The sequence below is a fragment of the Rhineura floridana genome, chromosome 6, assembly GCF_030035675.1.
Source record: "Rhineura floridana isolate rRhiFlo1 chromosome 6, rRhiFlo1.hap2, whole genome shotgun sequence".
Lineage (NCBI taxonomy): Eukaryota > Metazoa > Chordata > Lepidosauria > Squamata > Rhineuridae > Rhineura > Rhineura floridana.
Window position 1 is genome coordinate 139,353,108 of NC_084485.1, and position 67,364 is coordinate 139,420,471.

The 67,364-nt window shown below is 40.6% G+C and overlaps 2 protein-coding genes across 3 annotated transcripts; both read left to right on the forward strand.

Moving 5' to 3' along the window:
* The first annotated feature begins 4,615 nt into the window (after positions 1-4,615).
* ASPM (assembly factor for spindle microtubules) lies at positions 4,616-34,981 on the forward strand. Its single transcript, XM_061633967.1, has 25 exons — positions 4,616-5,148; positions 8,057-8,200; positions 8,817-10,125; positions 11,222-11,317; positions 14,088-14,234; positions 17,169-17,411; positions 17,613-17,680; positions 18,653-18,794; positions 18,879-19,009; positions 19,446-19,621; positions 19,712-19,857; positions 19,945-20,030; positions 21,692-21,907; positions 24,669-24,873; positions 24,978-25,123; positions 25,218-25,340; positions 25,451-25,585; positions 25,899-29,255; positions 30,264-30,413; positions 30,617-30,787; positions 31,578-31,770; positions 32,183-32,337; positions 33,139-33,315; positions 34,268-34,440; positions 34,527-34,981. Exons 1-25 carry the CDS (start codon positions 4,810-4,812, stop codon positions 34,630-34,632), a joined length of 8,334 nt encoding a protein of 2,777 aa, XP_061489951.1. The 5' UTR covers positions 4,616-4,809; the 3' UTR covers positions 34,633-34,981.
* A 2,444-nt stretch (positions 34,982-37,425) lies between these two features.
* LOC133387973 (coagulation factor XIII B chain-like) lies at positions 37,426-66,783 on the forward strand. 2 transcript variants are annotated; one of them, XM_061633968.1, is made up of 11 exons: positions 37,426-37,547; positions 47,147-47,347; positions 48,509-48,694; positions 52,830-53,006; positions 53,174-53,350; positions 56,226-56,405; positions 57,690-57,923; positions 59,634-59,840; positions 60,435-60,617; positions 61,758-61,968; positions 66,447-66,783. In XM_061633968.1, exons 1-11 carry the CDS (start codon positions 37,484-37,486, stop codon positions 66,448-66,450), a joined length of 1,824 nt encoding a protein of 607 aa, XP_061489952.1. In that variant the 5' UTR covers positions 37,426-37,483; the 3' UTR covers positions 66,451-66,783. The 2 variants fall into 2 exon arrangements, with proteins under 2 accessions (XP_061489952.1, XP_061489953.1); XM_061633969.1 differs by having other exon boundaries at positions 37,459-37,547; positions 47,151-47,347.
* The last annotated feature ends 581 nt before the right edge of the window (positions 66,784-67,364 follow it).

A 67,364-nucleotide genomic window follows, 5' to 3' on the forward strand; every position in this document is an offset into this window, starting at 1 on the left:
CAAGTTTTGAGAGTTCAGGCAAGGAAGTGTCCTATGCTGATGGAGAATTATTGTGAGAATCTGACTAACTGGGTAAGAAAAAGGCTTTCCTGCTGACCTTTCCCATTGTTTCAACAGAGTTACTCTGTTCATCAATTGTTGTTTTCCAATTGAAGGGACCCATGAAGGAAAAAACACTCTTGAAAGTTTTCTGGCATCTTGAAGTCTGGCAAAAAGGTATGACCACCACCACCTTCCTCACTGCTTTTGAAATAAAAACCTAGCTACGAGTCTGTATGGTGCAATAGTTAGATCAGAGGGCATCAATGTGCCACCAACAGGTGCACGGGTGTCCACACTGTCCCCTCTGTGCCCACACCCCTCTGCTGAAATAAGCCTTGAAACAAGCATTATATTATAGTCAACAGAATAGGTTGCAGTTTCTGCTTAGTGGCAGGGTGATGTAGTGCCTAAAAATTCCCGCAGTTTGCATATGCACACATGGTGTTACTGTTCCTTAGCCTAACTTATATCACAGGGTTTTTGTGAGGATGAAAGAGCGGGGGAGAACCATGTATGTTGCACTGAGCTCTTTGCAGGAATGGTGGGATATAATACATGTCATAATAAAATAAAAATAAGTATCATGTCTTTTCCCTTTCATCCAGATGATCTCATGATAGAAGATCTGTAGAATCAGAGAAACAGATCTTATTTAAGCTATTTATTTTTACTTAGGCTATTTCTATACTGTTCAATATATATAAAAACAATAACAAATGTTATAAAACATACAATAAAACCATAATACAAATACATACATAATACAGATTAATAAATACCAAAAAAATCCCTCGCACTTTCCCACTCAACATCTCTCAAACTCCTGGTTCTCACCCAGGATTCCACCCGTCCACCCTAGCTCTCACCCAGGCCCCAACAAACACAAATCACCCGAAAGCCTACTAGAAAGAAGACTCCTAGGGGATCCTGAAGATCTTCAGGGTTCAGAGAACAATGCAGAAAAATAAAGAGGATTAGGTGCAATACCCATTGTGGAAAAGTTTACATTCACATGAATAGTGGCAAAAGGGATGGGCTCTGCCTTAGATGTTTAGGCAGCATGGTATCATTTTCTGCAGTATACCAACCAGCACCATTTGGACTTTAAGTTATCCCTGGTCTTCCTGGTGCTTTGGAAATGGGACTGATAAAGAATTAATGTCTTCCATGAGGCTGACCTTTGGAAACTGGACAGTAGAGACGGAGCACTTAGTGGATGCCTTTTCTGGGAGATATTCACATGCAGTATTAAGCACTGGGGGTCAGGTATTACATTATGTTTTTTGTATGTCTTTGAAACAAATTTGAAATACAACTTATGGTTGTTGCTTTCACAGAGGGGTGGGTCACTAAGCAACAAAAAGCATGGTTAGTCTAAATCAACATCATGGGCAGCTTCAGACAGCAGATTTAAGGGCTGCCTTGTGGCGTTTTTGCTACAGAATATGATGGCTGAGATATGTTAGTAGTGGTGTGTGTGGTGAACACATCATGGACGCATAATTTGATGGGAGGTTTGGACTGAGGATAGCAAGGTCCCCTGTAGGGCTGAGGGGTCTATTATGATGGTGGTGCTCTTTTTGGGCAACTTGCTGGTGAAGGTGGTGATACATCTTTAATCACTCTTTGAGTAAATGGAAGTATCTGGACCTTTTTCAACATTAATTAAATTCTGAAGATGGAGAGGTAGGCAATATTAACCTCAGCTACTGTGACACAATCTGCACCATCTTCCTAGCAATAGGTTTGGGAGAATGGCTCAGGGATGATTGGTTGCTTAGAAGGAAGAAACCTAGCCTCCAAGTGGCCTGTATGCAAGGCACCTATGTCACTCCTTTAGCCACTTGGGAGAAGCCCTGTCTATCTCAAACATAAGCTATCAAACCAACAAGCACCATCCACATCTAGAAGTAGGTTTAGTTAGCAATACCGGCCAAATACTGGAGAGGGCTTTAAAACACATGTGGAGTATGTTACAGGTCCGCTACCTTCAAGGACACTACAACCTTTCTGGCACCCGATTTAATAGTTTTAATTGCCCAAACATTATGTGGCTTCCTACCTGCTTCAATAGTTTTCTATTTTTGCCTCTCAATTTTGTCCAGAATCGTAGAATAGTAGAGTTGGAAGGGTCCAATAAGGCCATTGAATCATTTGAAGGAGACTGTGTTGTATTACATTTTTATGATTGAATCCTCCACTGGAATCCACTAGATGAAGGGTGGTCTAGATTTAAAAAACAACAACTAATAAATAGAACAGCTTAGTCCATTGAAGCTATAAAAACTTACATTAAGAAGAATAATGCCCATTGTTGACTAAGGCTACAATCCAATACATGTTTATTATTATATTATTATTGTCTTTATTTATACCCTGCCATTTCCCCAAAACTGGAACTCATGGCGGCTTCCAGATAAAAAATACATATAATTAAAAACATACAAAGTCTACATTAAAATAAGATTAAACTATTTCCAATATCAAAACCATACACACATATAGCTAAAAGAGTTCAAACTAGTTTACTCAGAAGTAAACTCCACTGGGTTTAATGAACTTTACTCCCAGGTGAGTTTGTATTGGATTACAACCCTAATCTGCTAAAGTGACAGTGACTTGGCCTGCTTTGTAACATATCCCCCTGCTGGATGACTTGCCAGAAAACTTTGGCAAGTGCAAGTCTTTGAGGGAAGTAAGGCGAGAGAGAGAGTCATTTTATTAGCTAGTGGGTCATAGTGTTAGCTGAGGGATTAGAGCAGCCTTTCCCAACCGTGTGCCTCCAGGTGTTGTTGGACCACAATTCCCATCTTTCCTGACCATTGGCAATGCTGGCTGAGGCTGATGGGAGTTGTAGTCCAACATCTGGAGGCACACTGGTTGGGAAAGACTGGATTAGAGCATTAGGGAGTTAATGCGAAACAGGAAATACCACCTTTTAAAATGTAAGTAGAATTTCTTACTGATTTCTGTATTCTGGTTCGAGACCATCCTTCACCAGTCATGGCAGAATTAGCCTCAAAAGGTTATGCTCAGTCCCAGTTTAAATGGTACAAGTAACGTGGTTTGCCTTTTCCTTTGCAGGTATAATTACAACAAGGCCATTTCCACGTGTTGGAGGGTCTCTTGACAAGATGCTGTTGTTTAGTACTACTACATGCTGCACTCTTCACAAGATGCTTATGACAGCAAATTCCTGCTTCATCTTACAAACAGGACTGTGACTATGGATACTAGACAGCAGAGACTGAACTCTTAGTGGATGCGTTTTCTGAGAGATGTTTAGCATTAACTGCTGCTGGTGGTGGTGGTGGAGTTGGGTATTTGGGAGATTTTTCCATTATGCTTTTTTGTATGTGTTTGAAATAAATTTGAAATAAGTAAAGTTTTATTAACAAAATAATAATTGTTCCAGTATTTGTCCAACTTAGTTGATTAAAGAGAAGGGCAGGTGGCTGAGCAAGGAATAGCATGGACAAAGTCAATGTCAGGGACAGCACTGGACAGCAGATGCCCTGGCATTTTTGCCCTGGAACTTTTTTTGCAACCAAATGGCAGGAGTGTGTCAGTAAACACATTGTCCTAGGCCAGGGGTGGGGAACCTTTTTGGTTTCATGGGCCAAATTTGACAGGTGGTGGGGTTGCCCACCTATCAATCACATGGCATCATTATGATGTCACATGTCAGGCAGGTGGAGGCACCCTCCTGTCAAAACCTTGAGAAAGACTTGAAGACAGCCCCCCCCCCCCGGTCCTATTTGAGAGAATGGGAGTGCAGGAGCTGTCTTAGTTTTTGCAAAAGCCTCTTTGAAATAACTGGTGCAAGGGATATTGACTGGTTGGCTGCCAACTACATGTCATAATGACACCATGTGATTTACAGGTAGGTGGCCTCACCCACCTGTTAAAATTGGCCTGATAAGGATGTGGCCTCTGGAGCCAAAAAGGCTCCTTGCCTCAGGACCATGTTCATCCTTTGCACACTCTCATCCACCCCAGGTGGTCAATAATAATAACTTAGAGAAACCCTGGATCACATGGGGTTGGTGATGTGACACCATTATTGCGCTAGCTTCCCTGTATGCTGCTGGTGTGTTTCCAAGCCCCTCCTAAAATGATGGTTTTAGTTTTTAAACTGGGTCCAAGTTATTTTAACGACCGTCTGCACCCGCAGTAAGATCAGTTTAATTGGTGGGCACGAGGGAAAGGACTTTCCCTGTGCTCCAGGCCTTTGGAATTCACTGCCCACTGATCTCTGTAAAGCTACACTTCAGGTCACCAGAATGACCTTGAAAAGCTATTGATTTTCACTGCCGTATTCTCCTCTGTACCGTTATTAACCTCCTTGGGATTCATAGAATTCATTTTCCGCAGACGTCTCAGTTTTCAAAAACGCTCGCTTACCGCTGACGGGTACTACAACAAAGCCTCCGAGTCCAGGCTCTAGTAAAAGAGGGCGGAGACCTGAAGAAAGGAGCGGCTCAAACAATTGGCTGGATCTTTCCTGCCGTCGCGTGACGATTGGCGAAAAGAGTTCCGCGCGACGATTGGCTGTGCGTTTGCAAGGGCTCTCACCCCGATTGGTGGGAGTGCTGGGTTTGAATACTGGACCGGCGGTTGAGGGGAAGGGGTGGGTGAGTCTCATTTCTGTAGAGGATTTTTGATTATAATCATGATGACGGAGAGCCGCGGCAATTTGCTTCAACGCTGACCGTGTTGCATGCGAGTGAGAGAGAAACCGACGAGGAGGACCTTGGCTACGCAGCAATGGCTGTGGGGAGAGAGTATGTGGAAGCAGCTGGGCTTCGGGAGGTCAGTCCAGGCGGCCGGTGGCGGCAGCGGCGACGCTGGGCTTTCAAGAAAGGCAAGGAGGATGGAGGCTACGAGGAGGAGGGCGAGGAAGACGGCGAGAGCCTCCCAGTGCTGACCCTGAGCCACTTCTCCCGGCCGCCGTTCCTCAGCTTCGGCACCGTCCGCGTCGGTACGTCGCGCCTTCGTCGCCTGGCTCTGGAGAACCCGAACGCCGAGCCTGTCCGTGTGGCCATTTGCCGCCCTCCACCGGCCTCGAAAGGCTTCACCGTAGAGCAGCACCTCTGTCTCCTTAAGGTGCGGCTTCAGTGGGAGAAGGGGCGGCGGAATGAGGCGGTATCGTCGCCACTAAGATTAAAAAGAGGGTTTGATTAAAGAGGAAGAAGGAACAGGAGGGGACGGGGCACGCGTTCACTGTGGGCTGAGTCTAGAGTTGACCGTTCTTACATTTACTGATCGCTGATATTTTAGCTGTTCTGCCCATGCTAAGTAGGAGAAGGAATAAGCCAGGGGTCGGGAGCCTGGAGCCATCCATGTGTTGCTGGACTTCAACTCCAATAATCTCAATGGGTGTACTGGCTGGGGCTGATGGGCGCTGGAGCCCAGCAACACGTAGAGGGCTCCAGGTTCCATAACAGTTATTTAAGAGATGGGGGGTTTTTTGGCCATAATTTACACCCCACTCAGTTTCCACGTAGAAGCTATATACTAATTCTAAATTAGTGCCTAATCGCCACTGCTTCTGCAAGAAGATTGTTTTTTTTAAACTAAACTATAGTGAGTTGTCTTGAGCAGGGCTGTGGAGTCGGAGTTGGGAGCAATTTTGGGTGGAGTCGGAGTTGGTAGAAATGTACCGACTCTGACTTCCAAATAAATTTTGACTGACAAGAAGCAATTTTGGGTGGAGTCGGATTCGGACAGTAGAAAAATAGAGGAGTCAGAGTTGGAGTCGGACAGTGGAAAAATAGAGGAGTCGGAGTCGAAGGTTTGGCGTAGGGACTCCACAGCCCTGGTCTTGAGTACAGTTCTGTTTGTAGGAAAATGGTTTGATGATGATCATGGGTGGTATTCAATGGGAGTCCTACCCAGAGTAAGTCCATTAAAGTTAAAATACATGACTCACTTAGATTCATTAATTTCATTGGGTCTCTTCTGACTTTAGTTGAATACAATTCGTTATTTCTGCAAGCGTTACTGTACTTGAGGCATAGGCCTATAACTTCTTCATATCTAATAATTAATGTTTGGGGAGCAGAAAAGGGTTATATAACTATACATTCCCTATTTGATTTCCATGGGCTATCAGTGTGGCAATACCTGGTCTTGACCAAAGAGTGTTAATGGTGTGCTGCCCTGGCAACTAAGATGGTCCAAGAAGGCTAGGTAAGATAGCAGATGACTCATTCATGTTCTTTATGTGCCTCAACCAAGATGACAGGGCATTTCTATATGTAAAACACAGATTGCGGTTTTGAGGCACATTAAAAACCAGGGCTGTGGAGTCGGAGTCGGGAGCAATTTTGGGTGGAGTCGGAGTCGGTAGAAATGTTCCAATTCCAACTCCGACTCCTTCATAAATGTCAATTGTATATTAACTAGTAATAACAAATTTACTGTAGTAAAATGGTAGCACAAGGTATTTCATCACCACCACGTGAATCCAGAACTTGGAAAAGTTTTTTAAACTACAACTCCCATCAGCCCCAGGGATTGGGCTCGTGGGAGTTGTAGTTCAAAAAAGTAACTTTTCCAAGCTCTGGATTCACGTGGTGGTGATGAAATGCCTTGTGCTACCATTTTACTACAGTAAATTTGTTATTACTAGTTAATATACATTTGCCATTTATGAAGGAGTCGGAGTCGGACAGTAGAAAAATGGAGTCGGAGTCGAAGGTCTGGCATACCGACTCCACAGCACTGTTAAAAACACACAGAGCTGAGTTTTGGAAGCATATCAGTGTGTTAACTGATGTAGGGGCTGTGGCTGTCCTTGCAAATATTACAAAATGCTAGTAAGCGTTCAGTGACCTCATTCTAATGGAGTTTATCTCTGCAGATCTGATGTATGCATGTGTGTAACAATACTTTATTCTTTCTACAGACAAAACTTTACTCAAGGTAACTCACAATACCCTATATATATATATTTAATAAAAAGAGAGTGCTGGGATATTCTTGAAAGATAGGTCTGTCAGCAGCTTTTAGCAACGTTGACTTACAATGCAGTCCTAATTTGTTTGCTGTGAAGTCAGTGATCCCACTCAGGCACTAGGTCTTACTTCCTAGTAATTCCCCAATCTCGGCACAGGGAGACTTGGAAAAGGCTCCCTCTTTTCCCTATATCAGAGACATAAAAGCAAAGCACAAGGGATTTTGACAGGTGGATGCTCCCGCCCATTTGTCAGTCATGTGATGTCATAATGATATGTGATTAACGGGTGGGTGGCCATGCCCAACTGTCAAATATGCCCTGTGAGGCAAATCCTGATAAGGATTTGGCCCATGCAGCCAAAAAGGTTCTCCAACATATATGTAGTGTAACCTAAGTCATCATGAATGTGTCCGACAGATAGGAGTGTTTATCAAAGGCTTCTATAGAATAAACAGATGGCATCTTAAGTGATGCAAATCACTTACTAGGGTGGAAGGAAAAAAGTCTGCCTAGTTGGATTTGGGGGATGGATTAATCTTTTGGTTCCTAATGTTTGCACTCCATATAGATGGGTGTTTTGTTGAGGAAGGCTTGGAGATACAAAGGTGTGTGTGTGTACACACAATTTTTCTTGTGCATGTCTGCATTAACTAAAGAGTTGTGTTTTGGTGTAACTTCTGTTTTTAGAGCACAGCCTTGCTCTGGTTTTGTTCCTGTTCAAGGTGGGGTCCTGAACCTGGTATAGTGAATACATTACTGGCTAATATTGCATATCTGCCTCTTTCCAATGTCACTCTTTTTCTGCACTGGTTAACATTGTATCTCTGCAAGTGCAACATTGCAGTGCGGCAAACTGCTTATCACACTCCTACCCTGCTCATATATTCTTGCATGAGGATGCAGTCTGGCTAAAAAATATTTAGACATCATTTGTAGCATACACAGAAATGCAAACAGATAGTTCTTTGAAGTTGTAAATGGGTATACTCTCCTGCAGATATCAATTGAAGCAAATATACTATCTGTCTTATGTTTGATGCTTTTCTTTTGCAGTCTGGAGAAAGAACATTAATTTCAATAACATGGACACCACTAGAAGGTGGCAAAGTTCGCGAGCTCATAACTTTTATTGTAAATGATGTTGTTAAACATCAAGCAGTTTTGCTGGGTGTTGCTGAGCAATCTACAAAGAAAAAGGTATGCACCTTAAAAAAGTCATAAAGTAAGGCACTGTTCAGTCTTCTGCTTTGGCTTCTAAAGTGTACATCCAGTTATACAATTCCTGTGGCAGATTGAATTTCTGTAAACCATTGGTAGGATGTCATATGCAGCTTATGTCTGTTGAAGATGCAGAAACTCAACTCTGATGTGGTGTAGTCAGGGTTTTGATTGGTAATAGATCTATAAGGCTTTTTGGAAGTCTCCATATCCCTTATTCATTGCCTCCTGCCAAACTCTTGGGATATCTCTCTTGGTTTTAACCATCCCTGGCCTTGCCAAATTCTCTGAATTCTACACCATTAGAATGGCCAGTGTGAAGAAATATGCAATGATATTACCTGTATCAATTCTGAATACATTTTTATGGCAGAGAATTGCCTTTCTATGATATTTTTTTTCCTTTTACTTGGCAAAGTTACATTAATACTGATACTTGCTGAAATAATTAGCAGCAAGAGTGTTTCTTCTGCATTAAGTAGCTGCACGCTGCAAGCTATATTATTACAATAAGAAAGAGGAGGCACCACAGCTGCTCAGGACTCTTAATATATGTACATTAATAACTGTTTATCTGTGTTGGTGTCATTTTCAGAAGAGTCTTTGGGATACAATTAAAAAGAGAACTCCTGCACAGCAATCAGGATGTAAGAAAAGACTTCCCATCATTAAAAATGTAAATAAAACTTTTCAGATGTCTGGAAAAACTGGAAAGGGTAGAAGTCCTCTTCAGTCCTGTGAGAACTTGGAAGTGACAGGAGCTACCATTTCACCTAGTGGGGATACCGTAATCCTGTTAGAAAATAAGCTCTTTCACTCTCCCACTAATCCCATCCTGCAAGAAAACCAGCATGTCACTTACACCCCGCTTTCGATGAGGAGATCAGTTACATATACTGCTCTTGGTACAGCAGCTTGTGATGAATTGCAACAGGATATAAAAGAGACCTGTCATGTTATGCCATTTGTGGAAGCAGAACTAGAAAGAGCACATAACAGTAGCTCAGTGGAAGCACAAAGTTTTAATACAAATTCTATTTGCACTCCAGAAGAGCTGAAAAGACTGCACTTTCCTTTGAATCACAGAAGAATTTTAAGCCCCGATTCCTTTGTAAACAATAGCTATGAACTTTGTGAAGAACCTGCTATGGCTGCAACAGCGCCAGTTCTTTCACCTGATCAGTTTTTAAAAGAGAATCAAATAGTTATTCACCCAGTGTCACAAGTACATGAATCTGTGTCCCTTTCCTCGAGTGTGGAATCTTGCATGTCGAGGACTATTTTTTCAAAACAGAAGAAAAAGATGCAAGTTTTAACTTTTTCTGTGGAACCCCAGGTTTCAAGTAAGTCCCTTAATGACATGCACAATAAAAAATGTGGAGCATTTCAGTATGAGAAGTTTGAACAAAATGTCAGTGGATGCAGAAAAACTGACCAAGATCAGACTCGCTGCTTCCAGAAAGAACAGGGTAAAAAAAGGCCTGTGCTTTCCAACACTGTTACTAAAAGCAAGCCTGATCGTCCTGAGGGAAAAGGAATTGACACACTAAAACCAAAATCTAGAAAATGTCTTTCTAATGCAATCCAGCAATGTGCGGATATTGTACCTGAAACAGAAAAACTGGAGATGTTGCCAGAACTTCCAGTTATAGAACCTTTCTCAGGTGAAGCTAAATATAAAGTTAAAACAGCTTCACCTGGTTTAGGATCAACTTTGCATAATCGTAAAAGAAAAAGCAGGGAATACTTGGAAGATACTAATAGTGGAAGTGGAGAATATGCGGAGAACTTTGAAAGAAAAAAAATCCTGACATCCTTTATGGAAAATGAAAATCAGAGTGCTTTGAAAACATTGTTTCCCAAATCTGTGAACAGAGAGAAGCAAAATCAGAAAAAGAGACCTGGTAATTTATTTATTTTTCATTACCTTTTCCTTTAGATATGTTAAAGAAAATATTTGCCATGGATTGGTGACTAGTAATTACAATATATAGCATTTGATGCAGTGCAATGAGTGTGTGTGTGTGTGTGTGTGTGTGTGTGTGTATACAGAGAGAGAGAGAGAGAGAGAGAGAATTTGTCAAACAAATCACATTTATCTAGTGGCCTAAAATGTATTGCTTTCATTCGGCATCTCTGTAAAAGCAATATCTCTTTCAATTTGACAAGAACAGAAGCTTCTGCATTTAAACTGGGATCAATGATTTATTTAAAAACTGCCACCCTTCAATAAAAATTCTTGCTATGAAGTGACATTGATACACTGTTTCCAAAAACTAATTTTATTGAAGAGCTAGGGCTAGAGTAAAATGAGAATTGGATATGTTGTCACAAAACCTGGTTGTTTGTGGTGACTGCCTTTATCCTGAATGCTGACACAAATATATCTCCATAAGTTGCAGAGAACTTGGGAGAAGGGATCTTCCGTTGTGTCAGGCACAAGATACTATTCTGTGAAAGGGAGCCATAAAAGTTCCAAATTTGGTGCAAAGCAAAAGATGGAATCCATCTTCTGAATTCCTGCACGTGCTGGAGGAGTTGGAGTTGGTGGAGATCACAAATAATGTTTGCCTACGAAGGGAAACAACATTTATTAGTCCCCAAAGAGGGATGTTTGTATATATCAAGGGTGGGGAACCTCTGGCCTTTTGGGAGTTGGAGGACCTGATGGGAGTTGGAGGGTCTTTGGTTCTTCATTCCTGGCATATAGGAACAATTTGTGGAAATAAAATTCCAGCTGGGCTTACATCTTCTGTGTCAGCCTTGAGAGGATACAGCTATGGAGAGAGGGAATGATGCACCCTCCATTGCTTTCTGATGGTGAAGGCAGACAAGTATGGGACTGCCTGAGAGTTTTGGGAACATTCATGGAATAGTGAACCATTTGTGGAGGACTGTAACAGAATTATGGCTTACTTGCTTAATTTTTTAAAATATTTTGTTGTCCTTGTAGTGCATTCTGTACTGTTTGTTACTGTTTAGTTTTGTTCACATTTTCAGGTTCCTTATCTCAAAAATGGAAGACTAGCAGAAAAACTAGAAACATTGTTCCTGTTGCACAATCTCAGCTGACCTTTGTGAAACCTTTAAAAACAGGTGAAAGTAAATTCTTGATTCTCTGTATTCTCCGTGGAAAGAAAAGCTTCTTTGTACCAGCTAGGCTACCTACACTTTTACTAGATTTTTACTTGAGTTAAAAGATAGATACAATGTTACTTTATAGAATAGCCACATTCAAACTGTAAAAGTCTGCAAATTAATATGTGTTTTCATAGCTGGCGAGCTGCACTCATAAAGGCACCTAAGCCCTGTTGTCACAATGTATCCCAGTGGTTCCCAACCTTTCTGAGTATGGGACCCCCTTTGTAAGCTCAAAAAAATTTGTGACCCCCCCCCAAGCTAATTGTAATTTCAGTCTCTGTTAATTGAAAAAATGGTGCGTGGCAAAATTACATCTCCAAATATCACTTTCCATAAAAAGCTCCCTGCAGACATGGGGGTGTTGCTTTCTTTTCTTAATGCAAAGGTCCAATCAGTGCCTGGCTGAACCAGTGCCTGGCTGCGACAATGGACTGGATGAGGGCTAATAAACTGAGGCTCAATCCAGACAAGACTGAGATGCTGCTAGTGGGTGGTTCTTCTGACCAGATGGTGGATGTCCAACCTGTCCTGGATGGAGTTGCACTCCCCCTGAAGGAGCAGGTTCATAGCTTGGGGGTTCTCCTAGAATCATCTCTGTCACTTGAGGCTCAGGTAGCCTCGGTGGCACGGAGTGCCTTCTACCAACTTCGGTTGGTGGGTCAACTACGTCCCTATCTGGACAGGGATAACCTGGCTTCAGTTGTCCATGCTCTGGTAACCTCTAGATTAGATTACTACAATGCACTCTATGTGGGGCTGCCTTTGAAGACTGTTCGGAAACTGCAGCTTGTGCAAAATGCAGCAGCCAGATTGGTAACAGGGACCAGACGGTTTGAACATATAAAACTGATTCTGGCCTGCTTGCACTGGCTGCCTGTATGTTTCCGAGCTTGATTCAAGGTGCTGGTTTTGACCTATAAAGCCTTACACAGCTTGGGACCACCTGATGGAACGCTTCTCCCGATACGAACCCACCCGTACACTACGTTCAAGAGCAAAAGCTCTCCTCTGGGTGCCTACTCTGAGGGAAGCTCGTAGGATGGCAACAAGGGAGAGGGCCTTCTCAGTGGTGGCCCCCAAATTATGGAATGATGTTTATGACGAGGTGTGCCTGGTGCCAACACTTTTATCTTCTGGGTGCCAGGTCAAGACTTTCCTCTTCTCCCAGGCATTTTAGCATGTGTTTTATATTGTTTTAAACTTTTAAATTGTATTTTTTTAAAAAAATATGTTTTAAATTGTATATTTGTTTTAATGTTTTTGATTGCTGTAAACCGCCCAGAGAGCTTTGGCTATGGGGTGGTATACAAGTGCAATAAATAAATAAATAAATAAAATTGGGATCCCCCTCCCCCCCAACAGCCTGAAAATGTATAGCCCTGTTTCCCAACACCAGTGGGTTACAGTGTTGGGCTAAGATCCAGGTTCAAATCCCCACCCAGCCATGAAGCCCACTGGGTGACTTTGGACCAGACTCTGTCTCTCAACCTGACCTATCTCACAGGGTTGGTGTAAGGATAAAATAGAAGGGAGGGACCATGTGCATGACCTTGAGTAACTTGGAGGAAAGATGGGATATAAATGCAATAATAAATAAATAAATTTCAGATGTAATATGTGGATCCCAGCCTCAGCCAACCTGTTGAGCTTTTTTAAAATCATCATCGTCATCAAGAAGCAGCAATATGGTAGTGGTGGGGATGCTAGATTGTGAAGACAAAAGGGTGGATAGACTGAGTAGGGGGAGTTAGTGCTTTTAGGCCTTGGGATGATCAGCAGAACTGATAACTTGGTTAGCATGCACTTGGGGAATGAGAGTGGAGCAGAAGACAGATCAGCGCATGCACGCACACAAACACACCTGCCCCTCCTGCAAGCATTTATTTATTTATTTATTTTATTTTATGTAATTTATATACCGCCCTAAGCCCAAAGGCTCTCTGGGCGGTGTACATAAAAGATAAAACAAGCACAGTGTATAAGTACAATAAATACAATAAATCAAGAACCAAAAACAAACAAACAATAAAAGAACCAAACAACGTCCAAAATACAAGATAATAGTGAAATACTGTTAAAATACACTTTAAAATGCCTGGGAGTATAAAATGGTTTTCACCTGGCGCCGAAAAGATAGTAGCGTCGGCGCCAGGCACACCTCATCGGGGAGACTGTTCCACAGTTCAGGGGCCACCACTGAAAAGACGAGAGACGAGAAGGAGACGAGAGTTGGGATAGTAATCCCCTCTTCTTCCTGGTAGCACTTCTCTCAGCCTCCTTTGGCATCTGCCGTGTGTGATATAGGCAGATGCCTGAAAGGCGCTCTGGCACTTCAGCAAAGTCCTCCTCTCTTGTTTGGAGCAAGGGGGAAGTGTCATCTGCAGTGGCAGTGGAGAGCAGACAGTGTCCAGGGAGTGAATACTTTTTTAAAAAAATTAATAATTCATTTCTTTGCTGTTCGCAGCCCATTGTGGATTACTTTCTATCCCATTCACCAGGGTCCCTGATTGGAAGATGCTTTAAGGTGGATTCCTGCATTGAGCAGGGAATTGGGCTCAGTGGCCTTATAGGCCCCTTCTAACTCTAACATTCTATGATTCTGTGACTTTGGGAGAAGAAAATGTGTGAGAGTCACCTGCCACTCACCCTCTTCCATGGGTGCATCTCTGGATCCAACTTGCTGTCCGTAATTGAGAATTAATGTAACTTTTAATTCTTTTCAAAGGTATTCCTAGACATCCAATGCCTTTTGTGGCCAAGAACATGTTTTATGATGAGCGATGGAAAGAGAAACAGCAACGAGGTTTTACTTGGTGGTTGAATTTTGTACTTACTCCTGATGACTTTACTGTGAAAACGGACACTTCACAAGGTAAAATCAATTTGCAGAATCTTACCATTTCAGAAAAGATACAGTTATGTATAAGAATTGCTCTATTTATTTTATTTATTTATTTAATTTAATTTATATACCGCCCTAAGCCCGAAGGCTCTCTGGGCGGTGTACAAAAAGATAAAAAAACAAGCAATGTATAAATACAATAAATCAAGAAAACAAAACAAACAAACAATAAAAGAACCAAACAACATCCAAAATACAAATAATGATGAAAATGCTATTAAAACACACTTTAAAATGCCTGGGAGTATAAAAAGGTTTTCACCTGGCGCCGAAAAGATAGTAGCGTCGGCGCCAGGCGCACCTCATCGAGGAGACTGTTCCACAGTTCGGGGGCCACCACGGAAAAGGCCCTGGTTCTAGTCACCACCCTCCGAGCTTCTCGATGGGATGGCACTCGGAGGAGGGCCTTAGATGTTGAGCGTAGTGTCCGGGTAGGTTCATATTGGGAGAGGCGGTCCACCAGGTATTGCGGTCCCATGCCATGTAGGGCTTTATAGGTCAAAACCAGCACTTTGAATCTAGCCCGGAAACAAATAGGAAGCCAGTGCAGACGGGCCAGAACAGGTATTATATGAGCGGACCTTCTGGTCCGCGTCAGCAATCTGGCCGCTGCATTCTGGACTAGTTGTAGTTTCCGAACAGTCTTCAAGGGCAGCCCAACGTAGAGCGCATTGCAGTAGTCCAGTCTAGAAGTTACCAGAGCATGAACAAGATTCCAGCATTCCAGCTGATGAATGTACAAGATGTTCATTAATACTCCATCGACAGAAAATGTTAGTGTAACAGTCTTGTATTGGAATCTAATGTATCCCAAGAAAGCCATACAAATAAAACATCTGGTGGAAATTAAGCATGACACCATTTTCAAGTAAAACAAAACATCTGCATGCATTGAGATTTTCCTTATTGTTCTATTTTTATTTTTTTCTGTACATCTTCTGAATGCTTGACTCTGAAAAACAAATCAAGAATTAATTGGAAAAAATTAGTACTTGGGGTTAACAATGCCCCACACTGTAAAGTGCAAAACCTACACCAATGGTATGAGAGTCTAACTGATCCCACACATTTTTAAATGTTAGATATTTTGTGCCATTAACATACACATAATTATAACAGTTGCACATGTATAGTAGTGGCATAATTGCAAGTAACAGTAACAAATCCCTAATAACTTGCAACCATAGCACATGCTACCTGAGCAGCCTATGCAATATTTCTACATTTCACAATTGCTTAACACTCATTGTTGCTGTGATTTTCTGTCATTATGTCAACTGCAGAGATGACAACTTTTCTTTTTAGGGTGTCAGTAGCAGCAGGCCCTACGAGTTCTGAAATTGCTGCTCTTGACATCATGGGTGAGCTGCCTATTTGTCTAGACTCAAACTAATGAGCTCAAGATCTAGATTTACTATGAAGAGACATCTTTTGGGATGTTCTCATCATTATGTGTCGTTCAGCTTTCAGGCAAAATAGCTTTCAGAAGGCAGTGACTGCCATACTTGGGGGGAGGGGAACCCTTGATCATCATTTAATCCTGTGCTTGGAAGTATATGGGGAGACCATCAGGTCACAGGTGTTCACGCCACCTTTAGTTTTATTATAGGGAAGAATGATCTCTGGTTTCCAATTCTGGTTTGAGATTGTTGCATTGTTATGCTTTGAAGAAAAGAGAACAAATATTCTTCCTTTAGTGCATAAATTACAAGTGTCAAATCTTCTTTAACACCAAAAATACTCTTTAATACTTCTTCTGTATTTGTGGGCAAGGAAGTTTGAGATTTGTCTTCAAAATGCCAACCAGACTCAGGTTTTTCTTAGCTAATCCCCTGGGCAGTGGAATACCATTGAATAAGTTACCAGTTGTTCCATCTACAACAGAGGTTCCCAAACTGTGGTCTGTGAGCTTCATTCAGGTGGTCCACGGCATGTCCACATTAAATATTCACTTTGATTTTTGAGTGTATTTTATTGCTTCTTTTAGTTCTTACATTGTATGTTATTGTATTGCAATTTAAATTCTTTGGAATGCAAATTTAAAACACTAAAATAAATATAAGAAATGAAAGCAGTAATAAAATTACTATTAAAAATCACACAGCACCTAGGTCAGCACATTACAGTAGCTACAACAGGCAGAAAAACCATTAAATTGTCTGCCAAGATCATCAGCAATTTTCAAGTAGTCCATGGGAAAAATACGTTTGGGAACTACTTATTTAGAACACTAAATGTGTTTCTCAAGCCTCTATCTGGCTTTGGTTTTATGCTTCTTCCCCACTTATGTCTACATCATATGCAAAATATGTTTTGGAATTTAAACACAGCCAGAAGTTTGAAACCTTTGCAGGTTTGGATGACATATACTGCATCAGTTGTATAGCAACTTTAACAAACCCATACGCATTAAGCATATGTTGGTAAGTATATCCCACAGGTCATTTACATTGTACTTTGGTGTTAAAACCAATAATCACATCTGAGGACTTTATTGGTTCTTTTGAAGGAGGCCCTGAAAGTGTTGAGGGCAGCCTTCGTCATGTTTTCCAAAGATCTATCTGTGAAGAGAGAAAACTGGTAATCTTCTGAAGGTCTTTGACTGAGAGTTCTGATTAAGTCTGATCACCTGGTGAAATGAGGGTGCCAGTTAGTTGCCCCCAAAGCCAGATTACTGTGATTTGTGCAATATGCTCACTATTATGGAGAGAACCAGTTCCTATCATGTTGCAGAACAATCCTTTCATACAGCTTTCTCATCTAATCAAAACACTATTTCTACAGGTGCATTTCAAAAAGCAAAGCAAAGCAAGTTCCTCTAGATGACTCAAACCAGTGAATTAAAACCACACTTTCTAGGAGGAAATACTATAAGATTTAAATATGTTCAATTGTTTTCTCCAGTCAATGCAGGGTCCCTTATCTTGGGAACAGAGTCTCATAAATCAAGCGTTCCTAGAGCACCAACAAAAGAAGAAATGTCTTTAAGAGCATATACAGCTCGGTGCAAATTGAACAAACTTCGTCGCTCAGCTTGCCATTTGTTTACTTCAGATGAGATGGTTAAAGCAATAAAAAGGCTGGAGGTTGAAATTGAAGCAAAGCACTTGCTAATTCGGAGGGACAGACATCTGTGGAAGGATATTGGTAAGAAAGTAGCTGTGCTCAAAATGTTGTGACATGTATGTAGAAAAATTGAACTGTGGTGGTAAGTGGACAGATATCTCTGTGCCCTTCCGTTCTGTTACCAGAAATCCACAAGTTCAAAATGGTAATGTGTCTCCTTATGTAATGTCCTTTCCAGAAATATTGTCATTTTATCATCTCTTGCTCCTGTGTTCATTTCAGGTGAGCGACAGAAAATCCTCAACTGGCTTTTATGCTATGATCCACTATGGCTACGCATAGGTCTAGAAGTAAGTTTGTACTTTCCTAACATTTATAAAGGGTTTGACAAGCAATACACTCTTTTGTAGAGCATTATTAAGACTGGTACTGGAATTAATGATCCAGGACCAGAGAATTCTTGGATCAGTATTAGCCAGACTTAAGAATATAAAGCTTGGCGATAGTGGCAATAGACAAATAAAATAGGCCTTAATGACTTGGTGATTATCTTGGTTTCATGACTCTAGAGATTTATCCAGATTTGTGGCTGAAAACAGAAGTTCCTGCAGTTAATGAAGAAACTCTTGTTGCTTGTATCTGAGTCTTTTTTCTATCGTCTTCTCTGTCATTCCTTTTTTCCCCTTCCCCTACACCATCTTATCAGTTGTTTTAAAATATCAAGTAAAGATAATCATGTAATAACACAATTTAAGACAAATTAATGACTTAATGTGCATGACACTGTGTCTTGGAATCCTGCATTAGGAGACCAAATATTATCTGAAACAAGACTTCTTTCATAAGTTAAGTCTAGATTAAGTTCTGTCCCATGAGGTTCAGTGTTGGTCTAACACAAAATAGCATCCTCATTAATTTTGCTGACTGGATGTTGAATAATGAATGTACTTAACTGAAGATTGCTGTAGGTGTCATCAAAATTGTTCTAGATCTATAGCCATTTTTAAGAGTGCTTTCTGAAACTACATATGGGTATGGACAGCAAAAGCACCTTCCAATTTGATAGCAAGAAGCCTTATAGGAGTTGAAGTTTTGAAGCACTCATCTGTCCCATATTATTTTTGCAAAGGCATTTGGATTTGAATTATTGCTATCATTAAATGATGGGTGCTGTAACTGGGAACGGTCTGCCGAGGAAAATATTAATATTGTATTGTTATTGGGTTTTATTATAAGTGTGCCCTTAACTCTGAAGATATGAATTCTGTTGCTGTGAGGAGCTTATTTTTTAAAAAAGTATTTTGTTCTCTCTTTAACAAAAGGTAGTCTATGGGGAGCTGATTGCCTTGGAGAGTAACAGCGATGTTATGGGCTTGGCAATGTTTATACTTAATCGCTTGCTGTGGAATCCAGATATTGCAGCTGAATATAGGCATCCAACTGTGCCTAACCTTTATCGAGATGGTAATTATTTTTCTTGGCTGTTTTAGAATCTGAATTATAGTTGTAAGATGAATCTCTGTATAAAACCTGATATTGTTCATTTAGGTCATGAAGAAGCATTGTCCAAGTTTACGCTGAAAAAACTTCTGCTCCTGGTTTGCTTCCTTGATCGTGCCAAACTGTCTAGAATTATTTATCATGACCCTTGCCTCTTCTGCAAAAATGCAGAATTCAAGGTATTCTAATTTAAGTCGTTATTTTTGTTTTGAGCATAGTTAGTAGATATGAGTACATTTGGAAGCCACAAGACAGCACTTTTAAGACTTACATTTATTTCCTGGAGTAGTCTTTTTCTTCTGTTTGTGGGAGAAGAGCTTTAAGTGCTCAGTATCAAATGCAGCTTGATTTGTGTGGTTGTTAGCTGGAGAGTAGACATTTGTCAAACTGTTTATATTGGTTATGAAGCTTTATAATGGGAAATAATTGGTAACAGGTAGTCTTATTAATGTTTGTGACTAATGTCCATGATCAGATTTAAAAAACCTGGCAGGTAAGGAAGTCTTGCTTGCCTTGCAGCATAGTCTTATGCATATTTTTACTCATAAGCCCCACTAAGTGTGCACAGGACCGGTAACCCTGCACGCATTTAATGATTTGTTGCTTTTTCTCTAGTCTAGTAAAGAGATACTGCTGGCATTTTCCCGAGACTTTCTAAGTGGAGAAGGTGATCTATCTCGCCATCTTGGCTTCTTGGGCTTTCCAGTTAATCATGTGCAGACTCCACTTGATGAATTTGACTTTGCTGTAACAAATCTAGCCACAGATCTGCAATGTGGCATTCGTCTTGTGTAAGTTGTTCAATGGATTTTTTTACTGATGTTATAGGATTTTTCTTGAAGAAATGGGTTACTTTTAACATGGAATCTTTATATTTTCAGGAGAGCATTGGAACTTCTGTCATCAAACTGGAGTCTTTCAAAAAAATTAAGAGTTCCAGCAATAAGCAGACTTCAAAAGATGCATAATGTTAAAATTGCCTTTCAGGAACTAAAAGATCATGGGATACAGTTAGAAGGTGAACATGGTAAGTGTTGGGAAGTAGTACCAGTATGAACCCTTATAAAACATGTATGGATACTACAAATCAGTAACCAGTTTGATTGATTTATAGGTAAAACAATTGATGCTAAGGATATTGTGGACCGGCATAGAGAGAAAACACTTGCATTGCTATGGAAAATAGTATTTGCTTTTCAGGTATTGCATTATAAACTTTTTGGCATGTAATCTTTGAAGCATATGTTGAGGATGTGTGGTATGCATCTAGGCCAGTAGTTTCCAAGCTTTTTTCCCCACAGACCACTTGAAAATTGCTCAGTGTCTTGGTGGACCACTTAATGAGTTTTTTTGCTCGTTTTAGCATTTATAATGTGCTGTGTTAGTGCCTGTGATTTTTAATTGTATTTTTATTGCTTCTTTTATTTCTTATATTGTATTATAATTTTAATTCCATAGAATTCAAATACAAGAAAAAAGAAGCAATAAAAACACAGTGAAAAAATGTAAATATTTAATGCAGACACATTGCATACTCCCTGAAAGAAGCTCATGGGCCACTAGTAGTCCACAGACCACAGTTTGGGAACCCCTGATCTAGGACTTGTAATATTGTATTTTCAGAACAATTGGGATGATAACAATGATCTGTACGTAGAAGCCAATACTACTGTAGGGCTGTTCTCAAAAGCCATTCCATGCTTATACCCAACTCATGGAGGGGACTCCAATAACTGCATGTTGAGTGGAACATGGGGGGAGGGGCTTAACATGTGGTCATGCTTCATCCTTGATTCGTAGAGGGAGCTCTTGTTAAAAAACTTAGAGGCAACAGCTATGCTGATAGAACTGGAAGGGATGTGAAATGTAACATAAAAAGTACAGAACTGGTGCCTCAAAAAAGATATGGTCTGAGGACTTAAAAATATCAGCAGATTATGATAACAGCAATTAATTGTGGCAATTTGGTCTTGTGAGCATTGAATAAAGATGAGTTTCATCACATTAAAAATGTGCTATCAAGTTCAGAGTTCTTGTTGGACACCCTCCCCCGCCCCATTAATGGTTATACAAGTGAATAAATAGTTCACATTTTCTTTCAGAATTTATTATTTAGCCTTCTTGCAATTCTAAACCAAAATTAGTTTGTATTTTTTAGGTCTGACACTGCCTTGCTCACCAAAGTTTCATCCTGAAGCTGCAATCCCTATATTTACCTGGGAGCAGTGATGTGGGGCAGGAAATTCTTAGGGCTTTATAAGTTTTCTGGAAAACCTCACATAGCTTCTTTGGAGTCTGATGGAGTACACTCTTTGGAGTGTAATGAGAATTAACTTTTAAATAAACATGTTTAGAATTGTACTGTTAGCATTGGCCTGAGCTATGAAGCCTCTTTCACAGCCCCACAAGAAAACTAAAGTCCAGAGTAAGTGCTGTGCCCCATTATTTCCCTGTTGTCTTTTAAATGTTATTCTGACATACTAGTTACTGGTCACTTGTTTGTCTAGCTTTGAGACAAATTCATTAAACAAATTCATGGAGGATCAGTCTATTAGTGGCTACTAGCCATGACAGCTATGCTCTGCCTTCATAGTCAGGCAGTATACTTCTGAATACCAGTTGCTGGAAACCGCAGGAGGGGAGAGTGCTCTTGCACTGTGGTCCTTGTGGACTTCCCACAGGCATCTATCTGATTGGCCACTGTGTGAACAAGATGCTGGACTAGATGGGCCACTGGCCTGATCCAGCAGGCTCTTCTTATGTTCTTATGAGAGGTATTGTGATTTAAGCATTTCTAAATATTAGAAAGTTTCGTCTTTAGTGATTTTTAAAAATAACCACCTCAGTTTTTTCTTGTTTAGGTGGATGTTTCTCTTGATAGGCATCAACTGAAAGAAGAAATTGGTTTCTTGAAGAACATGCATGTCACAAAAGTGAAAACAGCTGCTTTGGAATCTTCTGTTCCTAGCAAAGTGAGAAAAGATAGCAGCAGCTTTTATTCATCTGAAAGCTGCAGTGAAAATGTAAAGTTGCTGATGGATTGGGTCAGTGCTGTCTGTGGGTTTTACAATGTCAAGGTAACTTTCCCCATGATCTCCTTCTGCAATGATGCAGCTCTATTTTGTTGTTTCTGACAAACAAGCTAGGGATGAAAGTCTTATTTGGTAGGCCAACGCTTTGATTCACTCGTTGGTGGAAGCCAATTTTAATCAATGGGGCTGCAATTTAAGGAAGTGTTTGTTTGTTGGTGTGTTGAGTATATATTGATTATGGTATATTGTTATTGGAAATGAAAACTCAGTCACTGAAAATAGTATGATGGGGTCATGGTCTTGCTTTAGACTGTGTTTGTCACAGTCCTGTCTGCCCATCTTGATGCTAGGATTTCATCCTTGTGCAGGAGAGGGTGCCTGTTGACTTAGTGGCTACTTACTGGACTGCTGTGGGCAGTTTTTTCTTTAAATTGTTCTAAGCTGCAGTTTTATACATACTAACTTAGGAGTCCCATGGAACTCGGTGTAGCATATTCTGAGCAGAGAGGTATAGAACTTCATTGTTAATTAAGGAAAGATGTGGCAATTGTGTATTGGCCTAGCAACATTATGGAAACTTCTCCCTCCCAGGCTTCAGCAGGTGCCTACTTTGTCTGTTTTCAGCACCCCCTACAGTGCTTCCTCTTCTGCCAGGCCTTCTGCATTGGTTGTGTATGCACATGTTATGCATGGGGCAACATGGCTATGTTGTTTGTAATATTTAACAGATGGACTGGTAACTAATTTTGAGTTGAATTTTACTTTATGCCTTTATTGATTATTATATTTTAAATGGCCACAATCTGCCCTGAGTTCACTTGTGATGAGAGGCGGGCTATAAATTCTATAAATAAATATGCAAATATGACAGATCTTGGTAGAATAGGCAGTGGCTGTAACACATGCTGTGTTACTGTTAGACCTAGGTCACTATAAATAATATCTGGTAATTTTGTTGGCAAGCCACAATTTTAAATAGCTAAACTTGTTGCCAGTCAGCATAGACAATACTGAAATGACTAGTGATCTAACTATATAAGGCACTGTCATCATCATCATTTTGTGTGTTGCCTTCCACAAAAGCTATGCTCAAAGCAGCTTACAACGAGAACAGCAATATATCATAAAATCAGCAGTCACAAAAATGTCATAACAGAAATAAAAAACATCAACATAATAGCAAATGTAACAGCATATAAAAAAATTCAATACTATAAATGTAGCAACATTATACCTTCAGACAGTAATAAAAATAACAAGGGAGTCTATACAGTTTTATTTTTCTGGTAGATGTTCTAGCCACTGCGGCTATGTCCACCACAAATTAGCCAGGAATCAAGTTATTCTGATGAAATGTCAAGGTTTCGGCTTCCCCAAACAATCACTGCCTGTTTGGCATCACCATTGAAGCAGCATTAAGACTTCCAAATGCAGACACTAGGATAGCTGGAAGCACTCCTCCCTTGATGTGATAGTCCTGACAAAATCACTTGTTTCCCCTTTCCTTTCCAACATCTTAGTTTAAAGGAAATGTTTGGTTGAACTGTATTTTAAATCTACAAATAAGGACAAAGATTACATAGTAGCTTGTTGATGTTTCAAAGTTAACCTGACAAAAGCCAAGAATAAAACTACTTGTTTCATAGTCCAGTGTGTAAGTAGCTGTTAATTAGAAGGGTCTTGGAAATGGTGGATTCTGTAAATATAGGAAGCTGTCTCGTATTGAGTCAGACACTGGCCTTTCTAGCACAGTATTGTCTGCACTGAATGGTGGCTGTCCAGAGTTTCAGACAGGATGTTTCCAGTCCTACTTAGAGATGCTGGGAACTAAACCTGGGACCTTCTGCATGCAAAGGAGATGTTCTGTCACTGAGCTGCAGCCCTTATCCTGAGTTGCAGCCCTACCCATGCACATCCCTGAGAACTTGATACTCTCAAATTTATCAAATGATTAAATCTTGTGGTAATTTTTGTAGAACATCTGTCTGCAAGGTTCACTATGAAACATGACAAGCAGATCCTAATTGTCATGAGCCCCATGGAAAGGTCGTGGAGCAATGAGGAGGAGGAGGAGGACTTAGGAGAAGGCACTAGTGATGTGCATTCAGACACAATTTAGCTTGAAGGCTCCCATGCCACTGACAGTGACAGCTCCACCCCCATAGATCCAATTATCACTGATAAGGTGCTGCCCCGTCAGGAAGTTGCCTCTCCATCTTCCCTTTACCCCCGCTTCCTCGCCCATGCATCTGCCTAGCTTTACCTAGTAGAGATGCTCATTCCTGTGTAACCTATAACCTGATTCATGAAGTGCTCTGGACTGAAGTTTTTCATTAAACCTATTTTTAAAAAGCACACCTACATGTCCCTATTGATTTTGACTGGTTTGGGCAGGACGCTAATTTGACTTTTTTTAGTTAGTGTAAAATTTGTACATTCACTTACTTTTTTTTAAGATTTCATGGCACTGTAATTTCTGCAAGTACTCTCGTATAATGTGTAAAAAGATTATTGTGACAGTGATCTATCTGTAAAAAGCAAGGGATATTATATGTCAGCAGTTTTCAGGCTGTGAATGCTGCTGTGTGGTAAGGACATTTTCCCTCTAGGTTTGCTTAAAAAAAAAGAAAAGAAAATCCATTGGTATAAGGGAATGCATTGCTGAGCAGACCTAAAGCTAGAGTTAATTCAGTGGGAATGAAGGCTTACAACTGACCTTTATTAGCAAATGGTATGCTGAGACAAACATTCAAATGGAGATGCTACTGGCAGCAAATATTTACTTAGTGTTTTGTTTTTCAACTAGGTGGAAAATTTCACAGTATCCTTCTCAGATGGAAGAGTGTTATGTTACTTGATTCATCATTATCATCCATGTTATGTGCCTTTGGAAGCTATATGCCAGCGTACAACTCTAACAGTAGAATGCACTAAAAGTGGCACAACAGTACTAAATTCCTCCTCTGAATCTGATGGTTCTCTAAATCTACTGAATGGAACGTTTGATGAAAGTGAGTTCATTTAATGGTGATTCAGGGCAGATGGAAGATGCTTGTTACTATTTTAGCTGATTTAATAAAGTCAATCTTTTTTTTTGTCTGTTTTTTAAAATAAGCTATAACGTCTTCAGTACTTTATAAAGAGCTCCTTGACAATGAGAGGAGAAACTTCCAGCTGATTAACGCTGCAGTTTCTGATCTTGGAGGTGTTCCAGCTATGATTCACCATTCAGACATGTCTAATACCATACCTGATGAGAAGGTAACCAAACATGTCTTTAAAATTCACCATTGCCTTGTTGGGTCACTATTTACTAAGTTTCTGCATATTCTCTTCTCTCTTTGGCTTTTTGTAGGTAGTTATTGCCTTTGTGTCATTTCTGTGTTTGCGACTTCTAAATCTCTCTAAAGAGATTCGAGCAGCTCGGCTCATTCAATCTATGTGGAGGGAACACAGATTGAAAAGAAAATTAGCTCAGGTATTTCTTTCAGTTACTTTACATTTTCCTATATTGTCAGCAGAAAGTAATTGTACAGGTACAATATGAAGCTGTTCATATTCAATCTGCTGTGGATTTTTTCTTGTCAGACCATGGAGCAAAAAATTAATGCAACAGTTGCAATTCAGAAGCATTGGAGAAGATATTTGGCTCAGATGAAATTTCAGAATATAAAAAAGGCAAAGCAGGAAGATGCTGAAAGGGTATCTTCTATGATCATTCAGGTATGATTGGCTTTTCATGGAAAATTAGTCGTGAAAATAACAGAATTTTCTAGCCAGTTGAGATTAGCAGGAGCTTGGTATTTCTGCCCAGAATCATAAGATTTCAAGACAAAGTAAGATATGGGGTTCACTATCAGAACACTTTGTAGTCCATACTTTTGTATAAAAAAATCTCATGTTTTATAGTACAAGTCTTCCAGCTTGCTTTAAAACTATGCATAGAAAGAATCAGCCTCTTTCTTTATCAAAAAGTGTAAATGGTGAAGTAAAATTACTGATTCTAACAACTGTGCATCTCTTTTCTCCACCCCAGACTTACTGGAGAAGATATCATGCAAGAAGAAAATATTTGCAACTACGGCACTATACAATTATTGTGCAAGCAAGGATCCGAATGTTGCTTGCTGTTACTGCTTATAAAAAAGTTTGCTGCGCTGCCCTCACTATTCAGAGGCGCTTCCGGGCTTTGTTGACAGCAGATGCCGATCGAAGAAGATATCAAAACATGAAGGTGTCTGCACTTGTGATTCAGTCTGCATTTAGAAGATGGAGAGTATGCAAAAGGAATTCAAAAGTTAAAACCGAGATGCTTTTGCAAGCAAACGAACAAGCAAAGGAGAGAGCTGCTGTTGTAATTCAGTCGCGGTACAGAATGACCAGAGATCGAAACAATTACTTGCGTATCAGACAGAGTGTTATCAAGATACAAGCCTTATTCAGATGTCTTCAAGCTAAATACATTTATCAACGGAAAAGGCGGTGTGCGGCGGCTATTCAGAAGTGTTATAGAGCTTACAGGCTGGGAAAAACTGAAAGGGAAACATATTTGCAAAAACGTGCAGCAGCTATATTCTTGCAGTCAGTTTATAGGGGGATGAAAACTCGCTTAATGTATAGACAAGTAAGAGCTGCCTGTGTCATTCAGATACACTACTGTGCGTACAGAAAGCAAACCTTTCTGAGACAGAAATTCTTGCAAGTAAAAAAGGCAGCTGTGTGTTTGCAAGCAGCCTATAGGGGCTATAGATTACGCAAAATGCTCAAGTGTCAACATACGGCTGCCGTTAAGATCCAGTCCGCATTTAGGACTTATGCTGCGAGAAGGAAATACCTGGCCTTGATTCAAGCTTCCCTTGTGATTCAGAGATGGTACAGGGCTTCCAAAATCAGAACAAGGTTTTTGAAGACAAAAGCAGCTGTGACTTGTTTGCAAGCAGCTCTGCGTTCCTGGCAAGTAAGGAAATGGATTCAGGGGCAGCATGCTGCTGCAGTTAAAATACAATCTGCCTTTAGGAGGTACACTGCTCTGAAAAGGTTCAGGCTGAAGAGAAATGCTGCTCAAACTCTTCAGCAGCATTATAGAGCCAAAACTTGGGGTAGAAAACAACAGCAGGAATATGTTTTGCTTCGCAGTAGCATTATACAGCTCCAGGCAGCTTGGAGAGGAAGTGTTGTGAGGAAGCAAATTGAAAGAAAGTGCCAGGCTGCAGTGGTTATACAGTCCTATTTCCGGATGCATATCAAGCAATCAAAGTTTAAAAGCTTCAAAGGAGCTGTTGTTATAATTCAAAGGTGGTATCGTGCTGTTATGCTAGCCAGGAGTGAAAGACAGGAATATCTTGCTTTAAAGGTGGCAACTGTTAAAATGCAGGCGATTTACAGAAGTGTGAGAGCAAGACAAAGAATTCGATACATGCACCAAGCAGCAGTTAGTATCCAAGCTATGTTTAAGATGCATCGGAGTAATGTTAGATATCGGGCAATGAAACTGTCAGCTACTATAATTCAGAGACGATACAGAGCTTTTTGCAGAGGAAGAATGGAACGGAAAAACTATCTCAAGCTAAGAATGGCTTCTCTTATCCTTCAGGCTGCCTACAGAGGAATGAAAGTCAGACAGGAGGTAAAAAATTTGCACCGGTCTGCAACTTCTATTCAATCATTTTATCGAATGTACATGCAACGGAAATATTTCCAAAAGTTAATTGCAGCAGCAAAACTGATTCAGTGGTGGTATCGTAGTTGCAAAGAACGAAATTCTCAGATGTGCAAATACCGACAGATGAAGACTTCTGCCCTCCAAATCCAGTCTGCCTTCCGAGGTATGAAAGCAAGGCTACATTTGAAAAAGATGCATGTAGCTGCCACCACCATTCAAAGGAGATTTAGAACTTTTCTTCAGAGGCAAAGCTTCATTTCTCTTAAGACAGCTGGTGTTATAATTCAGAGGAAGTACAGAGCAGTGGTACTCTCAAAACAGCAGAGGGAAGCGTATGTCCGTCTCTATAAAGCTGCTGTCATAATGCAGTCTACCTTCAGAGGTCTTCTGGCCAGGAAATATGTGAAGCAAATGCAGGGAGCTGCTACAGTTATCCAAGCGGCCTTTAGAAGGCATAGAGCTTTCACTCAATACCAAGCTGTGAAGCTTGCTTCGATTTCAATACAGCAGCATTTTAGAGCATACCAAGAGACCAAACGTGTGAGAGGAGTCTACTTAAAACAGCGTCGCTCTGTTTTAATTCTTCAGGCTGCTTGCAGAGGAATGAAAGGGCGACGCATCTTGAAGGAACAACATTATGCAGCCACAGTCATACAGAGTAATTACCGAAAGCACAGGCAACAGTGTTCCTACCAAAAAGTGCAATGGGCAGCCAAAGTTATACAGATAAGAATCAGAGCCAACAAGCTGTGCAAAATTGAAGTCCAGCGGTATTCCTCTGTTAAGAATGCTGCCATTTGCATTCAGAAAGCTTTTCGCAGGACGAAGGCAAGACGGTGTCAACAAAGGCACCAAGCTGCTATTGTGCTTCAGCGGCATTTTAAAACGCAGAGAGAACGCAGGAAGTACCTTGCTCTTAAAGCTGGTACTATAGTCCTACAGAGACGGTACAGAGCATTAATTTTGGCAAGAAGGCTGGCTCAGGAATATGTTTCTATTCGTGCAGCAATTGTTTGTGTCCAGTCTTTCTATAGGGGATTTAAAATAAGGAAAGAAATTGAGCGTGTGCATTTAGCAGCAAGGGTAATTCAGGCAGCATTTAGAATGCATCGGGCTAAGGTCTCTTACCAGAGGTTGAGAGGTGCTGCTATCACCATACAAAATTACTACCGGTCTTACCTCAAAGGAAAGAATCAGGAAAATGCAGACTTGGCAATTAGGAAATCTTCTATAATGGTTCAGGCCACATACAGAGATATAAGAACACAGCAAGGACTGAAAGCCACACACGTCTCGGCAACTCTCATCCAGTCTCTTTATCGTATGCATGTGCAGTGCAAACATTACAAGCTGATATGCTGGGCTGCAATAACGATCCAGTCTGGCTATCGTGGAAGTATATCACGTAAAAAGGCAAAGGAAATGCGTGCAGCAAGAAAGATTCAATCCTTTCTCCGCATAGCTGTGGCTCGTAGAAAGTTGATTCAGCTCAGAAGTGCAGCTATTGCATTGCAGACTCAATACCACGCAAATAAAGCCATAGAGCAATACCAGAAATACTGGGCAGCTGCACTTTTAATACAACAGCGTTATCGATCTTACTTGGCTGTGAAACATCGAAGAGTGGCTTATTTGCAAACTTTGAGGAGCATCTGCATTATGCAAGCTACAGTCGGGAGTTTCCTTGAACATCGAAGGGTTTGCAGAATGAAAAATATAACACAATATCAGGTATTTTGGAGTCCTTCTCCAGCATTAATTTCTGCAATATACGTTGTACACAAGAACCACACCTTCAAGTTGAAAACAAGATTGGGAGTATGGTAGTAGTTGCCTACTGTAATTGTGATCTCTTTAAGTCCAAACCCTCACAAGGTTTCTGTGGTTTTCCATACTGTGTTCTGCTAGTTTTCTATGTATCTTTGTATAAGATAGAAAACTAGTAGAACATAGTACGGAAAACCATGTATTAAATAATATATGTTTTAATACATGAATTAGCTTAAAGCAAAGGGCCTAAATCTTTCACTGAAATCAAAGGATTTCCCCCCCTAAATCTGTTTAATTTTGGCTGAATCTTGTGGAAATTCTACTTATTCAGAAGCAGAAGTGAAAGCCAAAACCAAAAGTAGTAGTAGAAGTAGGGGGCAGTTCTAGTCCTTTGGTTAGAGCAAGTTGGTTTGCAGCTTTCTTGTTCAAGTTCTTTGGGTTTCATTTGAGATGTCTTATTAATGGTAGCCAAATTACCTGACAATGACCTTTAAAGCCTTTACTGTTTTAGGATTAAGGTACTTAGAAGGACTGTCTGTGCCCATGTGAACCTACCAGGGATTCAAGATCAGCTACAGAGACCTTAACTTGTATATTTTGGTAGAGAGGTCAGGGTTGTTTTTTTTGGGGGGGTGTCTTATGTAGAACTCCCAAGATATACAATGAACCTCTTTCTTGGTAGTGTTAGGTGGGGTCTATAAATTTATTTATGAATATAATTGTATACTGCTATTTCATTTTTTAAATATCAATGTGTTTACAACAAATTTTTAAAAATCCATATAGTAAAAACCATTAAAAATACAGTAAAAACAAAGCTCAACTATTGTAATTATTACTTTTAATGAGATTTAATTAGCTTTCATTTTTATACTGGCTATGATACATTGCTCTGAAATATTTTTATTGCTGTGTTAAGACTGTGATTTTGTTGTTTATATTTTATATGGTTTTATTTTTTCCTTTAAGGTTTTGGAACAGAGCCAGCAGAGTTTTCTGCTTCGTTTTGGAGCTGCTGCGTATCATCATCTTGCTGCTATCAGAATTCAGAGGGCTTACAGAATGCATCTTCATTTGAAATGCGTACACTTGCAGCTCTCTTCAGTTCTGTACATTCAGGTTAGTTTTTGGAACAAATAAATTATTCTAGGAACTTCTTTCTGACAAATGCCTCTTCTGTTCTTGAAAATACGGAGTTCATGTTGCGTACGTCTGACTTAAAGTTCCAAGCTTCATCAAGACCATCACTTCAATTCCTTTTAAAAGCTTTAAGTAACGTCAAGAAGAAGACAATTTATTTTTGTACTGTATGTTTTTAACAGAGGTGGTATCGAGCAAAACTGCAGAGGAGGAAATACCTACAATATCGTGAGAAGATTATTAAAATACAAAGAATAGTGAAGAGATGGATGAGTTGCAGAAATGTTGCTGCAGATGCAGTTCAGGAAAGCAAAACCCAAGAAACCCTCACCAATGGAATAACTAAATTTCAGGTAAATCAGCATCCTAGAGACATTTATTCTGTTTTATTGAGTCATGAAATGATATTTAAAGCTTTATGTTTGATTCCTGTATGTTTAAGTGGTAAAAATGGAGTGGTGGTGTATGAAGGGGAAAGGGCCGTAGCTTGGTGGTAAAGCTTTGAATACAAAAGGTCCCTAGTTCAATCCCTGACATCTCCAGGTGGGCTTCAAAGAACCCTGTCTGAAAACCTGGATAGCGACTGCCAGGCATTGGAACTCCCTCCCTAGCAGCTATGGCCTCACTTGGTATAAGGCAGCTTCCTATGTTTTCTAAGGATGATGGAAACATTGCCACAGCAGGAATGGCATTCTATGGATTCTAATGAGGTGCAGGGCTCCATTCTTAAGTTCTGCGCTTGAACTTTTCTAAAGTTCTTTTCACACGTTCACTGAAGGGAAGGGAGTTAGAGTAACTGTCAAAAACCTAATGGCAACAAACAGAAAATATAAAAACTCAAAGCAAACATTCTAGAAACACTAAAAGGAAAAGATACTTAAGAATAAAAACAGTTGAAAAATCAAAAACTAATTTATGGGGAAAGCTTCAAACCACAGAAGCTTCATAAGTCTTTTTCCATTCTGCCTGTGCTCATGTAATGACTTCTGGAAGCTATTAAATGCAAAACATTAATTACATTGGAAATGGTTGGAAAACTAAAGACTAAGAAGTGCAAAGTCGTGCTCCATAATGTAACTAGCTTTCTCCCCTTTCCTTTAATATGTGAAATTGCCTTTCCCCCCCTTCTCTCTCTCTCGTAAGGCATTGTGGAGAGGGTATTCATGGAGGAAGAAGACTGATACTGCAGAAACTAGAACTCTGCGAGACAGTTTGGTGATTGCCAATAAAGAAAGCAAAGAAGAGAAGAAGCTATGTAACAGAACTGCACTTGCCATTGATCGCCTTCTCAAATATAAACACTTTTCTTATATTCTGGCAGCTTTAAAAGACCTAGGTTTGTAAATTTATCTTTAAAGTAATTCCCGATACACCATAAATACCAGTCTTTGTACAAAGGTAACAACATAAAAAGGATAGGAGTAAAGATTTTTTTAAAAAAAACATCCTATTACCTACCTGTTATTTTGATCTTGGAAGCACTAGTGTTCAGAGTGGTGGTGATGGGAAATGGAATTCTCTGGCTAAAGTATGTTTATGTCCACCTGAAAAGAAGTGGAATGACATCCTACCCCATTCCACCCCACTCAACATACTGAGAAGCACAAAGCCATCATTTTGATGGACTTCTCCACACCGTTACTGAACTGGTCAATAGTTCCTTCTTTCCATCCACAGTGTATACATCCCACCTGTTGCTGCCTTGAAAATATGCTCAGCATTGTTCCTCTTTTTCTTTCTCTCTGCAGAGGTTGTTACTCGACTATCTCCTGTCTGTTGTGAAAGTATGGCCCAGAGTGAAGCAGTATTCACTATTTTTACTTTGATACGGAGTTGCAATCGCAGTGTCCCTTGCATGGATGTTATACGTTACTCTGTCCAGATCCTGCTTAATTTGTCAAAGGTATTTGCACTTTCAGGTTCTACTGAAAACAATGCTCAGAATGTTCTCCTGTGCTCCGGGATAAGACCTTGATCTTTGCTCTTCAACTTAACAGCTTCAGCTCATAGGGTAGGAGTGAGGAGAGCCTCTCGCCACTCCCTCCTACAAATCCATTTAACGGTTGTTAAAATCTTGCTTTGCTATTTTCTGAATGGCCTTTTGTGTCCTCAACTTTTCTCTGTCACTTATAAAGAAAAATCCCTCCAACATCTCTGTTTTTTCTGCCCCTGTACTCTTAGTACACCTGGGCCTGATTTCCACTACACAGCAATTGTTGTTCAGTTCTATCCTGAAATCAGATTGAATATTGCAAACTTGTCATGTTTTATTATCCTTCACAAATTAACAGGTCACTTTAATTACACATTGACTTCATATTCTGTTTATTTTTACATTGTAGGTAACAATTATTCGTACAAGTGTGAAAGATCATCCTACAACATCCTGGCATATTTTAATTTTTTTGCTTATACAAATCGTGGAGCTATAATATAAAAATGAATGCAGTTTGTCCTTTTGTATGTACGAATTAAGTTGTTCAGTAAAACCTCAAGCAGTCTGAGCATGTGCTGCTTATGCTGTTTAAGCTTATCATTGGCAACACACATAACAGTGGCTAGGTTTATTTGTACTAATGCATTTATACTGTAGATATCATTGGTATCTATACAGACAATGTAAATATGATTCCAAATACAGTTGGACAGTTATAGCTCAAAGTTGGAAAGGATGTACTTAACCTGAGCTGTTCTTCTCTTCAAGTATGAAAGAACTACTCAAGCTGTTTATACAGTGGAGAACTCCGTAGACACTTTATTGGACCTACTTCAAATGTACAGAGAGAGAGCTGGTGACAAAATTTCAGAGAAAGGTGGAAGCATTTTTACCAAGACATGCTGCCTCTTTGCTCTTCTTTCAAAGGACTCAAGAAGAGCTGCTGTAAGTTTTTTTCTCTCCCTTGGCACCATTTTGTGAAATTGTTTTCAGGGTTGGGAGGGACAAGCAGGAGAGATTTGGCACAGTAGCTACTAGTATACAAACTTGGCTGATAGTGTATTAAAGTTTCTATTTTATGCAGTCAGTTAGCGCCAATTGCATTTTAGCTTTGTATATAGAGATTCTTTATCACTCTGAAGATCTTCCAGCTTATGTTTCTACAAAACCAAAGTTTTATAACTCAGAGATATTGCCCTTGCCTTTAACTTGTGAAGATAAACTGCAAGTATGACTTGAGTTGATTTAGGACATGTGCATTTGTGGAAGAAAAAGATTCCAGTAGGGCACTTCATAAGATGCAGAAATCAAAGACAGGCAGATCATAATCTTTCCAGTCAATTCCTATGCATTTGGGGAAAAAACTGATAAAATGTGTCACAATTTATTGGTGTTAGGTTTAGAGCAACACCCTCCATATCATGTGGAAGATGGAATGTGTCTGGACTCCAGGGTACCCTGTCTTTAACTAAAGTGACAAATTTCAATTAAACTCCAATATTGTGTTGGACAGTGAAAATATATTATCTGTATTTTCCTTTTCTTTGATATTTTACCTTGTTAGGTTTGAAAAAAATAAAAGTTAAAAAGATTCTAGTGGGAAATAACTCTACCTTTCTACACAAAAGAGAGACGTTGATGGTAGGGAGTTAAGAATGGCAGGAGGATATTTAGGCTGGGAAACTGATACTTGGGGCAGCCATGGTGCCATTTGGAGGGTCTTTGACAGTCATTCTTAGGATTCTAAAATTAGATGGTATGAGGTATTAACCCCTCGCCATTCTACCCCTCCATGAAAACATATGCTCTTTTGTGTGTGTGTGTGCTTCCTAAAGTTTACTGGCTTCAGGCTTCATTGTACTTTCTTTTAATTATAACATGGTGGGTTACTTTTTAGGAGATCCGAAGGAGCCCACAAGTAGTAACTCGCCTTCAGAGCCTGTTTAAACTCACAGCACGGAAACATCAAATGGATGCACAAAGAATGCTTGCCAAACATAAGTCGGGTGCATACAAAAATGGGCATTTCTCTGTCCCAATAACTCCTATAAGAACAAATACAGTTTCAAGGTAAGCAATCTTAAACTCTTAATTCATGGCTTAATTTTTTTAAAATCCTGATTTTTATTTTTATAACTTTTTTTTTTAACTTACAGACACAGACCAGAATGGGTTTTAAGGAGAGATAATATACAAGAGATTGTTGATCCTCTGCTAGCAATTCAAATGGTCATGGATACACTTGGAGTTTCTTATTACTAAAGGATAATGTGCTTGATAAAACAATTTGTAATTATGTCTGTTGTTAAAAAGAAAGCATTGTCAGCATTAATTTTCATATGATGTTTATCCATATTCACATTATGTAGAGTTGATATATTCAGTTTTGCTTACTAGTGTATTGTGTGTGTGTGTGTGTGTGTGTGTGTGTATGCTGTAATACCCAAGTTTCATTGCAATTTTTTATATCTCAGAGACTGGTATTGTCTTTATTAATGCGAAATATTAAAATATTACTGGGGTATGATTTGTAAGTAACAAACTTGAAACTGTGTACAGGTTTTTTAAGACTGAGATTTTATATAATAAAAAGCAAACTGTTAAGCTTTAAGACCCTGAATGCATTGCTGGTTAAGATGGGCTTTTTATTTTTATTTACTTTGGAATCTATAGTTATTAAACTTAATAAGGTAGATGTGATATCTGCATATGCATCACTTACACATTGTGAATCTGAACAACCAACTGCAGAAAAGAAGTTGCTGGACTTTATTAGTTGTAAGCAGGGATGGGGGAACCTCTGGGCTGAATGCAGTCCTTGGTAGCTTCGCACTGGACTCGTGGGGCCAAGTAGAAGAGGCCCCACTTTTCTTCTCCAGTCCCATGCTGGCTGCAGGAGGGAAGGGGAATGCAGCAAACTGAAAGTCCTGAAGAGTGGCCTCAGAGAGTTATATCTGTGGAGCTTTGCAGACTACCAGAGAAGGACTAAGCTACCTGTGGGGTGATCCTTCAGATGGATAAAGTTGAGGCGGAGGTCCTTGTAGTTGAGCATTGACAAAGGCCTGGTTGCCAATGCAATTTTGGCGTGCTGTCTACCCCACATCTGTGAGATGAGGGGGGTGTTTTGGAGGAAATCCCTCAACACCTTGGGCCAGGGGTAGAGAATAATGTAGGGTCAGCACAAGGTGAGCATCTGGATCAGCCATCTGCTCTTTTAAACACTTCATGTTAAGCCGCCACCCTTTGTCAAGCATGGACAACTGGAAGTTCTTTAAGTTTATTCCTTCTGGACAATAATGCCCATGTTACCTGTGGCCCAGGTTCCTGAGACTCTGAGGTAAGGATCTGAGAAGAGTAGAAGTTGGTGATTAAAAAGGTAAAGGTGTCCCCGCACTTATAGTGCGAGTCATTTCCAACTCTTAGGGTGACGTTTTGCGACATTTGCTAGGCAGACCATATATATGGGGTGGGATTGCCAGTTCCTTCCCTGGCCTTTATCCCCCAGCATATGCCGGGTACTCATTTTACCAACCACGGATAGATGGAAGGCTGAGTGGACCTCGACCCCTTTTATTGGAGATTCGACTTCCTCCTTCCGTTGGAATCAAACTCCGGCCGTGAACAGAGCTTTGGCTGCGTTACCGCTGCTTACCACTCTCCACCACGGAGGATCTTCAGTTGGTGATTAGACCATGGAAAATTGGGTACTGATCAATTGTGTCCAGGTGTTCTATGGACACTGGCATTTGTGGGTACAAATGTTTCAATAAACGTTAGTTCCACATTTGGAATACTGTGTGTGCAGTTCTGGTTGCCTCACCTCAAAAAGGATATTGTAGAGTTGGAAAAAGTTTCAGAAAAGGACAACCAAAATGATCAAGATGATGGAGCAACTCCCGTATGTGGAAAGCTTGCAACATTTGTGACTTTTTAGATGAGAGAAAAGATAAGTAACAGGTGACATAGAAGTATATAAAATTATGCATGGCATGGATAGAGAAAAGCTTTTCTCCCCCTCATAACAGTAGAACTCATGAACGACCAAAGAAGCTAAATGGTGGACAACTCAGGCAGACAGCATGAAGTACTTCACACAGTGCATAGTTAAACTGGAATTTGCTCCTACAGGAGCAGCAATGGCACCAACTTGGATGGCTTTAAAAGAGGATTAGACCAATTCATGGAAGAGACTTTCAATGGCTACAAGCCGGAGTGGCTATACTCTGCCTCCATGGTCAGAGGGGGTATGCTTCTGAATACCAGCTACTGGAAACTGCAAGAGGGGAGAGTGCTGTTGTGCTCAAGTCTGCTTGCAAGCTTACCATAGACATCTGGTTGGCCACTATGAAAACAGTATGCTGGACTAGATGGGCCATTGGCCTGGCCTAGCAGATGGATAGCTGCCTATCAGCAAAAATATTTATGGGGTGCAGGGGGAAGAGGTTTCTGTAATACCCAACAAATCCTTCCCCCCACAACCTCTATATGCATGTCAGATAAGTGTCTTGAGCAGGTAAACAAGCAGTTATTAATGAGCGACAGTGTAGTACCATCTGATCTGTGTGTGTAATATGAACATTTCAATTAACAAGGAGCATGGATTTTTCAATCGAATTTTTAAAATTGATTGATCAATTAAACATTGCAGGTCTAGTGTTTACGCACTTAAAACAAAATGTAAACTTCCCCTTGGAGGAGTTGAGGGTACTTAAAGGTAGATTTTTTTCCTACCCATTAATGCATTGCTATAAGTGGGTGGAGGTTGAAATCTGTTTTGGTTGTAGAACTAGATGGATCAGAACAAAGGCTCATCTAGTCCATCCAATGGTTCACACAATGATGATTGAGATGTATATGAGAAACTTGCAAGGTTCACATAGCAAGTATTCAGGCATAGCTCAGGTATTTTATTCCCTAAAGATTTTTTGTTTATGCTTTTTGTTTGTTGCAGCACATATGGGAGTACATGCAATTCTACTAAAGGAATAAACTTTAACACTGTGGAAACAACGAGGGATTTTTCTTTATAAATGATTAACTAAATTTCTTTCAGAAACTGAGTAACTCAGCAGCAGTTGGAACACTACAAGATTGCCACTGGGAACCACTCGGAATGGGATATAAAAACTGGATTTTCCCATTTATACTGGCTACATTGGGGGATGTTCTTGCAGAAGGTAAAAGTATTGCATCCTTTTTGTTATGTATGCTAAACAAAGTTTGTATATTTTAAAAAGTGCATTTTCACTTTATAGAGGTAGTTGTAGTTAGTATGTCTCAATACTTACAGGGCAATTCACACACCACTGGTAATGGTGCACTTATGTGGGCACAATAAACCTGGTTTAAAGTGATCTGTATATTCAAGATGCTAAGATCTGTAGTCCTGTGAAAGGAGGACCCACAGTTAAGTGCATTCCAGGACCTTTCAAAAGCTTTATTGTCAGCAGCATTTAGGAAGAGCTTTTTCAAAATGCATGGATTTAGTGGTCCAGTTCGCACATAACGCTAAACCAAACCATACCTTAGCGTGAACGAACAAATGCGTGGTTCAACATTTGCTTTAGTGTTAAGTTCAAACCTGGGCTCGCTGTTTGTCTTACTCCAGACAAACCATGAGTGGTAAACCAAGAAGAAAGAACAGGCTCCTTTCATATATTCTACCCTGTAGAACCAGTAGAGATTTGGCAGGAACCTTCCATGCCTTCCTTTCAACATCTGAAAACCGTGTTACTTATACAGGTCTTCACAATATGATTTTCTTTTTAACCAGTCAGTATCTACTGATATTTTATTGATGTTTTTAAGTAACTTTTTAGATTATGGATACTTTGACAGATTTTATCTGGATGTTTTATATAGTACTACCTTGATGTATTTTATGAAAGCGGGGGTTTGTAAATACTTCAATACAATTAGATAATACATAAATAAAATATGTAAAAACCCTTATAAATTGCCTTCAGTGAACAGGCATTAAAGATTTTGTAAATTGGGATAATGTGTGTTTGTGTGTGTTGGAGGGATAACTTCACATCATCAATATACTACAAATGACAATGGACTAATAGCTAGTGGTCTTAACATGTACAGGCTGGTCTAGATTGTTATCTATCAAGGCCAAATGGAGGTTGTCGGTTTTAAGCCCTTTTCTAAACTGGGAAGGGTGGTGATGGTGGGCCTACAAAGGTATGCTTGTGATCTTCAGTTGAGGATAGTGACATGTATCCAAAATTGCAATAGCTTTCACATTATGAGGATTGCTTTTCCTCAAAGTATATTTTGCCTTTGGACAAAGGGAAGTATTAAGAACAGACATGATAAGATATCTATTCCCATTGCTCTTCCTCTCTTTCAGGTAAATTTATTTACAAAACCTTTGACACTTTTAAAGCTTTCCAGTAGACACGTGTGAATCAAGTTAGAGGGCTTATTTTTAAATCAGGAATGAGAGTAGGTGAAGGGTAAGTTTATAATGCATATGAATAAACTAGTCTAGAAACTTAACAGGAAGCCAAAGTTTGATCCAAGCAAATACTCTGGAGGAAGATTGCTGTCCAGACTAAAAATCCTTCCTAACAGAGCATTGAGCTAGGTAATAAAATAGGTTCCTTCGAAATCTAGTCTAATAATGATAAAAAAAATACTTCTCTTGACTTTAATTGGTATAGAAATCAGATTGTACAGATGTCTTATGGGCCATTGCAGGGAAGTGATATCAGAATTAAAGGTTTTTATCATTTACGCATACATAAAATATGATAAATGTATAATAGGGTGTGCACAGGCTGCAAGACTCACCTTGTAGCTCTGTGCATTTAAAAAAATTCTGATCTGTGTTCTTTCCATCTGTGTTTCATGTGTTAGTTATTAGCAGAGAATTTAAGATGCAGTGGATTTAAGCTACATGTCCTGTGTGTGATTTACTTGAAAGAAGCAGGCTTTTACGCTGCATTCAAATCACGAAGACTTTAGACTTTGTAAAATAAGAAGTTACTCTGTTTTATAGAAATACATAGTTGATAGGAAAGGTATAACTAGTAGTAACTAACTAAGTTGGAGGTGCAATGACCAGGCTTAATTGGTGGACCCATGCTAGAGGAGAGGAACAAAAACAAAAATAAATAAATGTCTCCCCTCCCTCGGCTGAAGGAAGGAAGGGAGGTCAGCTCCCTGATAATATCAGTTTACATCAGAAGGAAGATAGATAGAGGAACACAAGAAGAGCACGCCTAACCAGTTGGAACACCCTCTCTCGATCTCCCCTTAGGTATTCAAAGAGATCCCAAATGAGTTATTCTTGCCACACTTCCAACATCATGTTCTGAGCTGCTCTGCATAAAATGAAGGCCTGTGTTTCCCCATTAACTTTAATGGAGATTCTGAAAGGAGCTGTAACCTTTCCCCCTTTTAACTTTAACAAAATTCCCCTGGTCCTCTGTTCTCCCAGTCCACAACTCTTCAGTGCTTTGTAGGCAACATTTTTCATAGCTTCACTTCTTGCAAAGCTCATGGACCTAGAGAAACAGATATAGGAAAAACATAGTGCTGTAAGGTACACAAATACATCAAAAGAGCAACATGAGGCTTGGTGGGGGCCCTAATCCAGCTGTGGGTGGGGGCGTGGGTGTCTTTATTGACATTGTACTTCAACTCAGGAGGGGGCAAAGGAGCCCTGAATAACCTTGATTCCCCTTGTTTTGGCCCACGTGCAGAGCCAGTGCTTGCTCCTAATACACATAAATATCCACAAGGTGTTAAAATGCACATTCTTGCTCAATATACTTTTTAAAAAAAGGACCACAAAAGCCACATGCAATTAATATGTTCTATCCCTTATTCAAAGCTCTATTTTTTAAAAAACAAACACAAATATACCTTTTTACATGATACTGTAGACTGATATATATGTATAGCACAGTGGGGAGGAGAGCCTGGCTGGGAGTCTACAGTTTGTAAGTTCAAATCCCCGCTCGTGACTCCTGGGTGTCAAAGGCCAGCTAAAGATCACCCCCACAGTGAGTGGCTCAGGGGTTACGTGCCCTGCCACCTGAGCAGCTGTGGGCAAGCTGCATAGTCCCAAGGAGCCCAGTTGCCCCCTAGCTGGCAGTTGCGGACAGGGAAGGGGCTGGCTTGTGCAGCTGTGGCAAGCTGAGCAGGCCCTAGCCAGCTGGGGAGGACTAGCCTCAGAGGGAGGCAATGGTAAACCCTCTCTGAATACCGCTTACCATGAAAACCCTATTCATAGGGTAGCCATAAATCAGGATTGACTTGAAAGCAGTCTATTTCCCAGAGCTTGGAAAAGTTACTTTTTTGAACTACAACTCCCATCAGCCCCAGCCAGCATGGCGCTGGCTGGGGCTGATGGGAGTTGTAGTTCAAAAAAGTAACTTTTCCAAGCTCTGCCATTTCCATACTATTCCAGTGTGGTGGTGGTGGTGGTGTTAACATTTACTACCTGCCCTTCACCCAGGGCGGGTTACAACAGTTTAAAAATGCCACATTAAAAACAACCTAAAATTACGTCACAAAAGATAGGGTAGGTTCTAAAAATATACATCTCGGGTATCAAGGCAGAGTAAAGAGGTGCAATCTGGAATTGGTCCCAGAAATGAACTGGCAAGCAATGCAACTGTTTTGGAGCAGGGGTAATATGAATTCTAAAAGGACCCCTAGCCAGTAATCTGGCCACTGCATTTTGGACTAGTTGAAGTTTCTGAGTTGTCTTCAAGGGCAGCCCCCACATAGAGCACATTGCAATAATCCAGTCTAGAAGTTAACAGAACACAGAGCACTGTGGCCAAGTCATCCCTAACCAAAACGGGCCAAAGCTGCCGAATTAGCCAGAGTTGGAAAAAGGCACTTGTCGTGAACCTGCTTGCAGGGGTCATCCCTCCTGACATCCCACACTTGGTTCAGGAAATCTCCACCCAGCCGGATGCTTGCCTCAGCCTGGTCAGAGATGCTGTCTGCACCACAAGCTTCAGCCCTTCACTTTTTGTCCCATGCAAAAGGAGCACTGGCAGGGCCGGTTATAAAGGGCGGGGCCAAGGGCATGCTTCAGACCCAATTCCCCACCTGGGCAATTGATCTGGAACCCAATACCCCCCTTGCCAAGGTTGTGCAATCAACACCAACCAAATGTCTTCCAAACCCTAGTTGATTAGGACTATAGCCCAAACTGGCAGGTGTAGCTCTATATGCAAACATCAAAAAAGGCAAAGCTACATTCCAGTCAGGATGCTCCAAAACATATGCTTTCAGCATTCTGTTGATCATCAAATTAACCCTTTCACATAAACTGTTGGTCTAGTGGCAAGCAGCCACCGAAGTGAGTTGTTCAATTCCAGCAATCTCCCACAGTTTCTGGGTTAATTTAGCAACAAATCCAGGTCCTTGATCGGACAAAATAGTCTTAGGGCATCCCCAACGTGAAAATAATTCCAAAAGGGCCTTTGCAATACTAGTTGCGGTGATGGAAGATAGAGGGATGGCTTCCGCGAAGCGTGTTGCATAATCAATGCATGTTAGAATAAATTTTCGGCCTGTCTTACACGGAGTAAAAGGCCCAAGGATATCGACCGCAATCCTAGCAAAAGGTTCTGCCACAATTTGAGACACTTGCAAGGGTGCTTTAGGATGAACTCTAGGGTGCCCAATTCGTTGGCAAGTATCACAGGTTCTGGTGTATTCTTTAACAGCTTTCAAGATTAAGGGCCAATAGAAATGCCTGGTAGCATTAAACAATGTGCGCTTGACTCCCAGGTGACCAGCAGTCACAACATCATGGGCTTGCATAAGGACATCTGCTCTATAGGCCTTAGGCACCACTAGCTGTGTAACCATTCAATCAAATTGCCTTGGGGCACATGTTCAAGATACAACAGATCATCCTTCCAGTAAAAATTTCAGCTTTACAGTCTTTGACAAGGCAGGGGGGCTATTCTCCGCTGCTTCTCTGCAAGGCTTCAAGCTTTCATCATCCCTCAAAGCCTGTTTAAACTCTTGAGAGCTAGCAGACGGCAGCTGGAGTTCTTCTCCCACCCAGGATTCAAAATGACACTTTTTTCCTGTGCCTCTGGCTGACTCACAGCTGTATCAATACTATCTTGCGCCACAGTGACATCTAGTGGCGGTTCTCCGACATCACAGTCCAAAATTTCTTTAGTTGTTTGAGCTCTAGTTATTGCATTTACATTAAGATCTTTCATAGTTTGCTTATGATTAAGGAATTCCAGTTCAACTCCCACAAGGACATCCCAAAAATCTGGGGAAGGGTCATGAACTATGACCCTATGAAGTCCCGACCAGTTCTTATAGGTAATAAAAACATCAGCCACTTGTGCCTTAATTTACTTCTGTCCATAAGCAGTAACAGCATAAGTCATTCCACGTAAAATCTGTTCTGGTATCACTAGGTTCCTTGCTATACTAGTGATCTCACTGCCACTGTCCTTTCTTCCCACCAACTTCACACAGTTGACATAGATAGTCTCTGAGTATTGAGACTGAACCCATGAAGCACATTCTTGGGAAAGAAGGCTTTGAGAGTCTTTCTCAGGGAGCTGGCTGCCCTTTGCTTTCCCAGTTGCAGTTTGAATCACACTCACCGAAGCAGACTTGAAGACTGGTCCTTGTGGCGGCCCAGGGCTGCCTTGAGAGTTAGAGGCAGAAAAATCAAAATCCGAGGTCTCCTCTTCTCCAGCAGAAGACCAGGAAGACAGTTCAGGCTGTTCTGGACCCCCAGGCTCCTCCACATCTCTTGCATGCCTCACTGGTGCCACTTTAGGACCCTTTTTCATAGCTGGTGCTGGTTTAGGAACATTTTTCACACAGGAATCCATTTTATGTCCCAAAAGGCCACATTTGAAACATTTTATTTCTCCAGGAGTTTTCGCAGGTACAGACGAAGTTGTAGCTGGTTTCGGGCTGCTGTGCCCCTCCTTCTCTTTCTCCTCTCTGGGTTGTTGCCATGGTTTCTGCATTCCAGACATTCCATGTCCAGGCGGCTTGTTAGGAAAAGTCCCAGTCCCAGTCTTTTTAACAAAGGGAAGCTTTTGGCCATCTTCTCCTCCTGCTCTGTTGTTTGCAATCCGGTCCACCAGTACTCCGGCTGCAGCTAGAGCGGCTGGTTGTTGATCTTTCACCAGAGCTGACAAATCCTTTGGGAGACACTTGTAGAGAAGCTCACGGCCATACAAATCCAGAATTTGCTCTCGAGTCGTAGCCTCCGCTGTATTCACCCAGCGCTCCAGGTTTCTTCCAAGTCTTGAGGCAAACGCTGCATAGCTCTCCTTTCCCTTCTTTTGTGCAGTCTCCAGCCGACTGTAACAATCATCAGCCAACAAAGCAAAGTGGGAACGGGCTAGACTATAGAAATGGTCAAAGTCATCAGCAAAGTTTGCAGGCACTGTGCCCACCAATTCACGGAGCTCGCCCTCAGCATGAATGCACAATGCGCGCATCCAGTGTTGCTTAGCAACCTGCTGGTCTTTACAAGCCTGGGTAAATATTTGGAAATAAGTATAAATGTCCTCCTCCTCCCGGAAAGTTGCGAAGGCTTTTTTATGGAGATTAGGCACAACTTCTTGTGTCTGTTTCTGCTCCTGTGCTTGGCTCTCTCGAGCTTTCAGCTCCATTTCAGCTTTTTCCTCTCCTCTCGAGCCCGGTCATACTCCCTGCGGCTCAGGCAGTCTTCCTTCATAGCTTCAAATTGCAAAGTCAACATTTTCATCTGTTTGTCCAGATAACGCTGCAGACCCTTAAGTATCTTGTCTGAGTCTTCCTCCTCCGACTCAGCACGGCTCCCTCGGCTGCCAACGCTTGAGCGTCTGGAACCAGAATGTTGAGACTGTGCCTCCTCTTCCTCTTCTTCCTCCTCATCCACAGGAGGTTTTAGGCTAGGCAGCTGGACAGGTGCACCCCCTTCTATCTGCTGCAGCTGTAGAAGTGGCATGCTGTCCTCTGCTTCTTCGTTCTCCATGGCTCCATTCGCCACAGCCGTTTGGGACCAAGTTAAAGGCTTCGAAGCCATTCTAACTATCCCAAAATAACAAACGTTTGTGCCAGAAATCTCTCTTAAACAGTTACCAATGTTTGCTGCAATGCACTTATTTTCACAGTGTGTTCACTAGGAGTAACTTGGTCACAAATCCCAAACGCTACACCATGTCATGCTTTTGACCCCCTGCAGGGGCCAAGGGCATGCTTCAAACCCAATTCCCCATCTGGGCAATTGATCTGGAACCCAATACCCCCCTTGCCAAGGTTGTGCAATCAACACCAACCCTGCAAGGTAGAAGATAGGCTGCCACCACCCTTTCAACTGTTTCCACTCTGGGTTAGAGGAAACCCAGAGCCCAGATATAGGTAAACCAAGGATTCCTACAGACAAGAGCCAAACAAGCACTCCTTGTCCAGAAACCTTTGGTAAAGCCAAAACACACACTTGTTTGGTAGTTTGTGGTCAGTGGTCAAGGTGCTGGATTCAGAACCAAATTGGTCTCACTCAATGAATACACAAGGATAATAAGAAGTAGCTTTATTAATAAAATATAAGTGCAAACTTATCCGCAGCAAAACAATTCCTCAAAACCACATCCAACCAGGGGTTTAGGTATAACATAAGAGAGTTCAAACACAACCAGAAAACAACAAACTAACTAGCCTATTCTACTTACTGAAGAGGTAGTTGTTGGTAAATCCCATCTCTTCTCAAAGAGATAACATCAGGATAGTAAGAAGCAGTGGAACCCCACATGGTATCCAGAGGAACAACTAGGGGAACAAAGGCTATGGGTCTCATCCCCTATACTTAAGGAAAAGACCCCAGCAACAGTTCAGGATGGATCAGCCAATCAGGGGGCTTCTGATGCAATCATATTCCCGAAGCTTCTTCACTTTTCGTGCCTTGCAGCCCCCCCTTTCTGATCTCAATCTTTTCAGGCCCGCATGGCCATGAGTACCAGGCTCCCAGCAGACAGCAGATAAACAGGTGTTTCTATTCAGGCTTCCCAATTACTTGCAGCTGGAAACGAAACTTAAAATTTTCCTCTCACAGAGGCCTGTCTCCTCCCAAGATGTAACTCCCACAATTCCCTGTATCTGAGCCATGTTACAAGAAAACCAGGTTAACAAAATTGCAAGTTCATGACAGGCCCCTGGAGCTACAGGGGTCCCCTCAGCCGCCCCTCCACTCCCCTTCCGCAATCTCTGCCCCCCATGCCCCCCACACTCCACCTACCTGTCTGCTGTCTTTTACCATTGCCCTTAATGAAGATGGCGGCCATGGTTTCCCTAAGGTACTGAAGCCCCTGCCGCCATCTTAGTTGATGGCAGAGATGTGTGTGCGCACACACACACACCGGGGCCCAGAGAAAGCTGATGCCCAAAGGCCCCGGCATTCCTGGAGCTGGCCCTGAGCAGTGGTGTGCCCTGTTAGCACAACAGGATGTAGGTGCAAGAGTTGAATAGGATTCTGATATGGTAGCACACGTGGCCAGGCAGACATGCAGGAATTTAAATGAACCAAATAACTTTATTAAAATACAAGATGTTAAATAGTATATTGATGTATAGTCCTTATCTTCCCTACCTGTCCTACTCCCCTCTAACTAATATGTAATCCACCCCTTTCCACCCAGCTCACTCCCACAACACAACCTCCCTCCTTCCACTCAAAATCCCAACAACCATAAACTTCCTAACTGTCAAAACCAACGGTCTTCTATTCAAACCTCCCTTAGAACTCTCACTCCCACACTCCCTCCCACCTGGCAGCCTTACATCACCCAGGCATTCCATTAACACCTTCAAACCCATAACACATTTAATAACAGTTCCCAACAAGTGGTTTCATTGCAGCACTCTGAGCCATTTTGGCCACCTGAGCCTCCAGTGATAATATTAGATCCAGGAGTACCCCCAATGTGTGGATCTGCTCCTTCCAGAGGAGTGCAGCCCCATCAAGAACAGGGTATCTCCCTACCTTCTGGGCATGAGGACTCTGAACACATAACACCTCTGTGTTTTCAGGACTCATCCTCAATTTAGACAGACAGACAGACAGACAGACAGACAGAACCACATATCTTAAAGACAGCACAATCTTTGCTGACCTTCATTCCAAGGAAACAATCCTGGGTCACCGCAGGAACCCCTGGAAGTCTCGCACTGTTCAGTGATTGGGGTGTACACAACATGCTCAGCACAGGATCACCAGTGCAACTTTGGGGTGGTCTAAACAGGTGAGTCTACAGTCCCCTTTTACTATGCGTGCCCTGTAAACATGAGTAAGGCATGAAGAGGATTTCTTTTTGACTTCCTGTATTTTAAAAGTTGGTTTCCAAAGTTATTTAGTAGGGTCTTGGTTGTGCTTTTTATTCAAGAGTGCTGTGTTGATTGGAAGGATACTTTTAACATCTGAAGCTGTTAAAAAAGTGCCCCCATTTATGCAAGACAGATAAAATAAAAATGGGAATCAGCAGAAATCCACTACCAAAAGTCTTCTGAAATAGCCACATTTTTACTAGATGATGAACTACTGATGTGGTCAGGATTGCTTCCTTGGAGAGTGTCTTCCAAAGCACTGATGCCTTGAATAAAAAGAACTTGTTTTCTTGTGGCTGCTTGCTGAGCTTCAGATTGCTTCTGTTTGCCCATTGTCCTTCCGTGAAGTTAAGATCACCTGAACAGAATTTGACTGTAAATTGTTTCTTAAAGTGTGTTTGTATACTCGTCAAATACTTCTCACTGAACATTACCACATTTCATCTAGGTAGGTTTTGTGACTTACCCAGAATAGAAAATGGAAGAATTGCTCCGTATTACTATAGTTTCGAAAGCTATTATTTTCCAATGAAGAAAGATCAAAAGCTTTCATATTCTTGTTTGGCTGGCTATACAACAGAAAGTGGAAGACAAGATGGAAAGATCAACTGCACAATGAGAGGCTGGACACCAGCCCCGAAATGTTACAGTGAGTCAGTGTTATTTACCTTTCCTAATATAACAGATTTTAGCATGCAAAGCTATACACCGGGGTGGGGAGCCTCCAGCCCGCAGCCAGTCTTGGCCTACCAAGGGGTCCAATCAGGCTTCTGAGGCCATTTTCCCTAAACCACATGGGTGACATCAGCTGATGGGTGGGGTGCAAGGGTTCAGTCTTGCTGGGTGCTGTTTCGCCAGCACATTCCCTGAAGGGAATGCACCGGTAAAATAGCCCCCTGCAGAGAGCAGAATTGAACCCTCTGCTCATCAGCTGGTGAGCAGAGAGTTCAATCCTGCTGCGTTCTGCATTGCTAGGGCATTCCCTGCAGGGAGCTGCAGGGCCGCCAAGAGCAGGCTCGAGTCCCGGTGAAAAAAAATCCTCCCTGCCAGGTCAGACCAGCTAAAAATCTTAACACTTTAATCTTTTATAGCATTATTTTCTTTGAAATTCACCGATTTTACAATGGATGTCAAAAACAATCAACAAATAATGATACTACCAAGAAAGACAAAAACATATGCAACATAGTTGGGCCCTGGACCCCCTTCCAGACCGCCAGGCCCCGGTAATTTGTACCAGCTCCCCCCCCCATCAGCCCTGGGGAGGTGCTCTGTGCACACATCATCTTGTATGTACAAAGTAGATCCTTCCATTGAAATAAACAGAGACACTGTTATGAGTGAGTGCAGTGTGCAACAATGGAGTTCCCGCACCGGCAAAAGATTTCTATACATACTTAATGATACAAACAAAGACTCCCAGGAGTTTTAATTAAATCACAAAGTATGGAAGAAATGAAGGCTAAGAAGAGATGTGCTCAAAGGTGAAAAAAGTTGTATTTTTATGTACAGCTGCATAGAATTTTATCTAGTCTCCTATGCTGCTTCAGGACTACATTTATATTTAGAGTGATGCATCTTGTTAATCCATCCAGTCTGCTTGTGGCACCCAATCATCCTTGATACTGTAGGTTTATCAAGATATATGCATGTTTATGTGAGTGCCTCCTTGGGCTGAGTACCGGATTAGGTGACTACCAGGTCCCTTCCATCAATATGAATTCTCTGCCATGTAAACTTGTCAACATGTTAGCGAAGGGATAAATTAATACTATCTCCATCTTTTTATTCAACACCTCTGATTGTTTAGAGAAATGTTCCAAACCTACCTTGGATAACGGTGTTTTCTCTGATATGAAAATGTCCTACAAAATCTGGGAGAGCCTGCGGTACAGTTGCAATTCAGGTTACCAGACTCCTGGAGGTGGCAGGGATAAAACTATACAGTGTCTTCAAAATGGATGGTCGGCTCAGACACAGTGTATAGAAACATCAGGTATGGTTTGAGATAATTCCCTCCCCTCCCAAATATCTGTTCACAAGGTTCAAGGTGATGTTCTCTCTTTGAATCTATTTGGTGACCATCTGGCAGAGATAATCTCATGGTGACTTTTATCTTGGAATAATAATCTTGTTTTAATATGTGAATCTGAAAGCATATGTGCGGGAACAAAAAATCCTAGAAACTAGAATCTTGGCATCAAAATTCTCAAGTAAAACCCTTTAACGCTTGTGCTTTTTTGGTAAAAAAATGGAGTGCCAATACTCATACTTTGGTAAACATGTAAAATGCCAACACAAAATGGTTGCCATGGGCAGCAAAAAAAAAAGGTGTCACTACTCCCTACCAGTAAGTGCCATCACAGAAAAAAGGACTGTGTGTGTAAACATACACACACAGCACCTTTGCTTACAGGTTCACAATTATAGATTCAGAAGTCAAGAGTGCAAACTAACATGTATATTCAGAAGAAGGAAATTCCAGTGAGTCAAATGGAACTTTCTCCCAGATAAGTGAATATAGAATTGCAGCCTTAGATTGCAATCCTAAACACAATTACTAGAGAATAAGCTCCACTAAAGAGAGATTCATTTCTGAATTAACATGTATAGGATTGTGCTGTTAGACTAATTCATATACTCACTTACATGGAAGTAAATCTTACGGAATTAAATGGAACGTGTTTCTGAGCAGAGATTCATAGAGTGAATTTAGAAGTATTTATTTATGCTTTTTTTATTTAAAGCATTAGCATTTTTACCTTGCTGTTCAGCTAAGAAGCCTGCCAGAATGACTTACAATGATCAGTAATTAGGTACTTTCTGCTTTCAGGCTTACAATCTAAAAAGAGGAAACAAAAGGGAAAGAGATTGGAAGGGAGGAGGAAAAAACTAAACTTGGGCACTAATTCTTAGTTACAGAGTTCTTATAATGACCAACTATAATTTGTACAGTTCAAGGAGAGGAGGCGCAAGTTGCGGGTCATTCATCTGAGTTTTGTGGCTGCAGCCTGCTGTAGTGGCTGTTGCTGAATGACGGTTGCTGGAAAGAGGAGCCTGATAGAGTTAGCTTCTCAGCACAGCCGATAACGTGGCCTTGCTTCCCTTCTCTCCCTTGCTGCATCTAAAATGGAAACACAATTAGAATTAACATTTTGTACAGTGTGCTTCTTAAATTGGTTTTGTCTGTAAGGGGCTAGGGCCTTAAACTTGGTATTAAGGCAAGGCATTTTATATTGGACATGCTACTGCACAAGCTTTCCTGTAGAAGGCGCTCCAGCCCTGCTCTTTCTCCTGTATTTCAGCGGAACCCAGAAAGTGGAAGTGTGACATCAAGGATGCCGTAGACTCCACTGGAAATGCGGCTCTGAAAAGGAGGCTTTGTTCACAGTTGGTGGCTTTGTCACAAGAAGACAAACCCTTTCAGGTCCCAAATTTTCTATATGATTGATAAGAGATTCTTAAAGGTGAAGTCCTTTTAAATTGCTCCTCATAACAAAAGGAGCTGTTCAAAAGAAAAAGGAAGCTCTTTTGTTTCATAAGCTGGTTGCAGCAAGGTTAGGGGGCACACAATACTGCAAACTGACAGAAATGTTCCCATTTAAGGCTGCAGTTCTATGTGCACCTATTTAGGAGTAAGTTCCATTAAACTCCAGAAGGAGTTACTGCTGAGTAAGCAGGCAATATAAATGTAGTGCATAAGAATGGTTGGTTTAGTGGAATCTGGCGATTACACATAAACTCAGGGCTTATCCAAACGAAACGGGATAATCCACGGTTTCCATATTTGGTTTGTCATCTGACAGTCCTCACTTTGCCTTTTAGTTCGCTCTTTCCCAATTAAAAAAAAATTCTTTTTTGCACCCGCAGCGGTAAGACCCCTACATTCTTTTTGCTTTTTCCAAGCTCCACCTCTAAAACCTCCCCCTATCAACCAATTGGTCAGCAAAAAAATTACGTATGCTCCTCTCCCCCTTTGCAGCGAAGCACAATATGGCTGTAAAGGAGTTCTCACCTTGGAAGGAAAGGCTGCTGGTCGGTTTCACGCCTGCCTTCCCATGGAGAATGAAATTGACAAAGCTTTCCGGAGCAGGCTTGAAACCGACCAGAAGACCTTTCTTGTTTGCATTTGCGATATTACACTTAAACGAATGTATGCTTTTCTGCCTTTATTGATATTTAAGGAGATACTCTGGCAATTGCACTTTTTTCTCCAAAAAAGCAAGAAACCCGTTCCTCCCCCCTCCTCCCTTTCCTTCCCATGGAGAATGAAATTGACAAAGCTTTCTGGAGCAGGCTTGAAACCGATCAGAAGCCCTTTTCTTGTTTGCATTTGCGATATTACACTTAAACGAACGTATGCTTTTCTGATTTGACGCAAAAACCCCAGCAAGTAGAATGAAATTGACAAAGCTTTCCGGAAGCAGGCTGAAACCGACCACCCCCCTTTCTCACTTGCTGTGCATTGCAGATCTCACCCAGAGTGGCCGCCCAGTTTGCAGGCTGGCAGAAAATAAAATGCATCTGCGCAGTAGTTGCAGACCCCCCCCAACACCCCACCATTGTGATGATTGGTTCAATTTTCCTGGGCTTATTCTCGCACATGCGCAAAAGTGCAGATACATGATTGGCTGGAATGAGAAGGGGCAAGGGGAAACGCCCAAGAAGTGCCCATCAGCTGTAAAGTCCGCGGTATTGCATCCTTACTCCTGAAGGCACAGCGGATGATTCCCGATTTTAAACAGCAAATCACATTTTTGCCAGTATTGGAAGGAGCGGATTTAACCCGCGAAAATGCATAACAGCGCGAGACGTCATTTGGACGACCGAAAAATAATGAACACACATAGCAAGCGTGTCACACATATTGCAGTCGTCTGGATGAGCCCTCACTTGATTTATCCACACTTTTAGGAAAATTGCATTGAACTGTTTTGGGGAAATAGTGGGAATGTATTAAGAATTTTTGGAACACAAAGCAGTATGGAAATGTTCTCAGTCCACTTCCTCTTTCATAATTGTATTTTGCATTCCACCTTCCATCTGTAAATAACAAAACTATTCTTCTTCTCCCCTGCTTCTCCACAATGATGTTATGTGGGTTGCAACGTGATATGCACTTACCATTGAAGCAGTTCCCACTGCATTCCCTGGGACTTTCTTCTGAATAGACATACCGTACAGAGGATTGCACGGTTTATATTCTGGTATCTTAACTCACCATTATGTTTATTGACTTACTAATGTCTTATTGTCTAATTTGTACAAGAAGTGACTATATAAAGTTTATTTATTTACTTATTTGTTTGGTTTTTATACCACCCTTCCATCCAATTGGGAGCCCAGAGTGGTGAACAACATAACTAAATATCAACACAAAGTAAGTAGTTACAACCAACATAAAATGTGTAACACAACATCAGATTAAATTCAAAATATCACATTAAAAAATCTAGTAATGTTATGCTCCCTGAGCACTGAATTTCCAAACGTTCAGCTGAATAAATGAGTCTTTAGCTGGTGTCTAAAAGTTAGCAATGAGGGGAACAATTGCATGTTCCTGAGGAGGAAGTTCCAAAGTCTGGGGACTACCACTAAGAAGGCCTTCCCTTGTGTAACCCTCCAGCCTACCTCCATGAGCAGGACCCCCCATTACAAATCTCAATGCAATATTGTATTGACATATATATTGTTTATATATCAATATAATCATCATCTATATCAAGCACTATTTTTTAAAAAATCTTAAAACGGCTTTTTTTTTTGAAGGCGGGACTAGCTCAGTCAGGTGACACAAGGAGCCAGTAGGGTTGCATCTGGATCTGTAAAGCCAAAAATTGAGGCCTCACTCATCAGTATGAGGACAGCTGAGGCCAAACTGATCTGACTGCCCTATATCTGCTGTGTTTGTCTGCATATTTATCTGTCAGTTTTACTTTGCCTCCAGATTTTACAGGGCCTCAGTGCTCACTGAAAAAAAATCACAATCCATGAAATGTTTTGTTTTTGTATGTCTGTGGCTGTTGGCTATTCTCCCCCCATTTCCTCCCCCCTGCTTCCCTCTTCCCAATGTCCATCCAGTTGTTCTGCCCTGTCATGCAGATGACATTCAGCTACCTTTTGTTTTTAAGAGACGTGTTCAGCACCAGAACTGCTGCACGGCCACTACCATACAGCTCAGAGAGTGTTCAACTTAAATGAAAAACTCAAATATGAATGTGATGATGGATATCATACAACAGGAGGCAACACAATGGAGGAACCACAGTGTCATCCTCAAGGCTGGTCCCTTATTCCCAAGTGTACTAGTATGTTGAATTACAAATTCTTCTTTTTTATTTTAAGCCATCTTTGTTTTACCTTATGTAACTTTTGCCTGGGTTTAAGGAATTGTTGAAACTAAGTACCTGACATTTTCAAAACCAGAAAATGGAAGCTTTGTTCTTTTTCATTCTGGCGTTGTATTCCTTCTTAGAATTGGGATGTTCATCACTGAGTCCTGTAGAATATGGAGGTGTCTATCCGAGGAAGGAAAGCTATGAAGAAGGAAATATGGTTCAGTTTTACTGCTTGGAAGGTTATTCCTTGAAAGGGTCAGAATTAATTCAGTGCTATTATTTTGGCTGGTACCCAGAACCTCCGGTATGTGAAGGTAATTCTTTTGCACTCATCATGAAATTGGAGCTCCCTACCTTGCGCAGAAAGTTATTTTTCCCCTCTGTCCCAATATAGTACCAGTAGCACAATCTGTAATTTACTTTCACCTGTGTTGCAAAATGGAAAGGCTAAGCTACACTGAATCAGCTGCAAAAAAAGACTTCAAATGTTTACTTTTTATTATTCTTTTTATTTTATTTTTTATTATTATTCCTGCTAAATAGATCTGTAGCAGAACCATATTGCTCTGAGGGGAGAGGAAAAGAAAGAAGCCGAGGAAATGTCACCATCCAGCTGCCATAGTGGTCCCTCCCTCCTTTCCTAAACTGTCACTACAGGGGCATCTTCAGTAGAACCATCTTGCCCTGAGGGGAGTAAGAAGCAGTAACAGCTTCTTAAACAAACAAGCTGTCTTTTCCATTTTATTGTAACTTTAAAAATAATCACTACTTCCTGCTGTAATAATCTTATGTAACCTGCTTGGTGAGGTCTGCCTGAAAAGCAGTATATAAATGCCATAAATAAATAAATAAATATTATAGCATGGTTGTTTAGCTTTTAAACTATTTTTTTCCTTGATGGGTTTAAACCTTCTGCCGTTTGACATTTTGTGAATGCCAGTTTGAGCTCAATTTCTGCTGGGAGGGGAAGGAGGGGTATTTTTAATTAATATATTTATAACATGAGGAATTTCCCCAATTAAACCAGTTATCATTATAAAGCAGCCTGTTTTAACCTAATTTTTCTTAGGGCTGCAAGACATCTCCCCCATCATTTGTGCAGGGGATGCGGGGGGGGGGGGAGTGAAGTTACTCTTTCAACATCATGTAAGGCCAGAGCCCGAATACACTATAACACTAGCATTTCTTTTTTTTATCATTAATTTTTATTCAAATTTTCAAAAACAAAACAAAACAAAAATACAAATTAAACAATAAAATAAAATGTTGACTTCCGATTTGTCGCAGATCAGTTATAGGTCTACAATATATAACAAACCTGTCTCTTAAATTATATTACAAAATCACTTTCCTCCTGTAGTTATCTTAATTAATCATCAAATCTCATAAACATCACTTTATTCTTTCCACAAAAAGTCAAAGAAAGGTTTCAACTCCTTGAGAAATATATCTATCGATTTTTCTCCAAATAAGCATATCAATTAATCCATCTCATCAAATCTATTAGGTCCAATAATTTCAATAGCCATTCTTCCATTATCAATGTTAATTCCATCTTCCATCTTCCATCCTTGCACCCATAATAATCCTGTTAGGTCCAGTAATTTCAGTAGCCATTCTTCTATTATCAGTGTCCCATAATAATCCTGTTAGGTCCAGTAATTTCAGTAGCCATTCTTCTATTATCAGTGTCCCATAATAATCTTGCTGTCATAGCCATAGTCATATAATAAGAGTCTGATGGGAATTTCCTTCATCACAAATAATTCCTTGCCATCAATTCTGAATGTGTTGCTGAAATATTGTTGTAAAATCATATCTCTGTTCTTTTTTACGAAATGCACTGGCACATCTCTTGAGAGTTTTTCCATTGTCACATATCTGTAATTAATTCTATAGATTTTTTCTATGTCAAGCTCCATCACATAATTCCAGTCCAGAAGTTTATCCAAGACATTGATAACTTTATCTCTGATATCTTCATTAATTTCTTCAAAGACAACGCTGAATTCCAAACAGTAAACTTTATCTCTAATATCCATAAACTCCAAATCTTTTTCCAGTTCCACATTTGTTCCAATATCCAGGGCTTGCATCTTCCCTTTAATTTTTCTTTTTTCATCTTTTGATGCTTGTCCAGTTGTATCTCTGATCTCATCAACCTCCCCTCTCACAAAATCCCCTATTTCTTTAAGCTCCTGCTTTATTTTGAAAATTCAATTTTCATCTCCTGTCTGCCCTGTCTCAGGGTTTGTTTCGTTATCTCAATCTCATCCATTATTTTCTGAAACATATTTACTTCCAGGATCTCAGCCACTTTCTTGATTGCCATTCTTAAAACCACGAAGAAAAAAAAACCACTTCTTATTCCAGCAACAAAGGGGTTGATATTCCAAGCTTGATGACATCACAGTGTAGACAGCACAGCCTGCCTTATCTCTTATATGTTCAGGAATGCAAAACAAATTTAGTTCACAGCATCAAAACAGTTAGTGGCATCGAGAACAAGCAGATTCGTCAAAATGAAATAAAATAGTCCCAGACATATAATACTCAAAAATTCATAAATCAGATTTATTTATTTTTTCTCTTCGGAATAGAAATCCCTCATCCGTTTGTATCTTTAAAATGCACAATTCCAGGCCAGCTTTTTGCAATAAAAACAAAGATAAGCTATTTTGATTTCTTTCCTCCTTAATTTCGTGAATGAAAGAGAAGAGTTATAACTCACCCAGGGATTCTTTATAGCTGATTCATTGACAAATCTCTTTTTGCTGTAACAATTTAAGCCAAATAGAAAGAGGGGTGCTTGCCTGTTAATCCATTTTTCTTTAAAGAAAAGATAAACGCCTTGCTTAATCAGTTAGAGCTTGTTTGAAAGTCCGTCCGGTGCTGCTGGCTGAACCTTCTTTCATAAACTAATGAAATCCAGTTCCCCCAACAAACACAAGCTTCTGTGGTTAATCTCTACGTTTCTCCCTTCCCGGGAGAAAGTCTTTACCAGTCAAAAAAAACATTCTGACTGATTTTAAAACTGAAAAAGCTTCTTCTGAGATGAGAGCTCGTCTCAAAGGCAGGCACAGGCGAAGCAACCCTTCCTGGAAGTCACTATAACACTAGCATTTCTGAAGAATATTATGTAACTTAACCAAGTTGAGTGCCTTTCTCCCCTCCCCCCTTTTTTACCAGAAAGAAGAAACAAATGTCCTCCTCCTCCTCAACCGCCTAATACCAAATTGCTAACCAATTTAAGAACATACCGTCATGGAGACACATTGCGTTTGGAGTGCGAGCATCCTTTTCAAATTGCAGGAGATGAAGAAATCCGATGTGAGAATGGCAGATGGACTTCACCTCCCAAATGCATTGGTCAGTTGTCTTGCAAAACTGAACATCTGGGATCCAAAAGATTCTTAAATTTTGGAAAATTGTCAATTTAGAATTTTTGGAAACAGAACTGGAGTCTGCTGATCTATCTCTTAGCCCCCACCCTAAATTGTGCAGTGGAATTCTAATACTGCTTCCTTGCTGCCATGAACAGTCCCTACAGAGTGGTGGTTGGTGCCCATTTAGATTAGCAGGGCAGCAGGCCAACAGTAGGTGGCACCAGAGTCACTGACAAGTGGAGCCAAACCCTGAGTGGTTTTAAGTACAGGTAGGGCTAGCTAAGGGCAGACTGAGGTTGGTGGGGCAGTGCCCCATGCACCCAAAAAGACCAGCCTCCACCATCCCTACTAGATCTTAGCTAGTATGTCTATTTTTGATCCATATCATCTTCACAAGTGTTTATCCATAATTCTCTTCCATTTCTGCACTAATATGGTTTCGGCCCAGTATATCTGAAGGAACGCCTCCAGAATCACCGATTGTGCCGCCTGATGAGATCAGCCTCGCAAGACCTTCTCTCGGTTCCACCGGTGAGAACAGCTAGGCTGGTACGGACCAGAGAGAGGGCATTCTCTGTTGTGGCCCCCACCCTCTGGAACTCTCTCCCTTTCGATCTCAGACATGCTCCCTCCCTGTCCAGCTATCGCCGAGCCTTGAAGACCTGGCTGTTCAGGCAGGCCTACAAGATTGGGACAGATTAATTTATGTTCTGAATTAATGAATGGTTTTTTAGCTTAAAATTTGATTATGTTGATCTATATGTATTGTTTTTATTCTTGTTGTTCGTCGCCTAGAGTGTCCCTAACCCGAACAGATAGGCGGCTGAAAAATAAAATTCATTATTATTTATTTATTAATATATATTTAAATGTGCAATACGTTTTAACTGCAAAGAACTATGTTGCAGCATTCTGAAAAGTATGAAATGTAGTGGATAACTAAGTTTCGATCTGCCCGTTAGTCCAAGCGATACAGACTTAGTCATTTCATATAAGAATTCCTAAATATCAAATCTCCCAACATCTCTAGTCTTTAAATACGGAAATTGTCTTCCAGGAACTTCACTGTGAAATTTCTCAGCCATCTCTCAGGATCTCACACAACCTAATTTTGATAATAACTCAGCAAGACAAAAGGGAGACTTATAAAGATGCAAAAGACAATTGAGATTGCGAGTGTCATTTATATAATTATTTGATAAAGTACATGGATGTCAGTGGAAATACTTTTGTTTTTTGTTTCCATCATTCTTTGCTTATTTCTCAGATATGGGCAGGGCAGCAAACACAGACAGCCATCACAGCTTTGAAACTGATGAGAGATGCAGTTCTCCTCCTGCAGTTAAAAACAGTTTTATTTTTAATAATATTGGTCCATTGTTGACAAGCTACACAACTGGTTCTGTAGTAGAATACAGATGTCAACCCTTCCATCTGATGAAAGGACCTAATACAATTCACTGTGTCCAAGGAAACTGGACAACACCACCAATTTGTTTAGGTAGGTCTTGGAGAAGAATGTAGGAATTATTAAAAAATTATAACACAGTCAGAAATTGGAGATTGCTGTGGGAGAATCCGCCAGGTAATGAGCTGCTTCCAGAAAAAGAACTGTGAGGGGAGAGAGACTCTTGAGTTTGTCATCAGGGGATGGATATTTCTACCTGCTTTGCCCCACCCTCCAGCTGCTTCCAGAAGACTTTCTTGCCTTTTGGGCTGAGGCAGAAGGTGCAGGGAAAAGACTGTTATATCAGCTCTGGGGGTTGCTTTTGGATATTTTGGCTTGAGCTTTATTGTTGAGTTTTATGCTAACTTACCTTTTGATATACACTATATGGATTTTTTTAGTGTTGTAGTGATTGTTCTTTTTATTATGTATTGTTTTATGCTACAGTATTTGGACTGTTTATTTATGTAAACTGCTTTGAGCACAGACTACTTGTGGAAAATGCGGTAGATAAATAAATTTGACTACTATAACATCAACACCCATGGTGAATTGTCCAAGTATTAAACAGTTTACCACCTAGTATTGTGAAATCCTGGACTGAATAAGGGTGAGCAAATCCAGGCCACAGACTTCCACAGAATAATGCTTCACTGGAATTTTATTTTATTTTATCATAAGAATGGGGGCGGGATGGGTGTTGGTAAATCATGCAGACACCTCTTGAATCTAAAGATCTTTGCAATGGCTGCAGCCTTCACCAGTGTGGAATTTCCTGAGAACTTTAAGCTTGCTCTCTCTCCGTTCCCAAACCCAGGATATGTTTTGTCCCCATCTATCAGAGACACAAGGACAGAGTTGCCACTTTTAAATTTTGTATACTCTAGTCATGCATTGGGTTGGGGGGAGGGGGGAAGACAAGCAGAACCTGAAGGCATATTGCCAACCAAGAGCAATCTTGGGTGTCTAGTCCTATTCATAAAAAATGGAGTGTGAAGGCAGGTATTAATGCCTATGGGCAGTTATAGTCCCTTATTATGGTCAGTGGTCAGGCATGATGGAAGTTGTAGTTCATCAACATCTGGAGGGTCACAGGTTAGCCACCCTTCCTAGATGTCCTGGCAAATACTGTGTATTATGATTCTGCTACCTTGTCTTACATTTATATTGTTAAACTTTGTTTTGTAGTAGTCTAATGACTAGAAACAATCAATGAATCTGAATCATTGTGATAAATGAATCTAAATCATTCCTAAATATCTATTTAAAAACGTATTTTCTGTTTCCATTCAAGAATTTTCTTCTCAAAGTAATTTTTGAAACTGAAGAGACAGCTTTACACAATTTGGCCTTCATAACTGATATTATAATATTGCTTGATGAAAACTAAAATGTAGGCAAACTCCTCTCATAATGTATTTACTCATTATGGACCAAAGTATAACAAATATGAATAATCTATTGAAATTATAAATCAGTTGGTTCTGACGTCTGCCCATGGTGCTGGGTTTGCCGGGTGCTCTGCCTTCTGATAGCCATGCCACTGCTGATCATTAAGGTTGACTGTCTCAACATCTAGGATAGCATAGTGTGAGAGAAACAGATCATTATTGACTAGACATCTCAGTATATTCCTTACCACCACTGCCCCAGTATCAACATTCTGGGTCAGCTACGTTGTTATGGTAGGAAGTTATTGGGTGCCATGTCTTCTGTTCTCTGTGCATGGCATAAGCCACTTAATCATTGATCTTTGTCCTGCAGAACCATGTTTGGTTGATGAAGAAAATGCCGGCAATTACAACATAGAAATGAAATGGCATCTGGAAGAAGAATTATATTTCTTACATGGGAACATTATTGAATTTGTGTGCAAGCCAGGATATATTTTGCCCCCATCTATCAGAGAATCCCAGCTGCTGGTGCAGTGTAATCACGGAGAACTGACATATCCCATGTGTATTTTAAAAGGTAACATGCAAGCTTTCTTGCAGAAAGTTTATTAGAATTCTGCCACTTCAGGCAAGTTAACAAATAACATTTAGCCTTGGGTTCAGAGAATGGAGACGATCCATGATGCTGGTCTACTGCTGAAGCTAAGAAGGTCCGATCCTATAACATGCCTAGATGGGAATTGTATGTAAACTGATCTAAGCCCTTTGGAAGAAGAATGTGCTTTTGCCTAATAACTGTTCCATTATAGTGTTGGAGGCTTTTAATATTCATCACAGTATTTCAAACAAGTTCCACCCAAACGACATGTGTCCCAACACTTTGTGCTCAAACCAGAAAACATGGATGGGATTGCCTGGGTACTTGCAGTGAATGCCTGTCTTCCACCGTGGCTGGCTTAAGCCAACAGGGCTTCAAATGCAGTGATGGCTTTAATGCTGTAATCCTCCCTGCCCCCTTGTGAGGATTTCTCCTAGACTGTTTCTTCAGAATTAGGTAGTGAAATGAGGGGTGCAGGGGGTCCTTTTAGTTGCTGGTGCCACAGATTGGACCTGCCAACTTACCTTCACTTTCTCTTCCTGCTTTTTAATTAATCTTTTCCTCATTTTGTAGACCCGAATGCAAACTGTGGCTCTCCACCTTCCATAAAAAATGGAGGAGTTGTGGGCTCATTGACAACAGACTACGCCCAGGGTTCATCAATAGAGTACAGCTGCCATGAATATCATTTTTTGCAAGGTTCTAGGAAAGTGTCCTGTTCAATGGGCCAGTGGACTACCCCACCAATTTGCATAGGTATTGTACAACATTGCTAATCTTTTAGCATAATTACAATTTAGATAATATTGTTAGTTGTCTTCATCTGTTGTTGCTCAGCCAATGCAATCTGGGAAAAGCAGGCAGCAGTACTGTTGTTGTTATGAAGTTGCTTTTTGAAAAAATGAACTCAAAATGACCTACAAAAGCAAACATTAAAAACAGAACTAAAAACAAGAATGAAAACAACTTAAAATACTCACAATAATATGCATAAAAGCAAATCAACTCAACCCTCCTTGATGTTCTTCCATTATAAGAAGGAGAAGGAACATAGCTTAGTATTATAGCATGCAGAAGGTCCTCATATATTCCCTAGCATCTCCAGATAAGACTAAGAAAGATTCTTGTTGGAAACACTGGGGAGCTACAGTGAGTCAGTGTAAACAATACTGATCTAGATGGATCAATGGTCTGATTCATAAGAACGTAAGAGACCTGCTGGATCAGCCCCAAAGCCCCTTCTAAACATTTTTTGATTATGTAAGGATCTGCCATAGTCCAATGAAAGCAAGTGAAATACAAGAAGCCACTTGGCAATTAAATTTATGCCAATTTGTTTTAGCAATGCATGTCAGCACTGAAAAGCATGCAGCAGATTAAATAGAAGTGAATAGTCAATTAACCTTATGTATGCTTTCAACATTAATTTCCAAAACATAGTAGGCCAACAGTTCAGCCACTGTCTTATTATTGTAGTACAGTAGGGCCCCGCTTTTCGGCGTTCCACTAATACACCAGCTTTCAATTAGAGTAAGACCCCACTCATACAGTGCTTATTCCACTTTTACAGCATTTTTTGGGCGTCGGGCACCATTTTATTGTTGGAGTTCCGCTTTTTGGTGGGTTTCGCTTTTCGGCGGGGGTCTGGAACATAACCTGCCGTATGAGTGGGCCTTACTGTATTAGAGAATTGCATATTTTTTTAGCAACTTATTGATTGTCTTTCATGTAACCATATCACTGAGTAAAAACATACTTAAATGATCTAATATATGTTGTTATAGTACATTAATGTTAAATAGATGTGTTCCAGCAGAAGCATCAGCAAAAAAAATTAATGCTAATTGAAGACATACCATATGGACAGAAAATATTAATGCTGCATTCATTTTCCAGAGCCATGCACCTTATCAGCAGAAGAGATGGCAAACAATAATTTGGATCTAAGATGGAGTTTTGACAATCGACCTTATTTTCTCCATGGAGAATTTGTTGAGTTTAGATGCAAAGCATACCATTTTAGTTCGCCATCAAGTTCACCATCTGATTTTAGAGTACGGTGTCAGAATGGACAACTATTGTATCCACTTTGCATACGGAGGAGAGGGTAAGCAACTGATGCCACAATCATGTAACATTTTCCTGGGAGTAAGCCCCACAAAACTCTGTGAAGCTTACTTAGGATTACATAATAAATAATCTGTGATGTATGAAGGGATATTATTCATGAATATATCCAACCAATTACACTGGTGAGGGACCACTTGTGTGTAGTGAGTAAACTGCTCTGATGTCATATTCTTCTGTTCTCCTCCCAAATATGCAGAAAAGATTATCCAGACCTTGAGCAGGACACATGTATTTTCTGTGTCACTATAGATGCACATGTGGGGGCTTAGATGTTTGCACAGAAAGGGACTTTTTTATATGGGTGATTTTAAAATACATTTGGAAAGCCTAGATTAGTCTAGAAACATTGTACCTAGAATCATAGAGTTGGAGGCCTATAAGGCCATCAAGCAACAGGATACAACAAACTTGAAAAAGAGCAAGGAACAATATCAAAGGCATGAGATAAAAAGCAAAACAATATGAAGGAGAAAAGATGTAAACTGTAAAAAGAAAATTTGTGAATAAAGTTTAATACCATAATCTGATTGAATCTCTCTCAATAAAAGAGTTGGGGCATAGGAGGACATATACCTACAGAAGACATATTATCATAGAATCACAGAGTTGGAAGTGGCCTATAAGGGCCATCGAATCCAACCCCTTGCTCAATGCAGGAATCTAAATTAAAGCATACCTGACAGGTGGCTGTCCAGCTGCCTCTTCAATGCCTGCATTGTTGGAGAGCTCACTACATCCCTGGGTAATTGGTTCCATGGTTGTACCCCTCTTACAGTTAGGAAGTTTTTCCTGATGTTCAGCCGAAATCTGGCTTCCTGCAACTTGAGCCCATTATTCCATGTCCTGCACTCTGGAATGATCGAGAAGAGATCCTGGCCCTCCTCTGTGTGGTAACTTGATGAGTGCTATCACATCTTCCCTCAGTATTCTCTTCTCAAGGCTAAACATGCCCATTTCTTTCAGTCTCTCCTCATTAGGCTTTGTTTCCAGTTCCTTGATCATCCTTTTTGCCCTCTTCTGAACCCGTTCCAGTTTGTCTGCATCCTTCTTAAAGTGTGGTGTCCAGAACTGGATGCAGCACTCAAGATGAGGCCTAACCAGTGCTGAATACAGGGGAACCAATACTTCATGTATTTGGAAACTATTGTTCTGTTAATGCAGCCTAAAATTGCATTTGCCTTTTTTGCAGCCACATCACACTGTTGGCTCATATTCAGCTTGTGATCAACAACAATCCCAAGATCCTTCTCACATGTAGTACTGCTGAGCCAAGTATTCCCCATCTTATAACTGTGCATTTGGTTTCTTTTTCCTAGGTGTAGAACTTTGCATTTATCCCTGTTAAATTTCATTCTGTTGTCTTCAGCCCAGTGCTCCAGCCTATTTGAATTTTGTTTGTCTTCCAAGGTGTTAGCTCTATCCATCCCAATTTTGTATAAACTGCGAATTCGATAAGCATTCCTGCACCTCCTCATCCAAGTCATTAATAAAAATGTTGAAGAGCACTGTGCCCAGGACCGAGCCTTGCCGTACCCTGGTTGTTACCTCCCCCCAGTTTGAGAAGGAACCATTGATAAGCACTTTTTGAGTACCATTCTGTAGCCAACTGTGGATCCACCTGATAGTTGTTCCATTCAGCCCACATTTAGTTAGCTTGCTAATCAGAATATCATGGGGCACTTTCTCAAAAACTTTGCTAAAGTTGAGATATATTATGTCCACAGCATTGCCACAGGAGGTTACCCAATCTAAAAATGAGATAAGTTTAGCCTGACAAGATTTGTTGTTGATAAATCCATGTTGGCTTCTAGTAATCACTGCATTGTTTTCAAGGTGCTTATCATTTGACCGTTTTATAATCTGCTCCAGAATTTTCCTAGGGATTGATCTCAGGCTGACTGGTCTGTAGTTCCCAGGTTCCTCCTTTTTGCCCTTTTTGAAGATAGGGACAACATTAGCTCTCCTCCAGTCATCCAGCACTTCTCCTATTCTGCATGATTTTGCAAAGATAATAGACAGTGGTTCTGAGAGTTGTTCAGGCAGTTCCTTCAATACTGTAGGATGCAATTCATCGGGTCCTGGAGTTTTGAACTCATTCAAAGTGATTAGGTATTCCTTGACCATTTGTCTATCATTCTCAAGCTACAATCCTACATCTTCAACTTCATTTTTCCCAGGAGGGTCATAGACCCTCTTTTGGGAGAAGACTGAGCCAAAGTAGGAATTGAGCACTTCTGCCTTTTCTTTGTCATCTGTTATCAATTTTGCCATCCTCATTGAGTAGCTATGCCACCATTTCTTTTCTCTGTCTTTTACTATGGATGTACCTGAAGAAAGCTTTTTTGTTGCTTTTGGCACCCCTTGGTAACCTCAGCTCATTCTCAGCTTTAGGCTTCTTGACACCATCCCTGCAATTGCATGCTACCTGTCTGTGCTCTTCCCTTGTGGTCTGGCCTTCCGTCCACTTCCTGTATGTGTCTTTTTTGTTTTGTTTTCAGGTCATCTCTAAGCTTTCTGTGAAGCCACATTGGCTTCTTCTGTTACCTTCCCGCTTTTTTCCTTGACAGAATTGTTTGCAACTGTGCCTTTAGTATTTCTTCTTTTAGAAACTTCCACCCGACTTGGACTCCTTTTCTCATAAGGGTCACTTGCCATGGCAACTTACTTATCATTCTTCTGAGTTTATTAAAATCAGCTTTCCTGAAGTCCAGGGCATGCGTATGGCTACTCTCAGCTTTTGCTTCCTTTAAAATCAAAACTGTAGTGTAGTGTGGTCATTTCCCGCCAGAGTTCCCGTAACTGCCACTTCATCCACCAAGTCATCTCTGTTAGTTAGAATCAAGTCAAGGAAAGCTGATCCTCTAGATGCTTCCTTCACTTTCTGTAGGAGAAAGTTATCTCTAACGCAAGTCAGGAATTTCTTGGAGGAACCGTGTTTGGCAGAATTTGTCTCCCAACAGGTATCGAAGTAATTGAAGTCCCCCATTACTACTACATCATGTCTCCTCGAAACATCGGCAATTTACTTTGCAAAAGTTCCATCCTTGTCTTCTTCTTGATTGGGTGGTCAGTAGTAGACTCCAACTACCATGTCCCTTTTTTTTCTTGCCCCATTAATTTTATTCCAAATACTCTTGGTGGAGCTACCAAGCTCATCCTCCTGTTTTTCTGTGCAGGGATATATATTTTAATTATATAGTGCAACTCCACCTCCCTTTATATTCCTTCTGTTCTTTTTGAACAGGTTATCCTTCAGTCACTGTATTCCAGTCATAGGAGTCATCCCACCAAGTTTCAGTTATACCTATCAAGTCATATTTACTCTCTTGTATTAAGAGTTTAAGTTTGTCCTGTATGTTTCCCACACTATGGGCATTAGTATACAGACATCGAAGACCATGTGATTCACGTCCTGGCTTCCCTCCTATATTTTTATGAAGACTATTACTGGGCCCTATTAGAGCCATTCCCTCAGTTCCCCTTACTGTGCACAAGCCTTTGTTAGTTGTTACTGCCAAATTTATGTCTCCCTCTCCCTTAGGATTCAGTGTAATGCTCTCCTGATGAATTTTTCCATGCTGTGGCCATACACATTCTTCTCAGTCCTCTGGGCAACCCATCACTTGCCAGAAGTCCATCTTCCAGGAAGCATAGCCCGTGGTCCCAGAATCCAAATCTCTTTTATGGCACCACCTTCATAGCTAGTTATTCACCCAGAGTATTTTTCTTTCCCTTTCCACTCCTCTTCTAAGTACCAGAAGGATAGACAAGAAAACTATCTGGCCCCAAAAGACCTTGAGTTTCCTTCCCAGAGCTTCAAAGTCTGATGTGATTTCTTCATGGCTCCGTTTGGCAGTATCATTTGTTCCCACATGGATGAGAAGAAAGGGATATCTGTCAATGGGCTTTATGAATGATGGCAACCCTTCCGTCACATCTCTAATCTGTCCTCCAGGGAGGCTACATACCTGGCGAGTCCATGGATCATCTCAGCATACTTGGGTCTCAATCCCACACAGTAGGGAGTCTCCCACCACTACTACTCTTCTCTTCTTGTCATGGGCCGTGGTTTCATTGCCTCTGTTTGACTGAGCTTCAGCCTCTCACTTGCTCTCATGTGGAATCTCCTGTAATTCTTCCCCTGCAGACTGTCCTCTAGTCTGATCCTCAAATGCTTGCTCTTCATTTGTAGAAAGATTTTATCTTGGGGGTTCAAGACATGCAATCTTTCAAGTGCCTAACTGAATCTGTGAGGATAGAATTGGTGTTTAGTTTTCCTCAACATTTTTAGAGTTGGGGTTAGGTAAGTGATGGTGCTGCTGCTTCTGCTGCTACATTACAGTGTGTCTGTTGCATCTTTGGGTCCCAAATCCAGTTTTGTTGAACTTGATGTTAGCTATTGTTGTTTACCATGTCTCTGTTTTAAGTGACATCAGTGAATTTTGCTTTTTTTAGGTAAAAGGAAACTGAAGAAACAATGCTTGGAGGGCTCATGGACTATTTTCCGTGTTGCAAGCTGGTTTCCAGTATAACTCTGCTACAGAGGTTTACTTGCACAAGACTCTAGTTACTCAAGACAAGTAGGATAGCTGCTGACTTCAACTTAGAACATTATCTGGAGGTGCTTTTTTTTAAAGCAAATGCCTCCACAATCTGTTTATTTTAATAAAAACAAGCAGTGGTGTTCATAAGACGCCCTTGCATTTTGTTCTCAAATGTCTTGATATATCAGCCTTCTGATGTTCATCCTCATTCTCCTCAAGTTTTGCAGTACATGTTATTTCCATATTCACTGATGTATACAGGTGCTTTTCTTATTTCTTTGTTGCCAAAGGCAGCCTACATGCATGAAGACTGTAATTCTAACCATGCCTATTCAGAAGTAAATCCCATGGAATTCAGAAAGGCTCACAGATAAATGGGTTTAGAATTCTAGCCTTAATCTGCTTTCTAGTGTGAATTTTAAAAAAGCCAGTGGAATGCATTATTGTTCCTTTTCACATGGAAAGAAGTTCTCTCTCTTGTCACCTGTGGATTTTATCTGTTTATCCTCAGTTAAAGTCCTAGCCTCTTTGTCAAAATGGAGAAAACCATCAGAATTTGACAGCACATTTTTGACTACCCAAAATCTTTGTTTTAAAAGTAAAATTAAATTTAAAATTCCTTTTATTTTTATTCTGTGAAGTTTTCTTGATACATACCGAAACCTGTTCCTTCCTGTTGCCTGAATGAGGGAAACAAGATAGGATGGCAAGTTTATACTGAATTCTGAAATCAAGGTAGTAAGAGTGGCTGCAAACCTAACTCCACTTACCTGGGCATAAGCCATACTGAATTCAATGGGACTAAGTTCTGAGTAGATATGGTTAGGTT

What these genes read in the sequence shown, in the direction of transcription:
- ASPM (XM_061633967.1), top strand. Translation starts at nt 4,810, where the DNA reads ATGGCTGTGGGGAGAGAGTATGTGGAAGCAGCTGGGCTTCGGGAGGTC. An exon ending in AAATAGTATTTGCTTTTCAG is followed by an intron (nt 20,031 to 21,691) that starts GTATTGCATTAT and finishes TTTCTTGTTTAG; the next exon opens with GTGGATGTTTCTCTTGATAG. An exon ending in AGGACTCAAGAAGAGCTGCT is followed by an intron (nt 33,316 to 34,267) that starts GTAAGTTTTTTT and finishes GTTACTTTTTAG; the next exon opens with GAGATCCGAAGGAGCCCACA.
- LOC133387973 (XM_061633968.1), top strand. Translation starts at nt 37,484, where the DNA reads ATGGGATATAAAAACTGGATTTTCCCATTTATACTGGCTACATTGGGG. An exon ending in AACACCACCAATTTGTTTAG is followed by an intron (nt 57,924 to 59,633) that starts GTAGGTCTTGGA and finishes TTTGTCCTGCAG; the next exon opens with AACCATGTTTGGTTGATGAA. An exon ending in TCCCATGTGTATTTTAAAAG is followed by an intron (nt 59,841 to 60,434) that starts GTAACATGCAAG and finishes CTCATTTTGTAG; the next exon opens with ACCCGAATGCAAACTGTGGC.